Below are 72,089 nucleotides of genomic sequence, written 5' to 3'. Positions count from 1 at the left end.
AGAGTTGATATGTATGTTGATTGTTTTACACTACTTTGGTGCTGTTTTTGTTCCAATAGCTCCATGAATGCATCAATGACCTGGAAAGAGTTTAAAATAATTTCAAGCAATCAACTATATAACTATTGTGAGTTATATGACAATTAAATCTTACGTTGCTCGCTACTGCAGTGTTTTGTATCAACTTTTTGACATCTTCACGTGCAACGCTTGCATTTTTCCCACTCCAAAATAGTTCTCTGTTAACATTGGACAATATATAAAAATGGTTAGTTTAAATGCAGTTGTTAACTACATTAGTATACTGCTTTGTTCTAGTGTTCTGGTGCAGTAGGAGTTGCACCTCAGGTGCCCTTCAGTCTTCCCTCAAGTATATTGCTTGAAACATAAGAATGCAAAATCCAAGTCTAAAAGAATGGGGAACCAAAAAAATATAAAAAGACCAAAAGAAAGTAACCATTTTCATAAGGAAGGACAAAAGTATTACAAACTTATCAGAGCCATGCTAGAATAATTCAAAAATAGTTTATCATTTGGTTGCCAAAGATCAGTCATACACAGTAAAAGTGATTGAGATCAGTACTCGATTAAACTCAACCGAAAAATAACAAAACCAACATTACAACTCTGCTATCACTAGTACTCTAAAAATTAGTGTCACTGAAATTTTAAGTAGGTATTGTGGCTGAGGTGCAATTCAATCTGCCCTAAGAAACTTTATGCTTGGAATATAAGAGGGCAAACTTCTAGTCTAATAAATGGGGAAAAGCCCAAAATAAAGTAACCATTCTATGAGGAAGGACAACAAAGTGATCAGATCATAGCCATGCCTGAATAAATCGCAAATTGTTTATCAGTTGGTCACCAAATATCAGTCATATGCACAGTAAAACAGAGTAAATTCAGGACTCAACAGAAGTCAACAGAAATACCAAAACCCACATTAAATCATCACTGACCAAAGTACAAAGAAGTTATAGTATCACTGAAAACTCAAATATGGTATAGTAATGATGGTAATACAGACTAATCATTGTCAAAAACAATTTAGTCGAAAAACTATAAATTATTAATGTTACTTACTTGGGATTTGTCATACTCCAGAATGCTTTCACCTTTTGTTGATATTCATCATCCAATAACTTGAATATCTCACATCTTTCCAAAGGGAAGCATTCTTTCCTTGGTCTATTCACTTTCCTTGTGCTCTTCTCCTCTTCTGAAACAGAATCATCAACGATAATTAATATCTGTTCATCCTTCTTGCCAGCAGGATCCTGAATTGACCTCGTAGGTACTGTAAGAATTGGATCAGATGGAGCATGTTGCTCTTTTGCCTTTCTCCTTTTAGGCACTACATTGCACACAAAATCTGGATCCAGTTGCTGCTTTCTAACTTTCACTCCAGTTCCTTCCATAGGAAGCCTCATTTGATGCTCAACTTGCGGCACCTCATTGTCATCCCTTGGACTCAATTGAATTGCAGTGCAGGGGACTTGAGGATCTAGCTGATCTTTCTCAATCAACTCCATGTCTCCATCAACTTCTGCTTTAAGTTTATCTTTGAAGTTGTTCTTCACTTTTAATTCATAGTCATTCTTCTGTACCTTTCTTCTTTCCACTATTTCTTTTTGTAACGGTTGGTATAATTCTCTTCCCTTTTGCTTCGTGTCTTTCTTCTTTAGCTGGACAGTTACATTAGGCAAGGTAAAAAGTAGTCAGTCATATGTATTTAGTACATATGAGTAACATGTAATATGACCAACTCATGATTTAGTTTCATTTAGAGTGAAATACAAATGCATAGATTTGGTAAAAAAAACATATGATTAACAGTGATTTGATTACCTCTTCCTCTTCTCCTTCATGATTTTCATGTTCAGGTTTTATTTCTACTTCGATCCCATTTTGCACCTCGAACAAACGCTGTACAGTTCATAAGCCAAAGAAATTGGATATCAGTACCAGTGATCACTGATTAAAAGTAATAATACATGAACTTTTATGCAACTATTATTCATTAACAGTGTTAGATGTTCATTTGTTACCTCAATTTCGCAAATGGTTATTTCTTGCATTTTGATGTTCAGTTCCGGAAGACTCCATCTGATTAGGGATGGTGTGTTGCCCTCGATGATCTCCCTCCCACTGATTGGTTGTGTAATATTTGTTTTCTCACACAACCAAAGCTGTATGCACATGCAAGAAAACATTGCATAACAGAAGTCATAATGGCAAAACCCAAAAGATGTCGAAAATGATAATAATCATATTAGAATTGTATTGCACTTACTGGAATGAGAAGCGCGCATCCCTTAATTTCAACTTTGCTCTGGGCTTTCAAAGATTTGTTTAGGAATTCTCCCACTGCTGCTGCCCATGAATACCTTGAAAGTTTGTCAAATTCATCACAATACTTCACTAGAACCAATTGAAGATGTGATCGGGCGAACAGGAATGTGATGAACAACTCCATTAGGGTGAGACGTACAACATCTTCTATATCCGTTTGTTCTTTCCTATTCAGTAACTTTAATAGTAGACCATGTAGCAGTTTGTGGCTCACCCTGTCTGTTCCCTTAAAATGTCTCTCAGTAAAGTCTGACTTGTATGATCTACGATAAACCAGATGACCGAATCGGACTGTGTCACCATGTTGTGGCAGTCCAAGAATCTGAGAGATGTCTTCTGTGTTTATAGATATGGCTCTAGTACCAAAGTGAAAGGTCGCGGTCTCTGGGTTAAAAGTTTTGATGATCTTTAGTATGGGAGTTCGACAATCCTTGCATTGTAATTCTGAAATGGTGCCATTGTGAAATGCTTCTAACAATGGCCAAAATGGAGTCTTCTGAAGCAACTCCAAGTGGCTTTCCTTAAGTAGCTGCATTGTTTCCAACATTGGCAGCACACTACAACGAATTTGACAATATGGTGCCATTTTACAATCTGCATGGGTGTAAGAGTGAGAACACATTTTTATACTGCTTGAAGAATGAACCACATTCACAACAAAGCAAGAAAGTAAAAGTAAATCTAGCTGATGTCCCTCTGTCCAACAAAGTACTAGAATTGTTGTAATTTTTTCTTGGCTCTTTTATTACTTCTAAATAACTAAATCTAATATATATTGGTCTAACAGCTGCTCATAAGTTAAGAACTAGTAACAAAAATCAGGGTTCTTCATCTTCCTGCTGGTTGCATAAATATATTCTTAACCAAATTACAAAGCAAAAAAAAAAAAAAAATTCCTATACCAAAACCGCACTAAAATGTCAGTAATACTCAATGCAAGCTACAACATAAAAAGTGAAAAGCAAAACAAAACCCAAAACTCACTCCAAAATTGGTAATCTGTCTCATATCCTACAGTAAAATCAGAAAGAAGAGAGAAATTATCAAGAACAAAGAGGGTGTACCTTAAATTGGCGGATGATCACTGGACCTTTAAGTTTCTTCAAGGAAAAGTTAGACTCAAAGGATGAAGCAGGGTTTTCACAATGCCGAGTTTGAGCAGAATTGAGTAGAGGTAGGGTTTGTATAGGAATGTATATATAATAAAAATAGGGTCAGAGAGAAATAAATGAGGAACAGAGAAAAAACAGAGCATAGGAGGAGGTTGTGGTGGTGATGGTGCCATCTGCCATTGATGGTAGCAGGAAGTAGCTCTGCCTCTGCCATTCTGAGTTAATTTTGAAACAAAGGAAAACGCGCCGAATGCTAAAACAAGGAGCTTACTCAATGCCTTGGTTATCAAAAGGACCAAAGGCGCCAGAAAAGGATACGTAAGTATTTAATAGGCTGGCCTTCAGCTTTGGTGATTTTATTAATTACTGAGAGTAAAATACATTGTAAGTTAATAGTACTCTAGCTGCCATTGGATTTGAATCTGAAAACTAATTAGACAAATAAATCCATTCAAACTGCCTCATTAGTTTTCACCTCGATCTGAATCCAATGACAGTTGAGCATAACCGAGTACAAAACCAACTAATCAATTGTACATCTCTTTTGTGTTTCTGTTTTTGTAGGTAAGACGGCCAGCACCTGACCAAGAGCTACAGCCGAAATTAGATGTTGACAAAAAGAAATGGAGCAGATAATAGATATTACACCTTGATCAATATTGTCAAAATTTAACAAACACAAAATTTATAGCAACTGCGTATCCAAGCAATTGCTTTCTACTCATCTGTTAACACATTCGTCATGGAATTTTACAAAACCAACTTGGAATTAATCAATCCATTTTCTAATTGAATCTTGCCTTCCGCCACCTTTTTGGAAGGAATTCTGATTTGAGAACGTGGATCTATATTTTTCAATCAGCATGTCAAGTTTATCTGTAACATCCCGCCCTGTTGGGTCTTTATTCTTCGGCCTTCTTCTTCTCATCATGTTCTCTCCTCCCTCCGTGTAATTTTGCTCCTGCAGCTTCCTCTTCTTTGGTTCCACATCTGTCTTTCTCGAAGATATTGATGTGGGCGCATCAACTGCCTTGATTTCACCTGCAAACGATCTTCCACCGCCAGCCTTCCTGCCATCTTGATGATGACTTTCACGTTTTGAACCTTCTACCGATAAGCCTCCCAGTACTTTTTTTGATGAAATCTTTTCTGCCTTTCTATCTGAACCATTCTTCTGCCTCTTGGGAAATCTCTGCCCTTCAGTGGCAGCTCCATCACTTCCCCTATTTTCCACTTCACCCTCTTTATTTGGTACTACCTCATCCAGTTTTCGCTTGTCACCTTTGTCTCTCCGGTTTTCAAACTTCTTGCTTGGGTGGGCATCTGCTCTATTTGAGTGATCAAATTGCCGCCCCTCTTTCTGATTACCATTAGCGGCATGCTGCTGAGTTTGTTGTGATACCTGACGTGCTCTCAATTTCTGAACATTATCAAGTGCAAACTCCACAATTGGCCGATGTTCTGAACCAAAAGTTTCTGCAAGTAGTATCACAATAAATTAGAATATATGTCAAAAAGAAAAGAAAAAAAATCCAACATGATGAAATGGTGAATTCGGTTGATAATGTAAACTTACCAGGATTGTTGTTAAGAACTCTCAGAGCCACAAGGGCATGCTGGTGCTCTGTAAACTCAATGAAAGCAACACCGCGAGAGTGGTTCTTTGCGACAATCTTTCCCTTTTTCACATCCTTCAAGCACTTTATCTGCATGCTCAACACCATATACAACAGAAAACTTCAATTTTTTTTTTTGGACAAAACAAGGGAAAACTTTATAAAACAAAAATAAAACCACCACTCATAAGCAACAAACGTAACTACAATCTAACCTGTCGAATCACAGGTTTTTGTAGCTTAGCTCGTGAGGTAACAGCATCCATACAAAGTTTCTTAAGCTGTTTTTCAGTCATGGACTTTGGCAAATTGTACATAACTAATCTTGTCTTTGAAACATGAAAATTTGGAGATTTAAGCTTCATCGCCTTGCTCCTCTCCAACCTGCATGGTTTCAGAAAAATTAATAAATACAAATATGAAACTGGGAATAGTAATCAGCATCTGAATGCCGAAGCAGCACCAATGCAATTTGCTCATAACCTGTTAAAAACTACAAAGCAAGGTAATCCTCTTGTCATGTCAAACTTCTAACCGAGTTCTTTTCCCTTTTTGACAGGATATTCCTAAATAGATTTCAAAGCTTGTAGGTTTCCCTTTTTTCTTATCCCTGCTTAAAACTTTTAAGAAGATACAATTAAAAGTAGATGAGAACTATAAACAGAAAATTAATATAAGCATAGGCTTTTTTATTTCCAAAAAAAGTAGCTAAAATAGAATTGATGATCACATCAAACTGACTTAGAAATTTTGTGCAAAGAAGACTGGTAAGAACCAATTGTAACGTCCAATTGCCAGACTCTAAATAGTCAGCATCTAGGGGATTATAAAAAACAACAAATCTTACATTTGGCGTTTTGACATATCATTAGCTGAAACCCCTTCTGCAGCTGGAGTTCCCGCAAGAATAAGACCTTCCTGTTATGATTTGAATGAAAGAAAATTCCAACCATTCAGGACAGTACATCACAGTTACCACGAGACACAGAAAACTATGATATAGATTAAGCAAGGAAAGAAAAGGAAGGTCGTTTCTAAAAGGAAAAACCTTTGCCAAATAGAGATTGCGGTGGTCTATGTCCTCTTTTTTGGCCATATTTTCTTCCTTCTCGTGAGCCGATTTTCTATCCAAAGCCTGGAAGACTGTCAGTTGTCTACCCTTGAGAAAAATTCCCAAGCCAGATGCAGCACTACCAGCTGAAACAGCAGAATTCACTGCATCTATTGTCTTAAACTTGAGAAAGCCAGTTCCTTTTGGTCGCCTGCCACAACATATATCATGTTAAGTTTCCAGTATAATAGCGAAAGGTAGGAATTATATTAAAAAGGTATTAGAAACGTACTTGGTAAGTGGATGAAGAACTGGGACAAAAGATTGCACTTGCCCGAAAGCAGAAAACCTTTGTTTGACTTCTTCATTAGTGATCTCAAAAGGAAGGTTGCTGATGAAAATTGTTCTATGCAAATCATCTACTTCTTCCGTTTGTGGTTTAGCAACATCTGATGCACTGGCACTTTCAGAAGATAATTTATTAGGCGCAGTCTCGGAAGATAACTTACTAGTCTCATTAGCAGATTCTTCAATAGTTGGCTCCTTGTTGCTTACGGGCAGTGCAGAATCATCAACAGTAGTTACTGTACCAGAGGGTGTGGTAAACTTTTTTAGAACTTTTCTTGCAATGTCTGCTTCCTCCTCAAAATCAATAGTTGGCTCCTTGTTACCTTTGGGCAATGCAGAATTATCAACAGCAGTTACTGTACCAGAGGGCATGGTCAAATTTTTTAGAACTTTTCTTGCTATGTCTGCTTCCTCCTCAAAATCAATTTCAGTAGGGATGTCTTTCAGCTCTGTGGTATTGGAGTCATCTGAAGCACTGTCAATCCCATCAAGGTGCTGGGACTTTTTACATGCATCTCCAGCATCACCCTCAAAATCATCACTGCTGCTATCATTTCCCCCATCTCTTCCGCCCTTTTCTCCTGTAAAAACCAATGTTTTGCTTTATTGCAAGTTGTTTTGCTTTGCACAGACACATTTCTAATTACTAAATCATTAAATTGCTAAGACAAACAGTTTCACACATCTAATATAAATTTTGAAGAAAATCTTAATACTTGGTAATAAGACATCTTACTAGTCATGAGCCATAATCAATGTTCAAAATATCAGCAGTGACAAATATATCAGCGCTCAAATTGATATATCAACAGATATGTTGATATCAAGGATATGTCAGTACATACTTTAAAGGAAGATTTTTCCATACACGTTCCATCTTGGGGTACAAAAGGTAGATGAAAACTCCATTTATATTTAGAAATTCAAAACTAAAATTACTTCACTAAATAATTAGAGATAAACTATAACCCATTAAGAAAACCAAAAGGGGGCGGGAGTATCAACTGAAGGTTCATGGCTAAACAGAAAATAATTAGAAGTCTAAATAGTCATAGCCTATGCCTTTATTTCACCAAAAAAAAAAAAACATAGAGACAGCCAGCCGTCTTCACAAATCAGACTAGGCATTCCCCCAGTCCCTCTTTCATCGACATAAGAAGAAAAACATCTCTATCAGATATTCAGATTTTAGAAGAACTCAGAGAGAAGGGCATGGTAAGAGGTTGATTCTAGATCTTCTTTTTAATCTTCCTTTTCTATATCACCAGATTTTTTTTTTTCCTACATGTTTTTGGAGATTGGGCCAACAAATCCAGATATCTCCCATATTTTGGTCATATTTGAGTTATATACGGGGAAGATATATACAGGCGGACTCATCCAAACAACAGAACATTGGCCGATGTAAACCTTGATCATGACTATTTACTTGAAAGCTTGCATGTACTTCTAGAATATGAAAAACAATGACCACAGTTGATATAAAAATCATATCATCACCAATTCTTTAACCAAGCACGAAATGCCCATGGACTAGTCATTATTCATGCAAGGTTCAAAAAGAAACAGCAATGACAAAAGCGCGCTAGATGAGAATGGAGTTACAGTATACTACCATCTTCTGAAGCAAGGGTGTCATTGCCACTACCATATATCTGCTTAGGAACAGCCCAGTCCACAGCTATTGGTCTTTTAAGAAGTTTTTGTCCATTGAACTTTTTTATTGCCTAAATAAAAAGGAAAAGAGTTAATGCATGTAAATCAACACGAACTCTACTCTAAAACTAAGCATGAATCACAAATTTACATTTTCCGCATCTTGTCTGTGTGTGAATTTGACGAATGCAAATCCTTTAGACATCCTGCCAACAATAAAAAAGAAATGAAGAAAAACAGAAAGTGATATTTCAAAAAGTATGAAAAACAGTACAGGATGATAGTACAATACCCTGTATCAGAATTCTGTGGTATATAAACCTCCCAGACAAATCCGGCAGATGAAAACATATCTTTGATATCACTGACTTTGGCCTGCATTTGTGTTGGCAAACTAGTTCAGATAACACTTCTCACAATGAAGAAAATTGTATATGACACACAATTAGTAAAAGACCTTGAAAGGAAGATTTCTGACAATGAGCTTCCACTTCCGAGTCTTGGAACCCTGGCCCAAAAACACAATCAAACTGTTAAGACTTCCCGTTGTAGATTGAATAACAATAAACCACCACCACCATAACATGAATACAACACCACCGCCACACCATAACATGAAACAAAAAAATGGATACGCTAAAATCTGCATGCCAGTCAGGCATGGTTACCTATCACAGAAAACTCAAATGCTGAAAGCTGGTCTCCTATTTTTATCTCTAATGGTTACTGCATTGCCATTAAACACTTCTTTTGTTCCTAACCTGCACTTCCTCTAAAAAAATAAATCCTGCATTTCCAATAAATTTATTTTTATGGTTGGAAGCATTCCTAATAACAAAATCTATAACATCCTTGCCTCATTATTCTATTATCTATCCTACTTCAGCAAGGACAAATAGCATCAACTTGATCCGGTAACAATAAATTCCACATTAAAAAACAAAACAACTGAATTACTTGTATTTGTCCATATAAGAAATGTGATTGAAGCAATTGAAATGTCATTTACCTCCCCACCCAGCTGACGGGCCCAAACAATTCCTCCTTTTATCTCCTTTTGGTGTAACATTGCAACAGAAGCATGAGCTGATTTAACACTGTTGTAAAGTACAGCTGAGGCATCCATTTTGCATCCATCTTGTACAAGACCTGAACAGTCACCAGAGATTATGGTCAACTCAACATCCCAAATTGTGTAAATTTAAAAAAAAAAATACTTCAAATGAGGGCAGAAAATGATTCAAATCTGTCTAGTAACAATTGATTCCAACTAAGAAAGCAGTTACCTAACTATGACTACAAAAGTCAAAAGTATCGAGTGCTATGCAATAATAATGGGGTCGCAATTATTGTGTCAAGGATGACAAATATCTTGATAACAGAATGAATAATGTCAAGGATAGAAAATATCTCAATGAAGTCATCAGAATTGTATATATTTTGAATGTTAGGTACTTAAACGCAATTTCAACTCAATATATTAAATAAATCACTCCCATCACTTGGAAAAGGTTAAAAACGGCCTCCTGAGGGCGTGAAACCCTTACCATGTTGTTGAAGCTCTTCTCTGGGAAAAGGATAAGTTATAGAACACACATCGCCAACCTCCCTAGCTTGGCGATGAACATCTTCCGCCATACCAGCATTGAGAAGGCCACCAAATATAACAGTCCTAGCAACCCTTCATAACAATAAGAAACTGAAGATATCAGAATACCAGATGAAGATATTAATTATCATAGGATCTCAAACGTTTACGATATAACACAGATTGAGTAGAGAACAAAAATCATTATTCAGATCAAATTGAGAGCCCAAATATTAAGCTGAGGACCAGGAACTTAATAAAGTAAAATTCATTGACACGAAAAATTTTATGATAGCACAAGAGATGGTTTTTATTTTCTTTTGTTTTTCAATCAAATTACTGGATAACCCTGTTACCTACAAATGACATGTGAATTGGAACACAAAACTAAGAAAACATATAGCTACCTTTTATACTAGGTAATTATACTTGACGTCAAAAAAGAAAAGTCTTAGAACTTAGAAGACTCTCCTTCATATTCAGAGGCCTCAAAATTCACTCTTCTGAAATTGATTTAGTGCATATGGCCAAAGATTTGCAAACTTCGAAAAAACTAAATCAAAGATGGAGAACTGCATTAATCATGCTTGTAACCCTACATTTCCATTTTTTTCCTTCCTTCTTTTTCTCCTTTTTCTTTTTGGATGAGATACGACAAAAGATTTTCATTAAGAATCAAGAAGGATAACAATCTTCAAACAGGAGTCCTGGATAATATCTCCTGCATCTGATAACCAGAAATATGTAACCCTAATGAAAGGGAAAATCTTGCAAGGCAATGAGCCGCAAGATTGCCCTGTGGTCTCACATGCTATCTCAAGAGTACATAGAATGAACGTTGAAGGCCCTGAATTGAGCTGACTAAGCCCAATAATATTTCCTAAGCTTTTATCTATATATTCAATAAAAATCTATCAACATCAGATTCCTATGTCCAGTCTAAGTTTAAACTTGACATCAACACCATCTGTTAACACACTTCTACAGAGCGGATAGAATTCATGGTAAATTGAAAGCTGTAATGCATGAACTTAATGACTATATGAACCAACAAGGCTCTAATAAATGTGAGACTGAACCAACTGACTCACTTGGGGAAAAAGAAATAAAAAGAATTACATTGGGAATGAAAACTATATTTTCCTTGAGATGCAAGGGAATATTCTATACCTCTGCTTTTCAGAACCTCCCACTTTTGCCACTACATCTTTACATGGTGCTACTGGTTTTCTGGATTTCACAGTTTTTTCTGCATTTTATTCCAAAGCAAAAAAATTCAAATGGTTAAGTATGATGAGTATGAAACCACAATAACAAGATTTATATACTAAGAATAGTGACCTTTTTCCTCCAACTTTGAAGCATCCTTTTCCTTTTTTAAATTGCCAGCATCCTTATCATTCTTTGACTTCATGGTCTTATCCAATTTGATCTCTACAAACAAAACATAGTTAGATAAGAAAACCAATATTGCAGAAATTGAATTGAGAACTTTAGGACCAGTATTAACATTTTATCCTTAATGTTCCAGTTAAAGAAAGGATAGTGGAATAGAGTATGAAAACTATCACAACCAAAGAAAAAAATGCATAAAAACAAACAGTAACATAAATATATATAATAAGATTCACCACCTCTTGTATCCAAGTTTGAAGCACCATTTCCCTCTTTAGGATTGTCTCCATCCTTGCCATTTTTTGAATTCATAGTTTCATCCAATTCAGAACCTAAAAACGTAAGATAAACAAAACATTTATGGCAGAATTGAGATCAGTGAGGACAGTTTGATAACTTTATTCAATTGACTTGTTTATTGGAAAAGAGGGTATATATATGAAGAAAGGGAAAAAGGAGAATACATAATCTTCAGAAATACTTTCAGCACTTAGCTTCCGGGATTCCAAGCTGAGTATTTTGTAAATTATATGGACTCACAATGTCAAATCCTAGAAGCTAAACAAGTGTGTCAATAGTGCTAAACCCTAATCATCAGTAATACATTTAGCACTTAGCTTCCGGCATTCCAAGTTGAGTATTTTGTAAATTATATGGACTCACAATGTCAAATCCTAGAAGCTAAACAAGAGTGTCAATAGTGCTGACGAAACTACTTAAAAGGCTTTTTCTGTTTTAATTTTATAAGCCGTTCTGTGTATTTTATTCCCGTCACCCTACCTCTACCATCTTCTTATCATTTTCTCTTCTCCTTTCCCTCTTTGTATTTAATTTGAAACAAAATATCACAAGTGTCCTTCAGCTAAGAAGTGAAATTATAGGTGTGCCTTAGATCCATACTAAGATGAGTAGTACTACTACTACCAACCTTGATCTTTCTTTGATCTTCGTTGTTCAAAAGGTGCACGGTGCATGGCATGCTTAACAGCAATCTTTCGACCTCCAACAGACACACCATTCTTCAGCTCAACGGAGCGATCAGCATCGGTTGTGACAGCACTACAAACAGATACAAAACACAAATTAAAAATAATATTTCAAATTCTCGAAACCTCTAAAGTTCATGTAGTAAACGAATGTCCAAACCCAATGAACCTATCATTATAAGACGATACATGCTGCAGGAATACTAATGAACTTGAACTTACAATTGAACAAAGCCAAAACCACGGTGCTCCGTCGACCCTGCAAACAATGCAAAAAAGGCATATAGGAAACAGTCTCTGACTGAAACTTCTAATAGTTGGTACTACAATCCAAAATGCAAATTACTCTCTCGCACAATTTTAGCTCACCCTTTTTTGTGACCATAAAGCACCGCCTGATCGGTCCGACTTCACTGAACGTCTCCTCCAGCTGATTTTCACAATACAAACAATACTTTGCATAAATAAAACAGCACAGCCAAATTACACATACACAAAAAAAAAAAAAAAAAAAAAAAAAATCCTTGAACAGATAGTAATACAAGTATTGAGCTAAATTTGGATGATTAGGTCTTGATCTAGGTTAGTTTTTTGAGGGGAAAATTACAAAATCGGGGATTTGAAAAAGAATGAGAGTACCTGGGAATTGGTGAAAGAGTAGGGCAAATTGGAGACGAAGACGGTGGAGGTACAGTGCTCGGTTTCGGTTCTGGGATGGCTCCCATCTTTGCTTTTCTTCTTCCCCATCTCTGCTTCTGCTTCAGTTTCTGCTCCTGCTCGGCGGGCGAATGGAGTGGAACTAAAACCGCTCAGGGTGGGTTTACAACCCTTCGGGTTCTCATTTGGGCCTACTAACTGGGCTTCGGGTTTTGATGACCCGAAAGTCTTTTTAGGACTTGGATCCATCTTGTGGAGGGCAGTTTGGTACGGCTGTGCATATATATAAATTTTTCAAAACGCGAACATTATCGGCTTGGAGAATCTACCTTGATCGCATCTCTCATGAAAAATCCAATCGGTTATACTTTTTAGCTGTCAAGCAAATCTTGTGGTGATGTTTTGAGCCTGTGGGGAGTATTAATACTTTAGAGCATTGAGGAATTTTCCTTTATTGGCGGCCTGCTTCATGAGTTAAAAGAGCACCATGTATGTTCCAATTCTCGTCTCTTTTGGTTCTCTTGATGCTACGACATGTTCTGTGTTTGTTGATATCATTCATTCTTCATTAGCCCCGAATTGAGGGTTAGAGTTTTGTTCGATACATCGATATATTGTCATATTGTACATATTAACTATTTCTTTTGTATCAGTTATCTAATCAATTAGTTTTGAAAAATTATCGATACATTGTCATATTGTACATACTAACTATTTATTTTGTATCAGTTATCTAATCAATTTGTTTTGAAAAATTTATCCACATAATATTTCAGGAGTTAATTAATCACATTTCTCTCCATTAATTTTTAAATATTTGCCTCTAACTTTGATAAAATGCCCTAATGAGACATTGGCATTTGGTGCTTTACCCCGACTTGTGGCTTTTCCGTCAATTTGATAGCAACAAACATTGAATGATGTGACGAAAAAGCACTAATAATATAGTTTTTGTTTTGAAATATCTGACTACTGCAAACTATTTTCTTGAGTTTTTGTAAACAGTTTTCATGGAATTGAGCATTCGAGTTGAAAGTTGCAACTTATTTTTTTTTTGCTAGCACAGTCATATCAAATTATGTTACCCGAAAAACCCCCCTCTTTTTTATCTCAAAAACTTGATGAATTTCTTTCAAGTTTATAGTGATCAATAGGCATATGTGGTGGGGGCATGACTTGCGTGCACAAGTTGATAACCTTTCTAAAAACGTTATTGCAGATTGATGCACGGGATCTAACTAGCTACACTTCTAGGGTTGAGATTATTGATTTTCCACTGAAGAAAGCTTTAATTTTGTACCATCAAGTATAACGGACATGTAAGAATTTCTATTGTGCCATTGAACTGCATGATACATATAATTAGAATCACATGTCAAACGCTCTCTATATAGTTTAATTGGTTAGAAACATAATTAGAATCACATGTCAAACGTTAATTGGTTAGAATCTCCAGCTCTAATGTCTTAATAAAGTTTGTAGGTCGAACACTACTTTGAAAACATATCAATGATTTTTTGGCTTACATTCTAACGTTGTCATCATGGATGTAGGAATTGGGAGCCTCTTGGACTTGGACCATAATGGGGAGGAGCAAAAGTTGGTGTTCCAACCAAATATATATTGGGCGGGGGTTAAAATTTTTTGGAACTATCGAAATTTTCATAACATGACATTATTCTCTGATTGAAATCAAAAATATATATCTTCAAAATACATCTGATTAGGTTCTCTTCTTCTCTCTTCTTTTTCTCATCAATTCCACATAAACATAAGCCTGGCCATCTAACAGACTAGAGTACCGTACGACGGTGGTGTTAGTGTGAGTCATAGTTCCCTATTAGGAAGAGACTAATAAGGGAATATATTGTTGTAACTACTTACCTTGTATATGTTGTGTAGTACAGTAGTACACAATAGTTGTTGTACGTTGTAGTACGATTGTAATCTGTTTATATACACCACATAATGGGTGTAATGCATATCAGTAAAAAAATTCATTCTCTCAATCGTGTCTTATTTGACTTGGTATCAGAGCAAAGATCCGAGAGGACTTTGTCTCCTATTTTCTACTTTTAATTTTCTCTAGTTCGAGGAATTAATTCAAAAACCCCATTGTTAGGGTTCTTGTTTTTCCTTAACGGCGTTACTCTCCTGTCGTTATCTCTCTTGCATCGACATCCGTCCAAGAACGACCAGATCGTCTTCTTCTTGGACTTCGACGTCATCAGACCAGCCACCTCCTTCGCTCAGACCGGCTTCGTCTCCAGAACAGACCGCCTTCGTCTTCCCTGTTCAGACCAAAAGTTTTGCTTTGGGCACTGGAGATCAACTTGTTCCTCGTTCTCCAGATCGGGTTCCTCATCGTCCGGCCATTTGTTCTGTCCGGCGTCGTTAGCATCAGATTTGGTTCACATCAGACCCGTCGATCTAGACCCGCGACTTCCTGTTCGTCGGGTTCCTCAGCCCCGTCGCATGCACTTTGTCAGCCCAGACTCGTTCCTGTCGCGCGCACTTCGCCAACCCAGACCCGTCGACCTCTGCTCACATCAGTCGGCCGTAGCTCAGCCTCGTTCGGTCCTTCTTCAGGCCATCAGTTTCTCCCTGTTTGGGAGAACCCAGATCACTTTCAGGCCTGCAGTTCTCAGGTCACCAACTTCGAATCTGTTTCTCTTCAGTGCGTCGCTGAATCGCCTCCATCTCGGTCAACTGGGTCAGCCCAGTCAACTCGCCTCAACTCGGTCAACTCAGTCAGCCTAACTCGGTCAACCCATTCAGCCCAATCAACTCCAAAAAAATATATATATATATGTTGGTTTTTTTGGAGCTTCCTGTTCGTCTTATTTCCGCTGCATACTTTGGGATTTGTGTGTTGTTTGTACTATGGCAATGGGTGGTGATGACAGTGAAGATCAGAGTTCCAAGATCCATGAGCTCCAGAAGGTTGAGGTTTCTGTCCCACAAGGCTTCACCAACCGCCCTCGTCCTCAATGCTCTTAATTATTGCAATGACTTTGGACATGTTCGGGAGACTTGTTGGAAGCTTAATGGGCACCCCAAAAAGAAAGGTTATCGTCCTAAGGCAAAGGCAGCTGCGGTTCAGTTAATTCAAGAACCCGACTTCTATGGCGTAGCAGGACATGATCATCATACTGCAGGTAGGGCTGCTCCTACGGCCTCTATAGCTGGTTGTGGTAAGATTGGTATGGCTTTAAAGGTTTCTAACTTTGTTGGTTCTGATACATGTATTATTGATTCTGGTGCCTCCGATCATATGACTTATGATAAATCGTATTTTACTGACTTGTCTTCCCCACCAGTGTCATATGTCACCAATGCCAATGGTGAGGCTTTTCCTGTGTTAGGGTCAGGGTCAGTGCATATTACTCCCACTTTAGAGCTTCATAATGTGTTATTTGTACCTGACTTGTCTCATCACTTGATATTTGTTCCACAGTTGAATACTGAGTCTAAATGCTCCGTAACCTTTTATCTTATGTATGTGATTTTTCAGGATCTTCTCACCAGGGAGATAGTCGGTCGGGGGTATCTGAGGGGCAGGTTGTTCCATCTGGATCAGATATACGCAGGAGAGAAACCAGGAGCACAGTCCCGAGTCGCTTTGACTTCGAATTTTGATAAGATAAGTGAAATTTGGTTGTGGCATCGCCGTTTAGGGCATCCTTCTTTTAGTCTTATGAAAACAACCATGCCTACTCTGTTTATTGGTGTGAATGAGTCTGCTTTACGTTGTGAAACATGTGTTTTGGCCAAGAGTCATCGTGCTACTTATTCTCCTAGAGTGTCTCATAAAAGTGTTATTCATTTTGAGTTGATTCATTCTGATGTTTGGGGACCTTCTAGAGAGCCCACTGTATCGGTTATGAGATATTTTGTGTTGTTTATTGATGATTGTACGAGATTGTCATGGGTTGCCCTTCTTAAAACCAAAGATGAAGTCTTTCCAGCTTTCCAAACTTTTCATACTCTTGTTCAAACACAGTACCATAGCACCATTAAAGTCATTCGTTCTGACAATGGGGGGGAATATGTTAATCATGTTTTCCAAGAGTTTTTTAACACCCATGGGATTGTTCACCAAACCACATGTCCACAAACACCTGAACAAAATGGAGTGTCTGAAAGGAAAAACCGTCATTTACTTGATATGGCTCGTGCCCTTCTCTTTAGTGCCCATGTGCCTAAGTATCTTTGGGGCGATGCTGTATATGTTTCCTCCCATCTTATCAATCGTCTTCCCTCTAGTGTCTTTCAGGGAAAAATTCCATTTGAGGTTCTTGCATCTCATGTCTCCTTACCTTCATTTCATAATCTTCCAGCTCGTGTCTTTGGTTGTGTTGCTTTTGTCCATGTTCCTAAGAACCAGAGGTCTAAATTGGATGCTCGGGCACTTAAGTGTGTGTTTGTTGGCTACGGAGGGTATCAGAAAGGGTACAAGTGCTTTCATCCACCTACCAGGAAGTACTATGTCACTATGGATGTTACTTTCTTTGAGGACATGAGTTATTTTTCCTCTTCAGGGGGAGAATTCATTTTTTGAAGAGTTGTATCATGGAGAGGGGGAGGAATCAGAAGGAGGAGAAGAAGCAGGTGGTATTTTGACGGATCCAGTTGAGACCATTAGCTCGCCACCTCCAGAAGCAGAAGCTCCAAACATCCAAGCACCAGTTTCTATGGCCGAAAATGATGTTGAAGATACAACTCCAAACATCCAAGCACCAGTCTCTATGGCCGAAAATGATGTTGAAGACACAACTGTCCCTCCTACCATTGCTTCTACCCCTGACCAACAGCTTCCTGGTACTGAAGATCACTCATTTGAGGTATGTCCACCCACTAGTACTAGTAGTAATGAGTCTAATGTTGGGCAATATGTATTACCAAATAGGACCACTCGGGGTCAATCAGCCAAAAGATATGAACCTACTCTTACTGCCAAATCAAAATACCCAGTAGCCAATTATATGTCCACTAGAAGGTTGTCTAAGTCATATGAATCTTTTGTGAATCAAATATCTGCTGTATCAGTACCTAACAAAGTGCAGGATGCATTGGGGGATCCAAAGTGAAGGAAGGCAATGGAGGAAGAGATGGAGGCGTTGCAAAAGAGCAATACTTGGCAACTTGTGCCTCCACCACAAGGCAAGAAGGTTGTAGGTTGTAGTTGGGTGTTTACCGTGAAGCATAATGCAGATGGATCAGTGAATCGGTACAAAGCACGCCTTGTAGCAAAGGGGTTTACTCGGACGTATGGTATAGACTACGATGAAACGTTTGCTCCTGTCGCCAAGATGAACACTATTCGGGTTCTGCTCTCATTCGCTGCTAGTTTAAATTGGCCACTCCGACAGTTTGATGTCAAGAATGCATTTCTTCATGGAGAGTTAGCCGAGGAAGTGTACATGAGCCTTCCACCTGGGTATGTAGTTGCTTCTCCTGGTGATTTTTTATGCAGATTGAGAAAATCTCTGTATGGTCTTAAACAGTCACCTCGTGCTTGGTTTGGAAGGTTTTCACAGTTCATGCGGAAGGTTGGTTACAGACAAAGCAACTCAGACCATACCTTGTTCCTTAAGCATCAACAAGGGAAGGTAACAGCTCTAATTATTTATATGGATGATATGGTAATCACTGGCAATGATACTGTTGAGATAGATAGACTGCAGAGACAGCTAGCCTCTGAGTTTGAGATGAAGGACTTGGGTGAACTTAAGTACTTCTTAGAAATTGAGGTAGCCAGGGGGAGAGAAGGAATCTATATGTGCCAGAGGAAGTACGTTCTTGACTTGCTGACAGAGACAGGTTTGTTGGATTGCAGACCTGTTGATACTCCTATTGAGCAGAACCATTGTTTAGCTGAGTATCCAGATCAGGTACCTACTGATCGAGCTCGCTATCAGAGGTTGGTTGGGCGCTTGATTTATTTGGCTCATACTAGACCAGATGTTGCATATGCAGTGAGTGTGGTGAGTTAGTTCATGCATAACCCGAGTGAGAGTCACATGGATGCTGTTATGCGAATTTTGAAGTACTTAAAGTCAGCTCCAGGAAGGGGAGTACTGTTTTCTAAACACAACAACATTCTTGAGGTTTGTGGCTTCACAGATGCAGATTGGGCTGGAAACATTACAGACAGGAGGTCAACATCGGGTTACTTTACCTTTGTGGGAGGTAATTTGGTTACATGGAAGAGTAAGAAACAGAAAGTACCATACAGCTTCCTTCGCATTCTCTACCTCGTTGATCTGATTAGCCTGTCCCAAAAGATGCTTATGCTTCTTTCCAGTCTCTGTCAAATCCAGATAGTATAATTTCCCCCTTCTAACACCATAACCAAGAATCCGTCTAGTCAGAATGTCCTGAAACACACAGAAAGACGGATAGAAGGTCACAATACATGCAAGAGCTAAAATAATTTGAGCCAATTTGAAAAGAATTCCAAAACCAAAATTTTCTCCCTAATTTTTCATCAAATTGATAATTTAACCCCTAACATTGAATAATTTACTAGAATTATTAAATATATATATATATATATATATATATATATATATATATATATAGAAAAATTCAGTCACTGTCCCCAAAACTATGTTGCCAAGGCCAATTTGATACCCGAACTCTCAAAAGTATCAATGTGATACTCAAAGACATATTTTGATATCAACGTGATGCTTCCGTCCAAAATTTGTGACGATTCCGTTAAAAAAGTGACGTGGCAAGCACATGAAGACCAAAAACAAAGAAAAAGACCTATGTACCCTTTTTTTTTGTTTATTCTTTTTTATTTCTTTTTCTTTTTCCTTCTTCTTCATCTTCTTCTTCTCTGATGATCTGGGAACTTTCCCAGAAAACTTCACATCATCATCATCATCATCGACTCATGCTTAAGCCTACTTTACTACTACCCCAGCTCCTCTTATGCCCATGAAGAGGTGGTCTTGGGGACCTAAAGGGGCTGCCTAGATTCGAAAACACAAATCTAGAGGCGAATTTGGGCTTCTAACTGAATCAAAATTTGTTAAACCTATAGGACTCAACCCCACAAACAGACCAGGGACAATGAAAAAAAAAATTGCTTTTCAGATTCGGTCCAAGAACATCAGACTGGAAATGTGACTCAGACCGAGCATTAGAAATTGGCATATGCCCCATTTGGTGTTGATCTTGATCCTTTTGAGTTGACCTGGTCCTCTGCCTCAGCATTATCTCAAAATCTCCAATTAAGCACCAAAACGCCCTCTTTTTCTGTATCAAAACCAACGAAGTTCAAATCAATACAAGAACTAATCAACAATCAATAGCTTATAGTCATCCAGAACATCACAATCCATGAGCTACATTGTACAAAACAAATACAACAAACACGATTAAATCTCTCACATACATACCTTTTTTCTTTATAGCACCAATCAAATTCCAAAAATCCTTCACAAAAGCAATATATTATAACTTGAAGCTCAATCTCTCACCTTCACATGAGAAAACCCAATCCGGAAACCTCCTTGCAATCTTTGAGCAAATGTCCTCTTCCCCAATTTCCTTATCCTCTCCAGCCAAAACTTGTCTCTCACCGCCGACGTCATCATCATCATCATGGCCACGGCGGTCATCGAAATTGAGAGGGCTCAGGAAAGGTAGATCGAGAAGGCGAACGAGAGGGGTCTGACGACGGCGGGTGTGGGCTCGGATCAGGTCGACGATGGGCGAAGCGATTGGGGAGTCGAATGAAGTGTTAGGCCCAATGAGCTCGGAGTTTTGTGGTGGTTTAGCGTCGGAGTTGAGGTTGGGAGTCGGCGTCGGAGAGGTCGATGAATTCCCAGAGAGAGTCTTGATCGAAGTCTTCGAATTGCAAGAATTCGAAATCTTCGAAGCTACTGAATGAACTTGCCATGGTTGATTTTGGTTTCCGATTTGAGGATGAAATTTTGAGGCTTATTCAGTTTAATTTTGAGAGAGAGAGAGAGTTGAAATTTTGGGGTTCTTGTTCTTCTATTTTTGTTCTTCTTGGGGTTCTTGTTCTTCCGTTTAAGTTGAAGATGAAAAGCATACATTTTTTATATATATATATATATATATATATATATATATATATATATATATATATAACAAAATTGATGTAAAAGTACGGCTTTGCCCCTTAAAAATCTGTCACATGTATGACACGTGATCATTTTTAACAGAACTGTCACAAATTTTGAACGGAAGCATCACGTTGATGTCAAAATATATCTTTGGGTATCACATTGATACTTTTGAGAGTTCGGGTATCAAATTGGCATTGGCAGCATAATTTGGGGACGGTGACTGAATTTTTCTCATATATATATATACACACACACACTAGTGCAAACCCAACAAAAAGAAAAAAGAGGACTTTGTGCTGAATAGAAGACAACCATTATCTGGTATTCTGGTAGCTCCATGCCTCCATGGCTCCATCCATGTCACAGCTGACGTCACCCGCTTAAACACACATCACTTTCATTTTCTTTTCTAGAAGGAAAAAGGGATTAATGTGAACAGCAATTTGATACGATGGTTTAATTTCAAAGATAGGTTTTATGGATCCCACTTCCCAATTAGACAAACATAGTCTCATAATTAAGCATAGCTTGCGTTTGGAGAAGAATTGGAGTAAAATAATTTTAGAGGCTAAGCTCTAGTAAGTCCTTTTAGTGAGAACATTATTCCATTACAACCTTGTCAATTAAAAATTATGTAAAAAGAAATATCTGACAAAAAAAATGAGGGGAAATGATCATTTATCCAATTTTAGCTTAAAAATTGCCCACTTACCCAAACACTCTAAGAGATCATTTCCCTATTACCCAATTATGTATTTTTTTATTCTTTTTTATTTATTTTTGGGACAATTTTGCCCTCTCCTTCTTTGTCACTTAGAGAGAGAAGTGATAGGAGACTTTGCCGGACTCCGGTGACCAGTGGCTGGCCGTGGACTCCGGCGACCGATGACCGGACTCCGGCGGCCGATTTTATTGCCCCTTAATAATACTCAGTAATCATATTATTGCCCCCAATAAACATATTATTGCCCCCTAATAGTCATATTATTGCCCCCTAATAATACCCAGTAATCATATTATTGCCCCCCAGTAATCATATTATTAACCCCTAATAATCGTATTATTGCCCCCCAATAATCGTGTTAATGCCCCCCAATAATCGTGTTAATGCCCCCCAATAATCGTATTATTGCCCCAATAATCATATTATTGCCAACACATATACAACACAAGCTGAATTGTAAACAAACAATGAAAAAAAAAATGATTTGGGCACCCAGGAAGCTCGTCGACCGGAATCGATTGACTGTATAGGCTTCTTTGTCGAGGCCCAATTGTTCTCCACCGCTTCGGAATCGGACCGAGATTCCTATCGGAAAAGCTCTGAGGCTCCGGCCAAACTCCAATATCGAAAACCCTGACGATGACGTCGGAGCTGTAGTCTGATTCCGACCACAGCCCCTTCTGGTTTCTCAGGCCCAGGAACTGCGGCGAGTGGGTGGTGTGGAGCTGGCGGCGGCGGTCTTTGAAGACGTGGAGAACGGCAGGGTGTTGGCTGAGGGAGGCAACTTGGTCGGAGGTGAGAGTTGCAGAGAAGCCATGGAAAACGGTGTCGTATACGTGGGGGATTTGAGGTGGGTCGGCGAACTCCGATGTGTGCTAGTGGTAATGGGACGCAGACATGGAGAGAGAGAGAGAGAGAGAGAGATCGGGTCTGTGGTCAACATATCGCCGGCCGGAGGTGGGAGGGAGGGAGGGAGGGAGAGATCGATGAGGGGGGAGGAGAGAGAAAATAGATCGAAGAGAGAGAGTCTGAGAGAGAGAGATGTAATTTATTAATTAAAATAGGGGCAAAACTGTCAATGAATGTTAGATTGGGTAAATGGGGTTAAAAAACTCTTAGTGGAGTAAGTGGGCAATTTTTAGCCTAAAATCGGGTAAGTGGTCATGGCCCCAAAAAATTAATAAGAGGTATATTTTTTAGTTATTTGAGAATAAAAGTAAGCATGAGATTAACTTGACGGAGAACAAGTCCAACAAAACAACACAACAAACTTGTTATTATTCCCATTACAAAGCGGCGCCCTAGGGTTTGCCGAGCATAGAAGAGATCTGACGACTTCTAAGCGGCTCGGTGGTTCTTTGGCTTGCCTACAGCGCTTGCGTGCGTCAGTGGTGGTTTGGTGGATAGGGCGAGACGCGACTCTCGTCAACTTCGATTCGAGGTTGGGTTGTTCATTGCTTTTGTCAGGAAGATCCGGTGATTCCGTTGCCAGATTTCGAAGAAGAAAGGCTCGATCTGTGAGGTAGATCGGGTTGCTTGATATCGCCATGGGAATCGATCGATCCCAAGTCGAGACGGTCGAGAGATCAGCATTCCGTACCAGCGAGGCGTGGGAGGAGTCGTCGACGTCGGATCTCCAGAGCGGCGGAGATTCTCTTTTCCAGCTGGTTCTCAATGCAGGTTCTGGTTCTTTTTTGGTTCCGGACGGTTGTTGATTGAGAACTGTTGACAGCATGCAGAGAGGCAACATGTCTGATGTTGATGCACTGTTGGAACGGCCGCCCGCTAGAGTGGTGGTCGACAGGCTTGCCGCAGGAGGATATGACGGCGGTGGAGGCAAATGAGCAACATGAGGCTCCTCTTCTATTGGCTTGGGTTTGGGCTTGGGTCTCTGAGCATGGGCTCAATCTTAGGCTGATGGGGCAGAGGAGTCTTCCTACTATGCAAGACTTGATTTGGGCTTGGGCCTACAGGCTTAGGTTCGGGTCAAGGCAATTGGGGCCCTAATGTATTAGAGTATTGAGCCTGTGTGAAGTTGGATTAACTTCTATAAGTCTTCTATGACGTTTCTAGTGTCTTGCTTGTACCACAATTGCGTGATTGGCAAGTGGGGACTAGTTGAATGATTTTTTTTTCCGTAGGAGGCGAGGTTTTTTCATTCTTGTATAGGCTTACTTAAATGTGAGCATCCTAGAGATTTTAATGATCTGCTCTAGCTTAGATAGTTTAGTTCGGATTTTCTTGTCGAGTTTTGCTTATGTAAGTTATGGTAGACTCTAGCCTGTTGACTGTTGATCTAATGAATTCAACTTCTATTTCAAAAAAAAAAAAAATGAGATTAACTTTGACAAATCAACTTCAATAAAATATCACTTGTAAATTTGTAATCGTTAATATAGTTATGATAAATAAAGCTTTTGACATAATCATCTAGACCTAAGACTATTTTCTTTCTTGTCTTGTTGTTTTTAGTTATAAATTATCTGATACTAATTGATCGATCATTCACTCGGCATTGCACCAAACAAAGGGAATTATAACCGGAATTAGTTTGAACTGACCAATTGCCGGTTACAAATAGTAGACGAGAGGGGTAAGTAAACTGTGAAATACGGCAAGGCTGAGAGCAGCGGCGGATATATGCATGTAACATGCAAAGGCTACAACCCAACCCAAAAATTCTAATAAAAAATGATTACCTATAGGGATAATATAGTAATAGGGTTCCTTAGAGAAAAAATTATTTAATATACCTATGAATGCATTTGCCATTGAGTCTATCCCTCATTCTAAGAGCAAATGCACCCCAACGGTCTTGGACGTCCAAGACCAGCCAAAATGGCAAAAAATAAAAAACGCTGCATGCACCCCAAACTTGTTGGACGACCAGAGGCCTTCCCGACCAAGCCCAATGGCAAGTCTTAGACTTTGACTTGGTCGACCAATATGGGCACATGGGCTTCACATGGAAGCTGACGTAAGATTAATGGTTGTTGATAAATTTTGTCTTGTAGTTAAACATGGTGGGATCATATATATTTGAATCAGTTGCTCTTGTTCCAACCATTGGATTAAATCTAAAAAGAAAAGAACCATTGGATTAAATAGTAAACAATTGAGAGGCATTGACCTTGCCTATATGGGGTGCATGAAAAAATTAGGAGGCAAAGGCAATATTAGTGAATAGTGCACAAATGGGAGGCAAAACCTTGCCTTTTGCCTTTGCCTATTGACTCTTGGGGTGCATTTGCTCTAAACTCTTTCTTTCCTCTCGATACCCTTCAATTCCCCCCTCTTTATTCTTTTTCTATTTTCTACCTCAATACCCTAATTTCTAAACAATTCTTCAAATGCTTGTAGCTCAAATATCGAAATGTTCCCGTAAAAAAAATTACATATAAATATAGCCTATCTAATATTTTGATCCTGAATCTCTCCCAGGTTGAAAGAGAGAGTAGCTAGGGTTCCTTGACTCCTAGCTTCTTTACGAGTTCATTAAAATTTGATTATTAATAATAAGGAATGCATTTGCAAATGAAGAAATCTTTAGTCCCATAAGAAAGAAAGAAAGAAAGAAAGAAAGAAAGAGAAGAAGACATGAAATGAAATCTCGTAAACAAATTTTGAGTGGTCATCAATCATAGCGCGACGTGTCCCCTGGTTTAGAAGCATCCAACAATTTTTTTGCCCAGTCATTGTCAACTTGGCCCTCAATATAGTCCATTGAAACATTCATTATTCTACTCCAAATTATTCTACTAATTACTTGATTAGCCACTCAGCCACACAAACTAGCTCCCAGCTGGCACTTTCTCTCATAATTATTGCTAATCTTTTAACTAATCTTAATCCAACAAAGGATAAGGTGGCTAATCACGAGTTTAAAAGACCAATAATCAAATGGGCTTGATATTGCTCCCTTTTATAGTTTTGTCTCTATCTCTATCTCTATTATTATTATCATAAGGGAAAATCGTCCAAACAGTGTCTGAACTTTTCCAGACTATTAATTTTCATACCTATACTTTAAAAAACCTCAAAATGGTACCTGAAGTTTTAGCCCCGACCCAATTTCCGTACCTAGCAACAGTAAAATCGTTAACAGAGTTAACTTTTGAAGGGTATTTTTGTCCTTTCACTATTCATCTTCTTCCTGGTTCGTGTTCTTCCTCTCCGACCTCAAATCCTCCTCATCTTTCTACCACCACAACCCGAATCGAAACCCCTCTTCTTCTTCTTACTAAGCTCCTTACTGAACTCCTCATTCCGTGAAAATACAATGACTCTCTCTCTCTCCATCTTTTCTTTGTCCTCTGTTCTCTCTGCCATCTCTCTCGTCTTCATTCAATGTTCATCAACAACTCCTCCCAATTGGAAACAACAATTGGAAACAACGAAAATCAATTTGGCTCTATATCTTTATGATATGACACAAGACAACGATAAATTGGAAACAAAAAACAAACAATTTTAAACCCAATTTCCTTCTCTTTTGCTCTATTCCCAGAAAATCTGCATAATTTCCTGCATTTTGGGTTTATGCAAGAAGATTATAGTAAAGGCTAAAGCTACCCAATTTCTTTACCATACTACTGCACAAAAAGAGATAAGATCAGATTGGTAAAGGACTGTAATGGAGTGGACTGGGAGTGAGATTAAGAAAGAACTCAAAGACTCTTGCTTTCCTTCTTCGCCCTCATTCTCATGCTCCACATTTCCCAAAGCTCTCAACTTTCAGACCACAAACCCATCTGATCAGACCCAGAAGATTGCGTGCTTCAGTAGTCACATTTTCTTCGAACCAAAACAAGCCCAACAAAGCAATGGAGGATCCCCACAAACCCATAGAGACCAGCTTGAAGAAGGCTCGACCCAGCGCAACAAATCGAATCCGACCCACAACGTTGGAGGAGGAGTCGGCGGCGGAGACGGTGGTGATTCTGGAGGCAGAGACGAAGCGGCGCTCGTCGAGGCCGGCGCTCCAGCCGACCAGAAAATCGGAGATTATTCTCGTCGAGGCTGTCTCTCCAGCCGCCCTAGATCGGAGATCTTTCTCGTTGAGGCCGGCGCTCAGAAACTTTCCGCCTTGTCGGTGAACTGAAGAAGAAGGCATGATTTGCCAACTCCTGCAAAAACAAATCAGAATCGAAATCGAAATCATAGAAAGGGTTGAATCAAATTCAGGGGCGCAGAGACACCTCTGTGGGCGGGCGCATCTGGAGAGGGTTGTGGCCGGGTTTGGGTTCACCGGTGGCGTGAGGCACGAAGTCGAGAGAGAGAGAGAGAGAGCTTTGTCCTTGGTTCGATGCAGCAGCAGTTCGAAGAAGAAGAAGAAAGAAAGAAAGACATGGCAATTGCAAATCGCGAGTTAGGCTGCTCAGTTCGAGCCATGGGCAGTTTTTTTTTTTTTGGCGATAATACCTGAAGTTCCAAATTTACCCCCCAAAAGTTAACTCTGTTAACGATTTTACTGTTGCTAGGTACGGAAATTGGGTCGGGGCTAAAACTTCAGGTACCATTTTGAGGTTTTTTAAAGTATAGGTATGAAAATTAATAGTCTGGAAAAGTTCAGACACTGTTTGGACGATTTTCCCTTATCATAAAATAAATGAACGTGCTTTTTTGGTGTCACAGAGATTCACCAAAATATAAAGTACCTAAAATAACTTTATAATTTTTTTTAAATTAAGAACTTGAAATAAAATTATCCAAACTTATGAAAAAAAAAATGAAAAAATTGAAGAAGAGCGAGAAACTTCCATTTTCTTCATTCATTTTTTTCAATAACAAGACGTACATTACACGGATATGAGGTTGGTTATAATAGAAGGACCCCTCCTGCTCCTAAGAATATGGCCCATATAATTTTTTGAGAAGTTACGATACACACAGATGAATTGAGTGTGAAAACTTATTAATGCAGCTATGTTTTCAGTTTACTCTATACTCTATAATTTCTCTTCGTAACTTGAACGACGACGTATGTAAGTGTAGTATTATATGTGAGATTCTTGTTTTTTTTTCCTGATTATTCTGAGTTAGATTTCTTTGTAATACTACAATATAATGAATAAGGTGTCTTCGCTTCTACTAAAAAAAGTTAATAATTAATTTTCAGAGACAATCTGTTTAGAAATTATTTGATTAGTCGCAGATTTCATTTTGGTTACGTGCCTGCCAACTTTGGTCCTACAGTGATGAAATAATGTAGAGTTTGGTGTAAATGACCTAACCATCAACACTTAAAAAATGACATGAATTTCATCCACACGAAATGTTTCCTAAATTTATAATGGCAACATCTATAGATGGACACTAGGGGCCACATTGAGACAATAATTGACATTGTTTAGGTAAGGTAACCTTTTTATTTTTGGGCACGAACAAATCTAGGTGCTTGGGGTTGTAGATGCATAGGCTTCATAATTTGTTCAACAATAATTGATGAGGTTCATGCTGAGCGAGCGGGGATGAAATCAGCTGTCTCCAATTACATTATTTTCATTATGTTCTCATACATTCATTGGTCCACAAAGATTTTCTTAATCTTTTGTTCCATTTTTTATTCTTTGTGGACCAATGAATGCATGGAGACAGAATATGGATAGTGTATTGGGAACAACTGATTTCATCATGAGCGATAGACGACCTTCGTTGCACTGACTGAATTTTGGGTACGATCACGCCATTATCAATAAGCCTCATAACACTTGCACCAACATAAATGAATTGTCAGATTACATTAAATACACTTTTTAGTTATTAAAAAAAAGGAAAAAGTCACAAAGAGTACCCAAACTTAAACTTATTCTACACTTTGGTACCTCATCTTTTAAATAAATCATTTTGGTACCTCAACTTATGATCTCTATATAACACTTATACACACCGTTATTAACACCGTTAACTCAATTGTCACATTGCTTTTTCTATGGGTGTTTTCGTCCTTTTACATTTTCCCCTACCCTTATCAACGTCAATAAGGGGTTAGAGATATTATTTCCAGATTCTGGTAATATATATAAGGGATTATTTTCTTTCTCTTAATTCACATAGAAACAGATTGTACAATTACCAGAGATAATTCACGTAGAAACACTTGTACCTCACTATATTTGTTATTCACATGTACTCGTATTACTGTTAGTAGTGGTTCTTTATTTATGGGTGTTGGGGTGCTAGTCATAAATTGGGTTCTGATGTGCAGGGGAAAAAGTAGTTGAAGTACTTGCATTGAATTAAAATTGGGATGGAATATTCATTGCAAAAAGATGGAATTGATGAATATTTTGAATTTTGTTTTTCCTTGAATGAAATTGCAGCTTAACACATGGTCATTTTGGATTTTAACATTCATTTTGCTGACATTTGCAAGTGATCTGTTTAGTCTTGCAGTAAATCATGGAGGGAGGATTTATAGTCAAAGTTCAATGGCTTTAATTACTAGGCCAACGATTTAGGTTAAGTGCAGGGTCCAATTATATATTGGTATCGAATACCCAGTAATGAACCAGGGAGTGGGTATTTACCAATTACTAATGATGAGGATGCTGTTGACACGCTTCAATTTATTCCAAAGAACAGGAGGATATTGGAGGGAATATTGCAAAACATGAACAAACATTTTGGAGGGAGTTATAACTTTTGGAGGGAACTAGTTGATCTAGTGAAAACTATGAGATTTTTAGAGGGAAAACAATAAAGGACGAAAACACCCATAGAAAAAGTCTTGCGGCAATTGAGTTAACGGTGTTAGTAACGGCATGTATGAATGTTATATAGAAATCATAAGTTGAGGTACCAAAGTGTTTTTTTTTTAAGATGAGGTACCAAAGTGTAGAATGAGTTTAAGTTGAGGTACTCTTTGTGAACTTTTCCCTTAAAAAAAAATGTTGAGTATGAATATCAAGAGTTGAAATCATCTTATAAGTGTTGGGTCACTTGCACCGTCGGCGCATAGAAGAATTTTCACTCACACATTACAGGAAAAAAGAAAAGTTGATTTCTTTTTAATTATTTATACTAAGTATCAAGCACAACGGTTCGATATAATAAGAATACAGGCGTCACAATAAAGCTCGTTTTTCATTAGACCATTGCTGCCTTGTTTTCTTTCATCAGAGTCAGACATATATATATTTAGAGAAGCTAATTTTGTTGCTGGCAAATTAGCTAGTTTTGATCTAAAGGATAGAGATGTTGTCATGTTGCTATTTGGCATAACTGCCTCCCCCTTTTCGTGTCCGAAGCATTCTAGTTGAATCAGCTGGATAGGGGAGTAGTTAGGGGTTTTGTGTTGTAATTTATTTTCCTATTTTTTTGTAATAAAAAAAAAATAAAGCTTTTTTATTTATTTTTTATAACAGTTGGCAAACTTACATTTGGTCACTTTTTTTAGATAACTAATTCGAATCATATAATCACTAACTGACTTTTAAAAAGAAGGGAATTTTGCCCATCCAAAGTGATCAAATTTGAGAAATGCTGATGTTCACTTTTAACTGACTTTGATAGTTTAAAGTTGAAAGATGCAGAGATTTACTTTGATGCTATTGTCTTTTCTTATATTTAATCCTCAATGGTGTAATCGTCAAGGGTGTGATACACTAGTATTAAGAAGTAAATTTTAATTTCACGGTATTAACGAGTAAGGAAATTCTGTCTGAAATATGGGCAAATGAATAAGGAAACAGAAAAAATAAGACATTTTAATATATTTGAATTTCTCTTTTCCTCATTTCATATAAAACTTAATTAACTAATTTCTATCATTTATTGGAATATAACTTTCGAATATTACATTTCGATGAAGCCTGTGATCATAAAATTGTATTTTCTGTAGAGACTACAGACTTGGTGGGACATATTTCTTTACATATTCAATTGTAAAAGACCATATTAAAGTGTTCACCCATAAAAAAATAAAAAGGTATTTTAGAGGGGAAGGGTTCATGTTCATGTGGTTTTCTTCTTTAATTGTTTTAATGGGTCATTTTCTCAATAATCCTAGAAAGTTGTCACCTTCTAATTGGAGATGTGATAGTATAAACTATAAAATGGGTGATAGGAATGAAAAGGAAAGGTGAAGTGCTCAATCCATTGTTGGGTCCGCATGCGTAGAATTTACTCAGGGCACATGCCTTAATTAACTTTCCCTACTTTTTGGGTCAAAAGAGCAAATTTAGGGGTGTGGACAGACACAAGTACAATGATTACCAATTTTCGTTGGTGTCAGAAACCAATTACGTAAATATCAGACAGGGGAAATCCCTCCAGCCAATCACATCCATCCATTTACCGAGCCCTTAGATATCCACGTTCGCGAATCCCAAGGTCATTAGGACTACTGCCCTTCCCCAGGTCAAGGTGCGCCTCCCAGAGTCAACTTTTTTTCTTATTTAAATGTTTGACCGGGGCCTAATTACCAAACTGATGTTTCAGGTTGTTGCTAGTTCAAGTTTTGTACCATGCAAACTAACAGTTACAAATTATTATTGTTTGCATTGGTGGCTTTGCTTAGTTGCTTGATCTTTAATAAGGCATGCCTTCACCATCACCTTGTTTCATTTCACAAACTTAGACAGCAAGATTTGTAGTTTCAGACATAAAATTGTATTTTTTTGGAATTAGAAAATGGACTGTTGATGTCTAGTTAGTTAAATTTGTTAGTCGAAGAAACACTTTTTATTAAAATATAATAGTGACAGAAAAGAAACTCAATTTCAATCTTTTTCTATAAATAAATAAATATATATATATATGAATTGAAAAATAAGATTCAACTATTATCACTTCACTAAAAAATAAACTCACGACTCAAGAGACTTCTTATTTCATTTCTCAACAACTCCACATACTTTGTTTTCTCTTAAGATAAGCACCGATGCCAATAGCTTTAGTCTAAAGTCAAATATCTTTAAATGATAAAAACTTATATCAGTAGCCTGAGTCCAAAGTTATACTGTCTTCCCACCAAAGGATTGATGCGGTAGCATGAGCCAAAATTTTATGTTTACTTTTGAGGCAATGATTGATGCCAGTGGTGCTAGGGTAAGAATCCTAGAAATTGCAATCATCGAAACCGTTTAGGGTGCGATAGAAATTAAAAGACATCACCTAAGTAATTTAAGCTATTATATATTAGATTTGCTATTTTTAAAGGGAAGACAACAATGTATTAAGAATCAAAGTTACACTTGACATTCCACCATTTGTAGGGTGCGATAGAAAAAGATATCACCTAAGTAATTTAAGCTATTAGTAGTTAGTCGTTGGATACGTACGTGGATTGCTGATTGATTAGTGAGATAGTCGGTTAGGTGATTGTGGAGTCGCTGGTGAGGATTGTTAGTCAGTCGGTGAGGTTGTCAGTTAGATGGTTGTGAAGTCGTTGTTGAAGCAGGGTTGTCGTATGAAAGGGATGGTTGTTTTTTTTTTAATCATGTTTTCTAAAACACTTAAAGTAATTATTTATTGCTTTACAAAATGAAGAAATAAAAGTATGTGACATTTTTTGTTTTAAAAATTCATTTTTGAAAACACGTTTCACACTTATTTATATATGTAAAAGATAAACCACTGCAAGTGGCATAGTGGTTCTTGCCTAGTTGGGTGTGCTCCCCAACCTAGGTTCTAACTCCGAAACTGTCAAAGTGGCCAGACACTGTGCTGCAATGCACAGTTGGAGTATTTCACATGCGCCGAAGGGGTTTATCTTGGGCCTAGGAAGCCTTTAGGTTCCACTTGACAAAGTCAAAAAAAAAAATGTAAAAGATAAAAAATTGTTTCGCAAAACGTTATCAAACACATCCTAACAACTTGAGAAGCAATAAAATCAAACACGTACACCCTAAAGATTAAAAGGAATTTCAATGGTAAGAAAGTAAAAACATTAGTACATTAGTATTTAGGGTATAATTGCCCTTCACCCCGCACTTATCTTGGTTTGTGCTTTATAGTTTCTTTTCTAACATCTAGTAAAGTAATCCCACTAGCTTCCAAATGGTTGCACCTTTCTTTCCAATCTCCAATGACTCACTTCAGTACTCATGAAATGGATGCCTTTTCTTGTTACCATCTAAAAGATGAGAATACCAAAAGGGAAAGCTGAAGGTGGGGGAGTGTACTAGCTATGTAGCTAGTGTCACATTAGTGGGTTAGGCAAGTTCCATCCGCATATAAAGTCTTTTGTGGGGGGTAAGGGTAAGATAAAAGAAATGATTCATTTTCATTACATAACAACTAAATATACGTAATAAATTTATAAGTCGAAATTAAGACTTTTTATTTTTAAAGGAAGAAGAGACTAAATACTACTAGGCTGTAGTTCTAGACTAGAAGTTTTTACTGGATAAAACTATATAAAAAGGGATGGGAAAGTAGGTTATGAGTGTGTGAAGGTAAGAAATTTACCAAGTCCGATCCCACTAATGAGTAATGGCTAGATTTCTATTCACAAATTTAGAAAAGACAACTATTATGTAATGTGAAACCTTCTTCAAGAACATGGTTTATGCAAATTTCATCATAAAAAATCTGGCAATTTTCCCTGATAAGTATATATTTTGGTTTGTCCCTACTAATTGAACAAACACATAAAAACAATAGCTAAAGCAATATGAAAGAGAGAGAGAATTTGGATGATAGAGACAAATGTGCAATATCATTAACAATAGGGGCAACTATTAGAAATACAAAAAGATAACAGGGACCACTGGTGCAAAAATAATTAAATATCATATTAGTTGGCACAAAACGACAATAACAGTGATATGGGCACCTACTGGCTACTGCTAATGGTGCCTACCTCTTACATTTCAAAGAAAAGACTTTATAAATTTATTGTTGAAGACAAAAAACCAAATGCAAAGTTTAGACTAGAAGCTGAGGACAAAAAATATATGATTTTAAAAAATTGGAATATATGCAATTATATGGTGGATATTGCAGCAGCAAAACCAGACCTTCCATGCTGTGTAATGTGTATGGATGAGAGAGACAGCCATAGAGGTTGAAGTTAGATAGAAAAAGAGAGAGAGAGAGAGATTTGGAGGGGGTTTAAGAGAGGGTTTTAGGTCCACCAACTGGTAGTTAGAGATTGAGCTCCTTAACCAAACTCTTGATTCATCATCAATCAAAGTTCAAGTCTTTGAAACAAGGAAGGAGAAGAAGAAACAGAGATATCTGTAACAGAGCAGCAACAACTTGTTTTTTTTATCAAAGCAAAACTACCAAGAAAAGCTAAGAAACCCACCAAAGCCCAAAAATAGAAACCCAATTCTGGAAAAAGCAAAGTCATCATTTTCCTTGAGTGACTGACCGGGTGAAACTCTTCCCCTTTTCTCTGTTTTTCTTTATAGAGAGAGAAACGGACTCTGTTTCAGACTCTCTCTCTCTTCCTTTGTTTGTGCGTGTGAGTCTCACGTGGGGTTTTGATGCAGTAATGGATGGAGAATATGTATGATTGCAAAGAAGAGAGAGAGAGAGAGCAAAAGTGAAAAAACTCCCAAGCCCCTTTTGAATTATTACTCTTTCACTTGTTTTGTTGGGCAGAAAATACTCTGTTTCTTTGGTTGAATAAAAGACTTGTTCTTGGGATCGGAAAGTGTTTGGTTCTGAGAGGACTCTGTTTAAGCGATCCGGTGTTGTTCTCTAAGACTGACTTTCCTGTTCCCCCAAACATCCCACAACTGTTGCAGGTTTCCAGGTACCTTTTTTTTTATTCGACTATTTCTTTTCTGACTTTTACTCTTCAATATTTTCTTTTAGCTTCTTTATGTCTCAAATTTTTTTCTTCTATTTTTTGTTGTAGTTAATTGGTTTGGTTCTGTCTTTCTATTTTTTTAATATGATGATCCATTGTTCTTTTTTTTTTTTTGCCCTTCAATTTTCTTGTTGAGGCAATTGAGGCAAAGCTTTTTGTTTTTCATTCATTTTTTGTTGTTGTTAATTTTCTTTTGTGTGATCATGGTTTTGTTTTAGACTGGAAATTTCACTGTGTTGGGTTGATTTCTGATTTTGTTTGCATGAGATTTCTGGGTTGTTGTTGCTCATATATAGTATATACTTGGAAGATTGTCTACACCCATTCACTTATTGTAGTAAATGAAGAAATTGAGTAATTTCTCAACCTTTCTAGTGGTTATTAGTAATCGTTTAATTATTGGAAACTGAACTCCTCTCTTCTTTTTCATTTCCTTTAATAAAAAAGAGTAATTCATAAACCATGTTTCTCCCTTGGAATCTAAGAAATTCATATAAATTATTAGCTCTTGTTCGTTTTGCTTACAGTTAATTGATTGAATCAAAATATAGCTAATCATTTTTTTTGTTTTGTTCCCTGAGGATGGCTTGGGATCTACGTAGTATATTTTTGATGTTTGAGTAGTTTTTCTTCAAATACTGGTGAGAGTAAATTTATTAGCTTCTCAACTATAGTGTTAAGTACTAATTATGGGAACTTGTGCCCGTTGTCTGTTTTTCAGTTTTTGGGTTGAGTATGTGATCTGTGTCAATACAACTGGGCGAGAAGATTTCGAAGTTGAGACAAATATGGCAACTTATTATACTAATTCAAATAATCAAAAGGACGGTACGCCAATGCTCTATTCAAGGGAACCTTTAACTAGTTCATATCCAGAAACACCTGTTCTTCCTGGTAACATGATGATGTATATGAACTCGGGGTCATATTCGGATGCATTAGCTGGGAGTTCTCAGCAGCAAAACAACTGCATTGAAGTCGTTTCCTCAGTGGGGGCTTCGGATTCCAATACACAACAGCAGGATGTGTTATCACATCTTGGTGGCTCACGTATTGGAGAGCAAGGATTCAATGCATGGAGAGATGGTAGAAATGAGATGCTAGTTACGAATCCGATGGATGGTTCTGCAGCTATTCTTCATGGCGGACAGAACTTGCAAGGCCAGGGATTGTCCCTCAGCCTCTCATCAGGAATGCAAGTGCCTTCTATGTCATACCGGAATCCCAATATGGGTTTTGCTTCATTCTTAAGTCCTAATCCATCACTGTCAAGTGAGGGCAGGAATGGCTCTTTCAGAGATGACCAGCCAAGAAATGTCGAATATTTGCAACCTAGTTTTCTTGGAGGCAATGCGGATTCAAGTAAAGGGGATTTGTCTCCATATGGGATGTCGAGTATTGCAAGGAACATTCCCAATTCCAAGTATCTGAAAGCAGCACAACAACTGCTCGATGAAGTTGTCAACGTCCAGAAAGCACTGAAGCAGCATGACAGGGAGAAGAACGAAAGCACAAATGAGCATATGATGAAGAGTTTCAAGGAGGGTGATGATGGTTCAAAGAATGAGCTTGAAAGTGGAGAATCTTCAAACCCCCAAGAGTCCGCCAGTAATTCATCGTGTGAGCTTTCACATGCTGAGAAACAAGAGTTGCAAAACAAGATGACTAAGCTTCTGTCTATGTTAGATGAGGTATGAGCACTGCATTATAGTTTTATATCTCTTCTTGGGTTAGTTATTTGTTCAACTTGCTCATTTGATCACAATATTGTTCAACACCATAAAAGTATCTTTATTTTTAGCATGCAGTTATGGTTGCTTTTTTGCAGTTTTCTTCACTAGATTCCTACATCACCTGCCTTGATCACTGCTGATGTTTTTGTGTGATTAAGCAGGTGATATTATATTGTACACTTATCGTTAGTTTTGGCAGGAATTGTAATGCTTCCAGTATAACATTTTAACTGAGGGTTAGTGTTAGAAACCAACAGAAGAAGGGTATACAAGCGATGGTTGGTTTATCGGGTGGCACTGGTTTTAGGTTTTCTCACCACCTTTCCCTGTGTCAAATAGATTCGGGAAAGATGATTAGCCTAAAAATATTTGGTGTCTGTATCTGTTTAACAGTTGTTGTCAAAAGAAACTTATTCAGTCCAAATGAAGATGCCAATTAAGATGGTTGAATATCTGGTGCGACTGTGTTTCTCTTTTGTGGATAATTCTTTTTTCCTCTTTGTTATTGGAGATGAACAATTCACTAAGAAAACCAACAATCCCTCCCCCCCCCAAAAAAAAAAAAAAAAAAAAAAGATTCTGATGGACATTCAAGGTGCCTTGTATGCTGATGTACTTGTCCACAGTTATCAAAGTCGATTGTTGATGTGGGATGGAGGAATAAAACACATTGATTAGATTTCTTGGACAAGTTCCTACATTGACAATCGTTTGATGTGATAGGACATTATCAAGTTCCTTGATCAGTTCTCCTCATATAAGATTTCTGATGGTCTGGTCTCTTAGTTTAGCGGATTGTGAGAAGCAGCTTTTGTTACCTTAAAAAATTAACACAACCACATTTTTTCAAGGATTTTGTTGTGTATGCTTTGATCGTTGTGGACCTTTCTCATATTGGTACAGGAAATTCTCAAGTTGGGTATGGAATTCTAGTGGGAAGTTGTGGTCTTTTGGATTATTCTGAACATAATGGCTGAATCTATCCATTCTAGAAGTCTGGTATTCAAATATTTCACATGTGATAATTGTAATTGCTTTGTGGTTAAACCTTTCAAAGACTTTGAGAAGGAAGAGCTTGTTTCTTTCTTGTCACTAGTGACCACCCTTTTCGAGTATTATAACTACTATGTTGTGCTGGCTCTTGTCAATGATCTTTCACGCTGTTCTTCCTTTATTAAATCTTTTTTCCATAAACTACTTGACAAAGGTGTTACTAAAAAGATTTCACTAAATGCATGATGTATGCAGCATTAGTACCTTTTTGAAGTGTAGATATCTATGGAACTTGGCCATTTTTTAATTCTCTGCTCCTATATTAGTTATGTGACGGATTTGATTAATCCTTTTTAATTACGTTTATATCTTTAGCTATGGTATGTTAACATTTCTCATACATCAACTATTTTTACCAGTTTGAGGACTAATATTACTATTTTGAGGAGTCATATGGTAAACTAAGAAAATTTACCACTTTAAGGACTCATGTGGTAACTAAGAAAATTTACTACTTTAAGGACTCATGTTACTACTTTGAGGACTAATATTACTATTTTGAGGACTCATTTTACTACTTTTAAGGCAATTGTATGCATGTCATACGTAGAATTTTCCTTTTATTTATTATTTCTTCTATTCCTTTTTATGTTGTGAATTCATTCTAGAAAATTATTTTCATTCCACGTCACTCTTATCCATATGCCTACATAATATAAGGTTCTTATGAAAATTATGTGTATTTTTGATAACTCATATACATGACTTGTTCGATTACATCACTATATTGGAGCTCCTCTATTTTCCATGATGTGTAATTATGGTCACATTTCCATCATCACAGGTTGATAGAAGGTACAAACAATATTATCATCAGATGCAGATTGTGGTATCATCGTTTGATGCGATAGCAGGAAGTGGGGCAGCTAAACCATACACAGCAGTTGCTCTTCAAACTATTTCTCGCCACTTTCGATGCTTACGTGATGCAATCACAGGCCAGATACGAGCAACCCAAAAAAGCCTTGGGGAGCAAGGTACTTCAGGAAGCATTAAAGGGGTTGGAATTACTCGCCTCCGTTACGTGGATCAGCAGCTCAGGCAGCAGAGAGCCCTTCAGCAGCTTGGTATGATGCAGCAACATGCATGGAGGCCACAAAGAGGTCTGCCAGAAAGTTCTGTTTCGATTCTGCGAGCATGGCTGTTTGAGCATTTCCTTCATCCGTATGTCCTCTTGACTTCTACCTTTTTTCTCAATCTTTTTCATAATAATTTAATTATTTGAATATACTGGATTTCTTCACTTCAAAATCTAATATCTAATGTTGATATTTGCCAGCTATCCCAAGGATTCTGATAAGATCATGCTAGCAAGGCAGACAGGCTTGACCAGAAGTCAGGTAATGATGAAGTATTCGTACTATATGTAGCATTTTGCTTGCTAGACTAAGAGTTATGACTCACATACGTTACAGACTGACGGGGAATAGAATCATTTGTTTTTATCCACTTTGATCCTTGCTAACTTGCTAAATCAGGAGATCGAGGAAAATGTATAGTTTCAAGAGATACAAAGTGGAATTTAGTTTGAAAAAAAAAAAAAAAAAAAAAGGAGAGACATAGTTAGTTGGTAGAGAGTTTGCTGAAAATTATAGTCGATGGAGGAAAATGATAATTTAAAGAAATAACGGCACAGCAATAGAGGGAGAAGAATAGTGTTCTTTCGTTCTGGAGGTTCTTGCAGCACAGGCTGTAGACCATGGAAAATCAGTTAAGTGAGCGGAGGGAAATTTGAATATCAAAGCTTTCCTTGCAATGTCTTAAGGATGTGCGTGTTGCCGTTCTCAGGGGTTTTTGGTTATTCCCATTTTTTTTTTTTTTTGCCAAAAAGAGAGAAAAACAAAAATGTTGCCTATATTAAGGGTTAACGAGATACAAAGTGGAATTTAGTTTGAAAAAAAAAAAAAAAAAAAAAGGAGAGACATAGTTAGTTGGTAGAGAGTTTGCTGAAAATTATAGTCGATGGAGGAAAATGATAATTTAAAGAAATAACGGCACAGCAATAGAGGGAGAAGAATAGTGTTCTTTCGTTCTGGAGGTTCTTGCAGCACAGGCTGTAGACCATGGAAAATCAGTTAAGTGAGCGGAGGGAAATTTGAATATCAAAGCTTTCCTTGCAATGTCTTAAGGATGTGCGTGTTGCCGTTCTCAGGGGTTTTTGGTTATTCCCATTTTTTTTTTTTTTTGCCAAAAAGAGAGAAAAACAAAAATGTTGCCTATATTAAGGGTTAACGAAATAGCCAGGTCCTTTCTACAAATGTGACCCTAATTAAGTCATTACTTTCTTGTTACTTTCAGTGTTGGTGGATATGGTATTACCATATCAAGTTATTCAAAGAAGTTAGTTTTCACTGTTTATATTTCAATAAACATATAGCATCATAACATGTCAGTTTTTGAGTAAAAATGTTTTCATTATTGATGTAACTTGAGAACAAGAAGTTTATATATGTACTTTTCTATTTCGGCACAGGTCTCAAACTGGTTTATAAATGCACGGGTGCGTCTCTGGAAACCCATGGTTGAGGAGATGTACAAAGAAGAGGCTGGTGATGCTGAAATGGACTCTAATTCTTCATCTGAAAATGCACCCCAAACCAAAAAAGGTGAGAAGAGGACCTTGGAAGACGGAGGGGAAGATATGCAACCTAGTGCAAGTTCCACAGGCACTGATAGATGCAGCACGGGACAATTTATGGACTCCAAACCTGATCATTATGATGTGGAAATGGCTGGATCCACTGGGTCTGCCAGCTTCCAAAATGGGACTTGTCGTGAAGCTGAAGCTGAATTTGGGCTAGTGAAGCTTAGGCAGGGAGAAAGAACTGGCATGGATGAAAGTAGTTTCTTTACTGATGGAATGGTTCAGTCTGATAGGAGCAGCGAAAGGTTTATGGCTGCATACCACATGCCGGAGTTGGGGAGGTTTGGAAGTGGAAGCGGCGTGTCTCTAACATTGGGGTTGCAGCATTGTGATGGTGGTAACATTCCTATCTCTAGTGGGACTCCTCACAGTTTTGTTGCCATGAGAGATGATGATTTGTACAATGCAGCAGCCTCTTCCGTCGGGTCAGAGACCGCAGATTTCGACCAGCAGCACAGATTTGGTTCCTCCCATCTATTACGCGATTTCGTAGTGTGAAAGATGCTTCATTGCATATCCACATTGGTTCTGTTGATTCTTAGGGGGAGAAGACAAAAGATAGTGTTAGGGTTTTGACTTGCTTGCAAGTTTTGAAAGGAAAGACTGTTCTCCTCGAAACATAAAAGATACAGTTGTAATATATGAAGAACTTGATGAAGCTCAGCATATTTGTAAAGATAAGATGCATATTATTTGTTTAATTTGTGCAAGGGAAAATGTACAACCAATGCCGGCCAACTGTTGGTGATGGTATTGAAGAGAAAAAGAAAACAAGAAATTATATATAGTTTGTAATAATAAAGCTTCCTTGGAATTGTCTGACTGTTATTACAATATTGCCAAGTCTTTCAGTCCTATTATTCTCGTTCTGTTTTCCAACTTGACCATGCAGTAAAACCAAACCACCAGGGCACATTACTCGATAAGCCCTTATTAACTGCTTATTCTTCATTCTCTCAAAAAAAAAAAAAAAAAACGCCTATTTTTCAAAAACATTTACAATCCAATCATCAAGAAAAGTAATTGATGCATGATCGAATTTTGTACCCCAGAGGAATAGAGAACCAAACACCTCTAGTCCAAGGACATAAGAACAAAGCATGCTCGATAAACTCAGAAAATATCGTACAAATTGGACAGAGGAGAACGAGCAACCCTTCTTTTGAATAAACTAGAAAGATTTGCCCGTGCTTTGCTGCGGGATTTCATTTGTTTACATTGTATTCCATAATATTTTACATAAAGGGTTTGGTTTGTACAAAATGGAAATGTTCTGATTACAATGAATAAATTGGTGTGAAACTTGGTGTATCAGAAGTCTTTGACGGCTGCTATTCCTTGGATGCATTATCGAATGCTGCAAAAGATAGTGTTTATTAGAGGATTTCAGTAATAAAAAGTAGCGTTAAGAAACCAAGTAATGAATTTGGGAAGATATTGTTTTACATTCAAAGACTTTTTTTTTTTTTTTAATACAGTTACCACCTGCTTTCAAGTTCTCATAAGACCTGCTCTGGCTAAAACAGTACCATCTCTTTTAATTTCTTTAATTCAGTTAAATATAAATCTCTATCTTATTACATGTTAAGCAGTTGAGTAAGACACATAAGCCATAAACTAAATCCAGATGTAGACCTTCTCACTGCATCTATGATCCGTAGCGTATTCTATGAATCAATAGCAAATCATCCCCTAAATACAGTTATTGTTAAAACAATCAAAGGCTTATATTCTGATAAACAAATCAAAGTTAGTATGAAACATTAATTAGCAATATGGCCCAAAGCAGTGTGTTCACAATTCACCAAGAATGTGCACATTATCGATACAAATACTCAAAAGCTACCCACAAACAAATGAACTCCCTAAACAATTCGAAAGCAAAATTAAACTTAAAAACAAACCCATCCAAAACAAAACCAAAAAACAACAAAACAAAAAATAAAAATAACAACATAATAAAAAAAATAAAATAAAAAAATAAAAAACAAAAACAAAACATCAAACCATAACCACCAGAGCCCAATATACGCAGTGAACTTTCATTGAATTCAAACAAATATAAAACCAATGCTCATTTCAGATAGCAAATAACATAAGAAAATATACTCACTTCTTTTCCATCTCTTTGAATCAACTTGATCCAATTCATCTCCACGCAAAAAACATACTATTACATTTAGTCCCTCCAAACAATCTTTCCACTCGCTTCGTCCTACTCGAAGATGCCATCACTGCAGTGATACATATAATATAATCAAATTTTTTACAGCATTATATTCAATAACAAATCAACAGCACCAAAAAAACAGAAGCCTTTCTATTTTAAGGTCAGATCTGAAAAACCTAAAGAAAACAATAATGAAATTCACACACAAACCATAAAGGTAAATCCAGAGATATAATTAAATTAACAACAAAAATAAATAGAAAGTAACTGAACCTTGACTCAAGGGTTAATCAACTGAAGTTCGACTAACTTAGGAGGAGCTCTTTTGTTGGGCCTACACAGTAAAGCAAATAGAAGTGTCAAAGAATTTACGTTATGACCAAACTACAAACTAATAAAGTAAGCATCTTCGTTGTTTATGCCATAGCTGGCGTCTGCTATTATATTAAAGTGCAAACAATTTTTGTTGTGCATTTATATCTAAGCAGCTTCTTTTACCTTGTTTTCAATTATTCTAAGTTTCTAACTAATCAATCCCATGTACAATTGATCTAGGACTAAAGGCATAAGAATCTTTGTCAGTGTCATTATTGGCTCGACTTCAAAATATATAGATAAATATAGACAACCAACCTGAGAAAGATAATTGGAATGTCAGCAGCAGCAGCAGCTTCACAATTGACAACACCTCAAATGCTACCTAATCTGCATACAATAAATTCAATTCATAAAATGAAAACAGAAAAAATTATAACTCAATATGAAAAATAGTTGAGTGTATATATATATATATATATATATATATATATATATATATATATATATATATACATATACAGGCCCGTTCCAAAGCGGACGTCCGTACTTTGCTAAAGTGCGGACGGCGACGCAGCGGAGGCTTTCCAGGCGGCGACGGCGGCTCGGGGCTTGGCGGACGGAGGCCGGAGGCTTGGCGGACGGGTCTGGGCAGCGTTCGAGGTCGGAGGAGGTCCGAGTTGCAGGTTCTGGGCAGCAACCCGACCTGCAACTGCAGGTTTTCTGGGCAGCGCGGCAACGACGTCGGCGGCGACTCCACCGACTGCAGACCTCTCCGCCCGACCCCTGGCGTCCTTCCGGCAACCCCCGCCGCTCCGTCGCCCCCCGAGCCGAGCTGCAGCAGCGCCGTCCGCACTTTAACGAAAGTGCGGACGTCCTCTTTGGAACGCCTCCGTATATATATATATATATATATATATATATATATATATATATATATATATATATATATATATATATATATATATATATATATTCTGAGAGAACAAAATGATTGAACAATGGAATAGGACAAATCACATTAGTTAACAAATTAGGACATGTTACTGGAAGAAAGTAAACACCATTGTCCACAAAATCAGATTTCAATTTGAATGCAAGCCAACTTAGATTCCTAACATGAATAGTAGAAATAATATCAAATATTGATCAAATTAATGATGTATATGGTAGTTAACAAATGAAGTATGACATATTTTGTTAATACTAAAGCAGGTCTCGTTCAGGTTTTTTTTCATTCAACCAACTAAATGAATATGATCTTTATGGTCCATAGATGATTACACAGATTCAGAAGTACGAATATGATCAGAGGGAAGCACATAAAATTCAAACCAAAATGTGAATTGATTCATTAATAACTTTATTCAATCTCATACGTCTTTCACCAAAATCTAAACAAACGAAATGAGGAACGATCCAAAGCAATAAAGATTGAAACTTCAAGAACTCATATTATCAATTCAAAACCAACCACAACAAAAACTCTATCAAAACTATCTCCCTTTCACTATATATCATATCAAGATTGTAAACAACATCAGAATAGAAAAGCCCAAATATTCAACAGATCAAATCAAAAACTGATAACAATAACCCAGAAATTCGAAGGCAAATCGGCTCAGAAAGAACTAACCGCTGAGATGATGAGGTGACAATCCCCTTCCCTGAATCTCTCTCTCTCTCTCTCTCTATTTCACTCTAAAGATTTGGCTCAGTAACTCAGTAGAAGGGTGTACACTGGTGGGCTACGATTATTTGCTTGATGGATTTCTGCACTTTCTGTGGCAACCTGAAACAATCACCGAATTTCGGTATATATAGAGGCTCCATGCTCTATTCGATAGAGGCTTCTAGATGTTGATAGAGGGCTTTGTCGGTGGAATAGGTCGGCGTAAATAGAGGTTTCCAGATTTGCAGGTCGGTACACATGAATCCAAAAGCAAGGGCAAAAGCGACTTTTCAAGACCTTATGAATAGTAGTAACAGTACCCACCCAAACCGGCCTTTCGTATATAGTATAATTTGCCATAACCAGCAACTACATCAACACAAGCTTTCCGTAAAAAATGCTTTATCATTGCTCTACCTCAAAAGACCAAATTACCTTCCAAACCTTATTGGGGATGATACTTGACTGCAGAGAGGTTGTTTTATGTCAATATGAAATTTATGGTAATCAGACTTTACAGTATACACACCATTCTTATAAACGCTTCCTCTTCTGGCCATCAAGAATGGATTGGGATTTAATTTTAATAAGCATCGGCGGGATTCGAACCCAAGTGTCGGGTTACCACACCAGCAAGCTCTTACCAACTCGACCACCTGTGATGGTTATATGCGCACCATTCTTCTCATAGGGCCAGATTAGTCTATATATCTTGCTCCCAAACTCTTGAAATTGGGATAGATTCAATAGCCTTGCCTTCCATAATAGAAAAGAATGCCTGATAGGATCTAGATGCCAAGAAAATTCTCCCCAGTCAATGAGGCCACAAACTCTACCATAAGGTTCAGAGGGTCAAGAGCATTTCAGGTGAGTTCAAATGTGCAGGGGTGACTCATTGGTCCGAAAATGGAAAATAGTTAAGTTGGCAACTAGTTAAAGTATTGAAACTATGAAAAGAAGAAATTGACTCGAATTTTAATTGAAAATTTAAATGTGGCAGGGAGTCCTAATTTTCTAAAATGTAAACACTTGAAACCTTTATTGATGTTAATTAGCAGATTAAATTAAGCTTCTAAATTCCCCATGTTTTCGAAAGCTTTGAGAAATGAAGCCACAGTTGACGTTGTTGGTGCTCGATGAGAGAAGCACTAGCCTAGCTTTGCAAACATGTTAACATTCACAATGCCATTCAATCAAGTCAGAGTTTAGTTCTTCATAAAAATCGCACAAAACAAAGACTAATTAATCATCACTCATCAGAAAAAATTCCAAGTTTTATTATATGAAGACAGAAGATCAGAAAAGTACGTTGCCAAGATAGTATAATATCGAAAAGATGTAAATTCTGAAATCATGCCTCCCAATCTCCCATATTAATTTTTTTCATATAGAGTAAAGTAGTCCAACTTCATATGCTTTCTGGATGTATTTTCTGTCACGGAGGTGTTAAATTTAAGAAAATCAAGGAGTATATCCGAGCCAGCGATGATGAGTCGAAAAGTAACGACCCCTGGTTGCGGCTCCCGGTAGTCGGCCCCTAACACCGTCCGGAAGTGATACAGTTTGTGAGTCTCCTTGCGGTTCTGGGCAACCGCAAACTTTCCGACCTCAATCACATGAGGGTCACTAAGGTTCGTTATGGGCTTCCAAGCAAGGCGGCTGCCGCCAACATCCGCGATGGCTAGGAGAGGAAAGAGAAGAGCAACGATTGGCAAGAGGTAGTAAGCGCCCATGATATATGATGAGATAATAATATATGCATGGTTTATATAGGAGGGGGGGGGGGGGGTGGAAGTTAACCGAAAAGAGAGTATTAATTATTGAATCCACGCAATTCAAGAAAGTTTAGAGGTAATTAGGAAGAAAGAATTCTCACAAAAAAAAAAAAAAAAAAAACATGAAACTATGTTTTTATATTGTATATGGACGGATCCTAACTTTCTTACCTTTTATATATAAATGAGAATCAGTCTACATTCAAATATTAACAACAGAATTATGTATATGAATCTCTCTATTTTAAAATCAAGGATTTATTACTCTCATATTTACTCTATTAAATAAAACGGTAACCCTTTTTTTTTTTTTTTAAAGAAGGGGTTAACATTTGACAATCCATTAATATACCAAGAATGTAGGTAACAACATAAACATGACCCACCATCGTGGGTTACAATAAAAATAGTAACCGTTTAGTAATTAGAAAAATACGTGCTACATATCTCATTTACCAAATATGAGTTTCAAATGATGTGACATATGCCACATCAACACTCCTTTTTCTTTTTTCCTTCTCTTTTCAATCCTACTTACAAAGAAAGACGGGCCTTTCAAAAAAAAAAAAAAAAAAAATAGACGGGGAGGGGGCCTAATTAGTAATCATTAAATTGCTGGGCAATCTCAGATACGTATTATCAATTTAATGTAGACTAAAAAGCTCAGCACGCCTGAACATAGAAATAAAGTTGACAATCACTGATTGAGAGAGTTATTTTTAATTTTTATTTTTTTTTGTGTTTTTTTTTTTAAATAAAAGATTATGCGATATTAGTTCCTCGAAGATGACTACTACACCCGAAAATGCAAAGCCCATCATTCCATTCTCTTTTTTTTTTAAAAAACGTTTTTGGTCTACAGATACTTATATCTATACTATCATTAAGAGAAGAGGGTTTGCTTACCAAAATTGAATTTTTTATCAATTTGCTCAGCACCATTCCATCAGTGGAGCATTAGCAGGTTGTGCAACTACTGTCGGATCAAAACCTTTGAAGCAGTCTCATACCGCTGTGAATTTGAACCCCACGGTCACCTCTCTGTAAGTTTCCCTGTTCTTCACCACCTATGTATATAGAGTGTGCATTCATTTCTGGGTTCTGGGTTTAATTGGTGTAGCTTAAACCCCAAGATGGGTTTGACTTAAATTTGGCTTCGTTTTTATTGTGGGTGGCTTCAAGAACAGTGAATTTATGGAGAAAGTCAAGTCCAGCTTGGGTATGTTCTCTCTTGCTTCCTTCCAATCTTTGTGCCAATTGAAATTGTGAGCTATGCAATTTTGGTTTTAATTGCTTTATTGTATGATTTGTATGGTCACCTTGAGTTTGAACTGTTGATTTTGTTATGCTTTTCAGATTGGGCAGTCTGGAGTTGACTGGAGACGAAAAGAGCTTGGAGTTAATTGCTCCAAAAGTTTGGGTATATGTTCTTTGGTTTACTAAGAGTCCAAGTAGTTTAGATTGAAAAGATTTGGTTTTGCCACTCTTTTAGTTTCAAGATTTTTCTTTTAAATTGGTCTACAGTCATGTTTTTGTACCAAGGGAAGTTGGGTTGTAAGCTAGATGTCCGGATGTAATGCTTGAGTAGATAAAAAATGTTTGGGTTGTTTGTTATGTTTATCTGCATTTTGTACTAATAATTTTACTGGTAGAGATGCCTCTATGTTTGGTTCTATTTAGAGTTTGATTCAGAAGAAACAAAACACATGCTTGATTTTGTTTTAGTTGATCAGATTTGAGGTCAAGTGTTTACAATCACTTAGGCTCAGCATTACAATAGAGCTAATGTTTATTTTCTTTATCAAGCAAAACTTATTGATTAAGCATTACTTAAGGAGATTCTGGTGTTACTTGATCAGAGTTAGGTGTTGTGTTAAACTTGTATGACTGGATTAGCAGAGGTAGCGATACTATTATATAGGATTTAAATTGAAGTATGATGATCTAGTTCTTGGCCTTGTATATAGGATTGACTTCGTGAACAATCAACAGACGCTTATCTCTTGTTGTTATGATAATCCTACTGCCACGACCAAACCAATCTGAATCAGGTGGAGTTATTGGCCAAGAAAATTACAGAACTGGGCTATTCATGCTTTTATATTCATGAAAAGATGCTACAAGACCATTGTAACAGAGTATTCCATGACTTCCGTAATGGTGCATGCAGAAATCTTGTTTGCATTGATCCATTTACAAGAGGAATGGATATTCAAGCGGTCAATGTTGTCATTGTTGATACCACTTATATTACATACCGCCAAACATAAGCAACGACCTCGTAGGTGGGCCCCGCGACATGGTTAGTCCTGCCTACGACATGCATTCGGTAGACCGACACCTGAGCTACCTCACTGTGGTGGAAGTTGCCGGTATCTCGTCGGGAGGCCACCCTCCCATGCTCTCCAAAAGGCTTCAAGAGAAGCAATATGTGCCTTGTGTCCCACATCAGAAATGTAGAATAGAATGGGACTTCCTTTAGCTATAAAAGGAAGTCCTCCCATTCTTAGAAAAGGATGGGATCCATGATCCCCACTTTTGTATCACTACAAAGGCTACTTGACCTCACTCTTAGTAGAATCTCTAAGTGGACGTAGCCCTGCCTCATGTGCAAGGTGAACCACTATACATGCAGTGCCATCTTTCTCTTTCTCTCTCTCTCTATCTTGCTTCATACTTAGTTCCTGTATTCTCACATAGAAACATTGGCGCTAGAAGGAGGGTCTGTGCCTCCGACCTTGGGTCCGGACCTCCGAGGAGTCAAGAGGTACTACGAGTCGGGTACGCGCAGGATACCCCACCCTCTACGCCCAAGCTTCACTCTTCTCCGGACCTCCGAGGCATCAGCGGGTACTACGAGTCAGCGGGTACGTGCACACCCTGCACCCTCCACTCTTAAGCCTTACACTTCTCTAGGACTTTCACGAGTCAGCGGGTACGTGCACACCCCGCACCATCCACTCCCATGCTCCACTCTTCTTTGGGAGTCTCACGAGTCAACGGGTACGCGGGACTCATGAGTCAACGGGTACGCGCATGACCTCTCACCCTCCACTTCCAATGCTCGGAAGGTGAGATGACTCAAAAGGAAGGGACTAGACCTTGACTTACCCCCTGGGGGTACCTCGCTCGGGGCGAAGATTTTGATGTAAGGGATTGGATCTTGGCTTATGTAAGGGAGCTACCCTTTAATTATCTCGTCGGGATACCTCGTTCGAGTATAGGATTTATGAGGACTTGAGCCTCGTGCCGGTGGGTCACATAAGGGCTGGAGCCTTCTTAACCCAATGGGGTTGAATAAGGGCTTGTAGCTAGGCCTCCTTTATCCGGTGGCGTGGCCCCGGGTCTTGAGCCTCCTAACCCTGTTGGGGTACCTCGCTCGACTGGAGGTTTTATGCAAGGATTTGACCTTGGCTTACCCCTTGGGGGTACCTCGCTCGGGACGAGAATTTTAAGTGCCGCACGTTACACATTGTTTAGTGTCACATGTATATATGTAGCAATTTAATTAATTTGCAATCAAGTTACATCTTATTTGCAGGTACTAGCCCGATGATGGGCTCCCGTGGCACCAACCTGCCATGGAAGACTTTACAAGACCCGAAGAGTCCCTTCTTGCTTACAGAGTTGGGGGACTAGTATAGGTATGGCGTTCAACAAGGTCGTCACTCATACTTGGCAGCATCATATTTAAACTCTCCAACCAAGAAGCTCCTCTTACTCAAGGACTTGGGGGACTTGTTGATACCACTTATATTACATACCGCCAAACAAAAGCAACGACCTAGTAGGTGCGCCCTGCAACATGGTTAGTCCCGCCTACGACATGCATCCGGTAGACCGACACGCGAGCTACCTCACTGTGGTGGAGGTCAGCCGGTATCTCGCCGGGAGGCCACCCTCCCACCCTCTCCAAAGGCTTCAAAAGAAGCAATATGTGCCTTGTGTCCCACATCAACAATGTAGAATAGTATATGACTTCCTTTAGCTATAAAAGGAAGTCCTCCCATTCTTAGAAAAGGATGGGATCCATGATCCCCACTCTTGTATCACTACAGAGGCTACTTGGCCTCACTCTTAGTAGAATCTCTAAGTGGACGTAGCGTTGCCTCATGGGCAAGGTGAACCACTATACATGCGGTGTCATCTCTCTCTCTATCTTGCTTCATACTTGGTTCCCGTATTCTCACACAGAAACAGTCATTAACTTTGATTTTCCAAAGACTCAGAGAGATATCTGCACAGGGTGGGTCGATCTGGAAGGTTTGGCTGTAAATTTGATCACCTATGAGGACCGCTTCAACTTGTATAGAATTGCGCAAAAACTTGGCACTGAGATCAAGCAAATTCCCCTACATATTGATCAGGCAATTTATTGTCGGTGACCAGTGGTGGAAATTTTATTATGCAATCAATGATAGGGTAAAGGAGCTCCCCATTCAAGAAGGTATAACACTAAGATGGGAGGAATACTATTGGGATTTAGGTTCTGTTGGACAACTTTTGGTTGATGCATTGTTCCTTAAATGCTTTTATTACTGCTAAATTTTCATGGTCGTGAAACATTTGTTCGACCTTGAGAGAGTTCTAGATTGGTAATAGGTTCCAGATAAATACTGGGTCCATTTCAGAGCTGTTGCTTTTATTAATAGACTGGTTTGTAGTACTTGGTGTTTGAGTCCGGCCACTGGCTGCCGTTGAACTTCTGAAGGATAGCTTGTGCAAGCAAGAGAAAATAAAATATGGGTTTCACTACTTTGAGCTCTTGTCAGCTTGTTCCTTGCTCTAAATAGTTAATGTATCTGACCTTGTTTGAATTGTCGCTCATCTGCTGCTCCCTTTAACTTAGTTGTTAACTTAATTCTATTGGATATATTTAGTCAGTAACCTGCTGTTTGAGACAAAAAAAAAAAAATCCATATATTTGTCAAATTGAAATAAACTACATACATAGATGTGTGTCTGTATGGAACTACTTCCTGTATTTTCCATTAGAATTTGGAGGACATCAGAGTGATACCACAATCTACTACGCTTTCCAGGCTCTTTTGACTCTTGAACAACTATTTCTTTTCCCATCTCTTCTAGCAAATCATGCATAATTATAAAACCAAATTCAGAAACATTTATGAGGGCCTTTTCTTCAAGAACTTCAATACAATGCGTAGCATTGATGCGGTCACAACCTTCAAGTATTTATAGCACATCATTTGTTTTTTTACCTTTGAAGAAACATGCAATGTCGAGAAAAACTTCTTTCACTGTTTCTTCCAGTCCATCATAACTGACTTTGAGAATATCTTGAATGCCTTCGGGAAGATTTCTAGCATAGCTTGCCATTTATGTAATGGTCTAGCATATAAATGTGAACCTAAAACTTGCAGCACTAATGGAAGGCCTTGAGCATATTCAACAACAGATTTGACTAAGAGCTTCTCATCATCATCTAAATTTCTCTTATTCTTGAAGGTGTAAAACCATACAACCATGCTCACAAACACAAGCATACAAGCTCGTCAACCAACAATCAAAGGATCAAGGCTTACCTTCAGCTATCACTGGCATGGATTCATCTCTGCAGCATTGCAAACACGATCACTTGAATATGGCATTCTGTTACTTACCAACCTTGCTTCTCAATGGACAGAACTTATGCAAATTGACGTGGTAGTAACAGGGACCAAGTTCATCTATTTATATTGGATCACTAAACCTCAGAAGCCTTCCATCAAAGTACTTCATGAGGAATTAGGTCTCCTAGTTAGACACTGAATGTATCACTGCTTGTAGTCTTTCTTGTAGACTAAGAATAGAATTACTAACCTTGATGAATTGATACACTGTTTCATTAAGTCACTAGTATTGATTTAGTGTTTGTGTCCATGTTAAACTAGTCTTGGCATTAAGCTAATTATCAATTTACTATATGTTAATATGTGACAAGTCCATATTGATTCTTACATAAGGCATTTGAACTGAAGAGCTTACAACCTTCATGATGATAGTTCTTGGCCTTATATATAGGATTGACTTCGTGAATAGTCAACAGACACTTATCTCTTGTTGTTATGTTAATCCTGCTTCCATGACCAAACCAATCTGATGCTCTTGCTAATGTGTCTAGCTGGTCCGATTTATTCACATCATCAAGAACTAAGAGAATCCTTTTATGTCTTAACGTTTCACGCAATAAAGTAATTCCTTCATGAACATTGTTTATTTTCAATTCTTTCAGTCCCACAATGTCAGAGAGAATAATTCTTTGTAGGTTGACTAAACCTCCATATGCCTTTGACTCTTCTCTGACATCTGCCAAAAAGCAGCTAATATCAAACTTATAGACAATTGAATTGTAAACAGCTTTAGCAATTGTTGTCTTCCCTATTCCGCAGGTCCCCATATTCCTACCATGCTTACATCACTTCCGACAACATCTAACATTTCAAGCATATGTTGTACCCGAGAGTCTAGCCAAACTCGGCACCTTGGAATATCCAAATAGGTAGGTTCTTTTACTTGTGCGGATATCTCTTCAAAGATTCTATCAATAAATTAATATTTGTTGTAAATAATTATGGATAAATCATGTAAATAGATGTTGAGTAATAGGTACTTATCCCTATAGATTGGTGATTGATAGAATTGTATGTAGGAGTAAATGACGTTGCTATTAAACGTTACCTTTTTGTGTACACCCTGTACTCCTATATAAACCTTCTCATAGTGAGATGAATAGACACATTCCATTCTCTGCATCTAAACTTTCTCTCTCTCTCTCTCAAATTCTTTCACTTTATGTTTTTACAACACGTTATCAGCACGAAAAGCTGTAAAATTATTGATCAACCAAAGGAGGATAATTGTTTAATCTGGGGTAGGATCTTAATCACAAACAAGCTCTTGGATTGGCTGAGAAGACAACCTTCTCAGTTCTGCACAAATAAGCTGAAGATTCATCTGTTCTTCATCAAGTAATGTTTTCCAAAATCTAATTTTATATTCATGCTTATTGAGCCTATTGATTGAATATGAAAAATCACCATAATGCATGAACCCTAGCTAATCCTACATGATTTATTTACTTGGTATACATATTTGTTCATGTGTTTTAGATCGTTTGATTGGAAAGAAAAAAAAATTGCTTAATGGAACGCATCAATCTGCCTCCATTTGGTCCAAAAAAAAAAAAAATTTGGTCCAAAAAATAAAATAAAAAAATAGGGATTTTGCCATTTCTGGGATTCAAAAACTTAGGTATAGTGTACCACATCCCAATACCCTTTCCACTATGCCATTATGGCAAGTTGGTATATATCAACACCATTTAATATTAATACTGCCAGTAGCAGATTCATCGCCATTTAATTGGCGATTGATCAATTTGATCAATTCATGTTTTGGTTTTGATTGACATTTATCCAAAACAATTGCCATAATAATTTCACAATGTATCCTTTATTACTACATTTTAATATCGTATATTACACGAATTATGGGCTTAATTTTTGGTTACACAAATTTGAATTTGCCATTATAATTCCTTATGCTAGAAGCATTATGGGCTAAATTATTACGCGATTATTACATAAACGTTATGCCAGAAGCATTTGCCCAATTTATTACCTATACAAAATGCCAGAAGCATTAATGGGACTTGAACTCATTCCCTTAGGTACATAACCGCTGCATAAATAATATTTATTTGGTCATTTATTTAATATTTAATTTATTTTGGTTTTATTGATAATTACTTTCGCATTAAGTTGTTTCTATCATGATTTCATAACATATATTGAATTTAGTTATGTTATAATGGTGAATATTAAATGTGGCTGAGTGAGAAGCTCAAATCAAGCCCAAAGTCACAACAACAAACCTGAGCCAGAAGCTCAGGCCTAAGCTGCAAGGCCAGAATAGAAGCTCGCCACGTGTTGCCATGACAAAGGTTATGAACCTTCTCAAACTAGGCTCATCCAGTTGGATGCGATGTCTAGGTAAGGTTCAGATGAGGCTGTGTACTTAAGTTTAGAGTATGAAAATGCCTTTTGCTTAATATTTAGCATATGAGCATAGATCCTTATTTGACTGATTTACTGCATAGACACTTGGTTCGAGGGCAATGAGCATGACAATATCTATAATTTGCTGGTGTGGTAGTTGACTACAAAAAGGTGGTATAAGATGATAGTTGTGAGAAGCTATGGAAAAAGGATATGAGATAGAGTTAACACTCTTGAATTCTAGAGTTTGGTCATGGATTTAGGAAAAGTAAAGTTTATGAACCTGGGTTCTGATGATAAATATATGTGTGTTCACCACCGCAGTAAACATAGTAAAAAGTCTCGATTCAAGGAAAGGTTTAAATGTCAATTTTGGGTTTGAGTTGATATGGTATGCTGTTGAAAACTGCTGTGTCTAAATGATTGAATTTGTGGATCTCATATTTTGTTACTTGAAGTTGTGACTTCTCCATGGTGGTAGAGAACACAAGTTATTGAAAATGGCATATGCCATGCATGAACTGGATATTGGTAAGTGTACTAGCATGACTACAAGGATAAGACTATAGTGTAATATAGAATTTGTGATTACTGCATAGGGGGTTTTGCTTGCTGCAGTAGTAAAACTTTGGATATGGTACTAATTATTTTGGTTTGACATCGGACCTAGTTTGGTATAGAGTTGAGTGTTGTGATCAATGTTGAGGTTTAGGTTATGGAGTAGAATAGTTACTGCAGTGGGAATTTTGGCTATGGCAAGAAGCTTTATATTGTGGCAATGAAAGTGCGACACATGACTGGGAGCTGCGAGGAGAAAGAACAATCCAGAACACAAATCATAGTATTAAGACTAACATTGGTTCTTTGGCTTGGAGAAAGACTTGGAATACAAATGCCATCTTGACATTTGAATCACATGGCTATGGTGGAAAATATTTGACCCTGGCATGTCTATGATTATGGCTAACACAAAGGCTTGGGAGAGATATTGGCTTGTTGACATGCAAGAGAAGTGCATTATATGCTTGAATTACAATATAGGAGTGATCACATGAATGAGTTGGTGACTACAACTTCATAATTACCTTGAACAAGACCAACGTCACTTGGCCCACAAGTTTCATAGCATACCATTTGAGATACTGGTTGCTTTCGAGAGTGATGATGAATACTTTTTTTTTTTTGGCTTGGAATTGGCTTGATTGAGTATTGATTTCTTGCTGTAATGGTTTTGGCTTGATTAAGTATTGCTCGCTGCTTGATTGAGTATTGCTTGCTGCTTAATTGAGTATTGGTTTTTGCATATCCTAATGGTTTTGGTTTAACTGAGTATTCTTTGCATGCTTTAGTCGTTTCCTTCGAAATGTGTTTAGTATTTGAAATTAGCATGGTCGAGCCAGTGAGCTTTGGAAATAGCATGAATGGTTCAGCTGGCTCTTTATCCTTTGCTTTTTTTTTCTTTCTATTTGAGTATATAGCTGCATCAGTATGAGAACCTTTCCCTCATGAACTCCTTTCTTTTGGTTCAGATCTTGAAGAATAACACAGTGATGGGGGGGGGAGGTTCATTTTGCTTGATTAGAGATACAACATAATTTAGCGTAACAGATGTATGATTGGCTTGATTGAATCCACAATATGCATTTGCTTGGTACTAAAATATGAGGATGATGAAGATCTTTTATCAGAGAGCTGGTATTTTGCTATAATACTAGTAGAATGGACAGTATGGTTTGAAAATGAATTATGGTGCAGAGTGAATAATGGAAAACAAAAAATATCTATAGCAATAGGGATTTGGTCGTAAGACAAACTTTAGACATGGAATTCATCCTGACATAAGGTTATTTGACTATGGCAGGTGAGGCGTTCTGAAGCTTTTGGCTAAAGAAGGAATGGAGTTTAGCTTGTTGAAATTTGGTTGGAGATTTTCTGAAGCCGAGAACATTACTGGAGTGCTTGGGGAGTAGAAATTAAGAATCTAAATGAATAACCTGCAGAAACTTCTTATCCGGCAAATCCCTCACACTCAAAGGGATGGATAAAATCAGTGAAAATTTTGGCTTTAGCAGCAGATGCATGGGCTTGAGAAAGGCTTGTAATAAGAATTTTGGTTTGACTTCAAACATATCTCTATTTTGCTACTGTAGTGAAAATTGTACTATGCATGGAAAAGTTGGTTTAATAAGGGCTTGAAATAGTTGGTTTGATTTGATATCAAGCTTATTTGATCTTGAATAGTTGGTTACTGCAAGTGAGGTTTTGGTTACTGCGTTGAGGGCTTTGACTCTGATGGTTGATGTTTTGGTTTGAGCTTTGACAGCAGGCTTATTTAGGTACAAAAGGAGGAGAATTTGGAAAGTGCAATAGGAGTTTTAGTTGTGACATAATCTACTTTGGTTTGAAGAGGCTTGTAATAAGAATTTTGCAAACTATAGCGGAGGTTGTTGCTATGGCCTGATTTTGGTAATGGGAATGAAATATTTGACCATAGCTGTGAATACTTCCTTTTGGGAATGCTAGAATCCAGTAAAGCATGAATGGATTAAGTCTTCATTTTGGCATGAATATAAATGAATGATTCTGACCATGATTTGAACCTTCACCCTTCAGCCCCCAAGTTCATTAGCATGAATACAGATGTAGTTTTAGGTATACTTAAATACAATTCAACATTGTACATCACAAGGATTGCAATCAAGCTTGTTTGCATGGCTTGAGTTGCTATTGTGAACTATAGCTGTAGGTGTTTTACTGCAGCAATACAAATGCTTCTCTTCTGAGAGTCATCGAGCAGAAACAATATTTGCTCATCTACACTGAGTATAATAGATTAACTAACAAGAAGATCTTGTTTGTTGCATATCGCTTGTGTGTTAAGCTAGTCTGTATTTTGAAATACAATCTACTGTAGTGCAATGCTATCACAGTAAAAATACAATATGCATGCTATGACAAGAGAGATTTTGTCCAGATTTTGGTATACTGGTTTTTATTGCGGTAGGGGATTTGGCTAAGAGGGTAAAAACTTTGGGTAGGCATTGAAAGTTTTAGATCTGAGAAAAGTTTGTAACAAAGATTTCTGGTTTGAAACATTTTCAAATATGGTAATGAAATTTTTTGTTATTTCTGTGAAGACTTATGCTTTGGCAGGGAAGGGCTGAATATTGCGACTGCTGCAAATGAGATCTTAACTATTGCAGTGGAAACCTTGGCTCTATAATGAATGTTTTAGTTTGTGAAATATTTGCAGCAATGATTTTGGTATTGCATAACCTTATTTGGCTAAGATGACAACCTTTTTGTCTAGAAATATACATTGGTTTGAAGAAGGCTTGGAGTAAATGGTCTTAACTGCAATGAGGTATGGTTACTGCAGTAGAAGTTTTAGCAATGCTTGCAATGGACATTTTGTGTTAACTGCAGTAAATGAAGGCTTGAATATGCGTGTGAATAGATGGTTGCTTTAGCTTTGGCTATGGTTGTGAATGCTTCTTCTAAAGAGGGCTTGAATGTGGTGACCATGAATAGAAGAAAAACTCATTCTGGCATGAACATAAATTGATGGTTGTAGTGATCAATAATTGAACCTCTATCTAGATTCATTAAGAAAATGCATGTATTCATAGACCACAAGTATGTTTGCTTGTCTGTATACATTGAGTATAGCAGATTAACAAGATGCCTTACAAACTGCATAGAACGTGATGTCAAGCATTGTTGCGTCGCTCTAATTTTAGATATGAAAGACTACTTGCTAAGGTGGTTTGCCACCGCTATAAATTCTTGTCTCCAGCTTTCATAGTTGAATTCTCCAATCTTCAGTTGAATATGAAATTGTATTGAGTAAACCATATTAACAAGGGAGCCTCTGCTAATTGCATCCAACAATAATTGTGAATAACACAAGCATGCTTCAATTGAAGAGTTGCAGGACAAACATATTATCTGAATCACAACCTAGTCCCCAGCGGAGTCTCCAAAAATGTGAGGGTTCTTTTGAATTAAGCAAGACTAGGCCAAAATTAACTCAATAACTTGATGTTAATGAGAGAATCATGTTAATGAGAGAATCTTGTGCGTGATTCAGATATTGAGTGAGGCTTGACAGTGTGAGGACGGTGTGGGAGCTAGAAACACACTGCGGTGAGAGAATTTGGGGATTTTTGAATTTAGGTTTCTGGAAGATGAGTTTGAAGGGGGGGTTTTGGGAGGATAATGGCTAAGAGCTGGGTTCTGTGCTTAAAGGTTTGGAAGCTTGAAGAGTTGGAGACTTTTGGATGTTGCTAAGCTTTCTGGGTTATTGCTCGATGATCATTTCAGTCCCAAGACTCTCCTTTTATAGGCTCAATTGGAGGAGTGTTATGGTGGCTCGGGGTCTTTGGTTTTCTGGGTAAAATGCTTCTCCTTCAGCATACATGATTTTTGCCTTAAAATCTGGGAGATTAGAGCTTACTTGAGAGATGGAGTCTTGGAAAAAGGAGAAGATCGTTGCCGTGAGCAAAGGTTGCAGCAGAAACAGCTGCGGTGGCACAAAACCTGGAACGAAGTTGAAGGGGAAGCTAGGGAATTGTGAGCTCATTGTTCAAGGGGGAAGGGGATATCCGTCCACCGGTCGGGAAGTTTCCTTCTTGCCAACTGATAGGGAAGATCGATGTTTCTCCTGGATCTTTGGGTTGACTGGTATATTTAGGAGCTGCGGGGAAAAGGAAAATAAGCTAGAAGAAAGACGGGGAAGGTTGGACTATCCTATCCTATTTCTTTTGGGTTTGGGCTTTTCTTTGGGCTTTGAGTTTTGAGGGAAAAAAGGTTGACCCAAATTCTACATTCACCAATTCGCTATTGATTTAAATTACCGGGCTTGGATCTCGATCCCAAGATCGAGACCACCGACGATGCTAAATCAATAGACGAGCGTAGTGTGTTTCCGTAACCTTCTACACCACACCCACTTCTGCAAGCCCCAAAAATGCATGGATGTGGCTTGGGTCCACATCTAGGGTGCGTTTGCTTGGCGGGTTAAAATCGAGAGACGGGCATAAAATTATGTAGTTTTACAGAATTTTATACAAATTGCGTGTTTATGCTAAAATATGTCGCGACGACATATTTATTTGCCTTGTGATTTTTTGAGTACCAACAGAGCCTCACTCCACCTAAACCTCATCATTCTTTACCTGGTAGTATTCAATTGGAGTTACCGAAAGGGTTGAGTAATAACTTTTCATTCCTTGGCAGACTAGCCTGAGCTCAGCAGGCCCACTCTCCCTCCGCGGGACCTAGCAGCCCAGCAGGCCTCACACACCTTTTGGCTTACGCATGAAAGCCCGGGTTACGAGCTTGCATACTAAGCCCCGTAGGCTTCACTATCAAGCTCACTCCTTCTTTGATCCAGCAGAATCAAATAAAACGAAAAATGATTTGATTATATTGGGGTTTGAACCCGGTTAATATGTATGTCAATTCAATATTATTGTGTTACTTGTCTAAATTTTTGCACTAGAGTATATGTGTAGAAAATGCAGGTACCTAATGAACTAGAAGTTCTAAATGAACCAGTAGTTCATACATATATCGAACTTGTAGTTTCGATAATGCTATTTAAGAAACTTGAAGTTTCCTTCATAAATTCACCACACATGATAAAACCAGTAAATTTAACATGTCTAATCCGATTTTTTATACCATGTTATAGAACATGAAGTTCTTATTAGTTGTTTATGGACGATATTACCCAAAGCACTAAGATTATTTTTTTATTTCCTGTAAGAAATGTCAAATCTCAATAAGCTTGACTTTGGTGCGTTGGAGGTTTCTGGAAGAAACTATCCAAAGTCGCCACCAGAATCAGCATGATCTTTGCTATCAATGTGGAGGAATTGACCACTGGTCTCGAAGCACATGTTGAAATGAGTATCACGCCAGTTGCGGAACTCGAGAGACTAACTTTATTGAAGGATCAATCCCTATGGAAACCCACACTAGAGATTATGGACTTCCAGACAACTACTAGACATACCGAGGATTAGAAACTCGAAGACATGGGTATGATTGGCCCCATGTGCCATATCTAATGAATGATGTTTCAGTCTTTGGATTTTGGTGATTTATGTTTTTCAATTATTTTGGACTATATAAATGTGGTTCTGTTCGAATATATTTAATTCAATAAACTTATTTATACATGTGATTTGTTGAATTAAATAAATGAATAGACATATTCTGTGGGGAAGTTTGTTGTCTGGCTAACAGTGCTATTGCGCACGCCATACTCCCATATCTGATATATTTTTCAAACTTATTGTCTATTCATACCTCTGTGACAACCGTATCAGGCCAATCCAACCTGATAGAGGGCTATGGCAAAACCCACTTTATGTTGTCCAATGGTACTGAACCTACCCTTAATGAGACCTTATATTCTCCACGTTCCAAAAGAACGTTATTGAGTATTAAGGATATTCGAACCAACGATTACCACGTTGAAATCACTGAGAAAAATGAGTAGAATATCTTTGCATAACCTCCGAGTGTGTGGCCAGAAGAGTATATTGGAGAAATTGAAATCTGTGAGCTAGAAGCTAACTAATTCAAGCAACTACTTGCTATGACATGACCATTTGGGACACCCAGGTGGGTCAAAGTATGATGCACCATATCCTCAACTCATCACACGTGCATCCCCTTCTGAATAAGGGTCTTGTATATAATGACACATTATGCCAAGCTTACTCGTTAGGAATGTTTAATACTAGACCATCATATGCAAAGACTAGTACGTACAGCACCATTTTTCTGCACAGAATGCAAGGGAAATTTGTGGACCTATCCAACCACCATGCGGACCAGTTAAATATTTCATGGTTTTGGTTGATGAATCGACAAAGTGATCACATGTTACACGATTGTCTACAATAAACGTTGCTTTTGCTAAACTCTCGCCCATATCATGAAATTGAGGGCTCACCACTCAGATTATCCCATAAAGTCCATAAGACTTGGTAATGCTGGAGAGTTTACATCGAAGTCTTTCGATGATTATTTCATATCCCTTGGGATTGATGCTGAACATATAGTTCTCTATGTTCACACCCAAGATGATCTCGCAGATAGAATTTTGGTAATGCACACCAAGCTTCTAGATTGCGTGGGGCTATGCAATCTTGCATGCAGCCATGTTGGTCCTGTTGAGGCCCACTGCTACCCAACCTTACTCCGCATTACAGCTGGTGACTGGGTACGAACCTGACGTTTCACACTTACATGCATTTGGGTGTGCAGTACCCGTGCCAATTGTGCCGCCACAACGTACAAAATTGGGTCCTCAACAAAGGATGGGCATATATGTCGATTATGAATCCCATCCATTTTGTGCTCTCTAGAGCCCTTGATAGGCGATCTCTTTACCGCTAGATTTGTGGATTGTCACTTTGATGAGACAGTCTTCCCGCCATTAGGGGGAGATAAGAACGTCACCGTTCCTGATGAACGGCGTGAATTAACATGGAATGTCCCCACAATGTCTCATCTTGATCCCCAAATTGCGCGAAAATAGTAAAGTGCGGACAATTCTAGATCTATAGAGTATAGAATACAATATGCCAGACATTTTCTCTGATCTAGCTAAAGTGACGAGATTATATATACCTGCTTCAAATGTGCCTGCAAGGATAGACTTCCCTGTAGGATGTGTCGTCCCAGATGGACGAGGTACGACCATAGCAGCTAACCAGTCATATGTCCCTGCCCAGAAGGGAGGTAGACCATTAGGTTTGAAGAGTTCTTATCCCCGGAAGAGATAACTTTGGCACAAATGAATCCTCTTAACATCGCAATCTCAAACCGATTCATCTCATGAGATAAATTCGGATTATGGGTCTGTCCTAGAAGAGACCATGTTGGGGGACGCTCCAACATTTGAACCCACTCCCGAGAATAGAGAAATCTCGGTAAATTTAGTGAGGTTTGGAATCTGAATGAGATTATCATCGATGATATGTTTGTATTTGCGGTGGCCACCGAAATTATAATAAGCGATGAAATCGAACCTTGCTTTGTTGATCAATATCAACGAAGAGACGACTGGCCAAAAAGGAAATAGACAATCCAGGTCGAATTAGATTCCTTGACAAAGAGAAAAGTGTTTGGACCTGTTGTTCCTACACCTCCCCATGTTAAACCCGTAGAATTTTAATGGCTATTTGTAAGGAAGCGTAATGAGAAAAACGAGATTGTGATATACAAGGCTCGTCTAGTGGCACAAGAATTTTCTCAACGCCTTGTGATTACGAGGAGACATATTCTCCCGTAATGGACGTCATAACGCTCCGCTACCTTTTCAGTTTGGTAGTTTCCGAAAAACTGAATATGCAATTTATGAATGTGGTCACAACTTATCTCTATGGGGACCATGATATAGAGATATACATGAAAGTTCCTGAAGGAGTTATGATACCCGATGCAAATAGTTCTAGACCATGAAACACGCTCTCCATTAGTTTTGAGACTTTCACTTTATGGATTGAAACAATCTAGACGGAGGTGGTCTAACCGTCTACGTGAATATTTGATCGGGATGGGATATGCATGTGTGTGTTTATTAAGAAAACAAGTTTCAGTTTTGCAATTATGGCTGTCTTTGTCAATGACATGAATTTGATAGATACTCCTGAAGAGATCAAGGAAACCGCAAAGCACCTGAAGTCAGAATTTGAGATGAAAGGCCTTGGGAGAACAAATTATTGTCTCGACCTGAAGCCCGAGCATAGTGCAGATGAAAATTCGGTCCATCAACCAAATTACATCCAGAAGATGTTAAGACGCTTTAATGAGGATAAAAGCAAGCACACCCATAGTGGTCTGAATACCGTATCGTCTTGCAAATGATAACGAAGAGATATTGGTGCTAAAAGTCCCATATCTAAGTGCAGTAGGCGCATTATTGTACTTGGCTTAATGTCCTAGACAGGACATCTCATTCAATGTGAACTTGTTAGCTAGATATAGTTCTGCGCCAACACGCTGCCACTTGAATGGCATAAAAGACATTTTTCGCTACCTTAGAGGTACGGCAGACATGGGCTTATTCTATCCCTATGCATCAAGAAATGGATCAAACCTCCTTGATCCTCAGAATAATGCTCACCTTGTTGGATATGCTGATGCAGGCTATCTATCAGACCTGCATAAGGCGCGTTCCCAAATTGGTTATGTCTTTACCATTGGGAATACTGCAATATCTTGGAGGTCTATGAAACAAACTCTTATTGCTATCTCTTCGAATCATGCTGAGATTCTAGCTCTTTACGAAGCAGTACGTTAATATATGTGGTTGAGAGCCATCACATAGCATGTTCGAAGCACATCTGGACTGCATTCCACCACTAATGAAACAACCACTATCCATGAGGATAATGTTGCTTGCATTGAGCAAATGAAGACGGGTTTCATTAAAGAAGACAACACCAAACATATTGCACCGAAATTTTTCTTCAATCAGTAACAACAGGAGTATCAAAAGATTAAAGTCAAGCAGATTCGATCTGAAGACAATCGTGCAGACCTCTTTATCAAGTCACTACCAAAGTCTACATTCCGGAAGCATGTACAAGGTATTGGTCTACGTAAATTATCTGAATTACCTAACATGTAATTTTCAGGGGGAGTATCCCGAAGCATACCAAGTGACCATCGTGTACTCTTTTTATCCTTCATCCAGGGTTATTTTGTCCGACTGGGTTTTGTTACCTGGCAAGGTTTTGACGAGGCACATCTTTGGCATGGTCACCCCACTTACTGCATCCTGAAGATGCTTTGATTCGACATATATATGCATTTGCTCATCTTTCCCCTTCGACCACGGGTTTTTCCCACTGGGTTTACCGGGCAAGGTTTTGGTGCAGCAATTCTAATGCATCCCTCTCGTAGACATACTACCTACTTATAGTGCTGAAAAGAAAATATCACCTATCTCTAAACCTGTGATACTGCTACTCCACACTCAAGCGCGTTGTGCTCTTTTTCTCCTTCGACCAAGGTTGTTTTTACCCACAGGGTTTTTATTACTTGACAAGGTTTTTGACGAGGCAACTTAGAAGCGCACAGCCTACGCAACACTATTGACATGAAATATCCAAGGGGAAGTGTTGTAAATAATTATGGATAAATCATGTAAATAGATGTTGAGTAATAGGTGCCTATCCCTATAGATTAGTGATTGATAGAATTGTATGTAGGAATAAATGACGTTGCTATTAAACGTTACATTTTTGTGTACACCATGTACTCCTATATAAACATTCTCATAGTGAGATGAATAAACACATTCCATTATTTGCATCTAAACTCTCTCTCTCTCTCTCTCTCTCTCAAATTCTTTCACTTTATGTTTTTACAACAATATTCATACCTGTCGTGTTAAAATCAAATGAAACGTTTAATAAAATAAATCTTCCTACTTTGAAAAAGAGCAGTACTGTATAACAATCACACACCATGCTAACATAAGAAAATAAAACTTTTACTAGATTAAGAAAAGTAAAATTAAGTGCATGCATGCAATTTGATATACCCGCCCGAGAAATTTCATCCAGATAAATTTGCTGCTTCTAAAAGAGCTGCTCTACATCTTAACACATTGTCTATGTCATCTTTGAATCTGTGTTCATGCCCTGCAAGTGCCTCACCAAATGTACCTCTTTGGTTTCTTATGTCCGAGGGATCCACTTTGTAAAAGATTGGCCGAACCATTTGTTTCTTTGATCTTCTACATTCAAGGACATGAACTAATTCATCCAAACACCACTTTGAGGCCGGATGCATAGATTTCGAAGAACACGATATATAAGAGAGAGCTTTGATCCTTCAATTGCTTGGAGAAGTGCTTGTGATATTTCCTCTCCTCTTGTAAGCTCATCATCTATGAAGGTGTTGATTCCCTTATGTGACGCAGACGGAATGATCGGATTGATAAACTAGGTTTACCAGCAATAAACCTAAGCAAAGATTCTGGAGTCCACCAGAGATAAAAAGAGAACAATCTCAATTTTATTGATAATAAGATAATAGATGCGTTCTGCAGCCTTAAGGCGGCTTATTTATAAGAAAATAAACCCTAGGGCGACTAACAATGAAACCCTAAAGCCCATGGGTAAAAACCAAAAACAACCCGAAAATAACTAGGAAAACCAAAACACCGGAAAATAGAAAAATGCAGTTTTGAGGCCCTAAACGACCCCGAAAGCCCGAAAAAGGTCACAGGTGGTGGCAAAGCGACGAGTTTAATTTCTGGCGCGATTCCCTTTCCAGAAAGGTAAGGTGCGTCCTAAACGGACTCCGTGGAGCTATTTCGTGTCTACTAGTCACTTTTCGTTTTCCTCCTTTAGCACGATCCAATTGTTCTTCAAATTGGGCAGCCATCTGTTCTGCATCAGTCTCCTCCACCTCCGAAGAACTCGACCCCGAGTTCTCTTCAGGATAAAGAGCCTCATCTTCACGAAACTCATGCAGATCAGCAACATTGAAAGTGTGAGAAATGCCCATCGAATCTGGAAGTGCAACAACATAAGCATTATCATTGATCTTCTTCACCACTTTAAAAGGACCATATTTTCTGGGCTTCAACTTGTTGTAGGTACCAACAGGAAACCTCTCTTTCCTCAGGAACACCATCACGTCATCACCTTCTTGGAACACTTTGACTCTGTGATGTTTATCAGCTGCAGCTTTATACTTAGCATTAGTTGCTTCCAGTTTGGCCTTAACTTCGTCTCGAACAGCCTGCACATCTCTAGCCATGCCCTCAGCAGCAACACTAACACCAGGAACCTTAGGAAGCTTCACCAGATCAACCACATGTCGAGGAACAACAGTATAAACTAAGGAGAATGGTGACTTCCCTGTTGCACTATGCACAGCACTGTTATAAGCAAACTCCACCTGTGGCAAAGCATAATCCCACTGTTTGGGTCGATCTCCACAAACACTTCGTACCATGTTACCCAAAGTTCTGTTAGTAACCTCTGTCTGTCCATCAGTTTGAGGATGAGCTGTGCTGCTACGGTTCAAAGCTGTACCAAACATCCTCCATAAGGTAATCCAAAAGTGGCTAAGGAACTTTGTGTCTCTATCAGAAGTAATGGACTTGGGTACTCCATGCAAACGAACCACCTCCCTGAAGAACAGTTTGGCTATATTGGACGCATCAGCAGTCTTCTTACAAGCTATAAAGTGCGCCATCTTAGAGAACCTGTCAACCACCACAAACACAGAATCCACACCTCTCTGGGTACGGGGTAATCCCAGCACAAAATCCATAGCAAGATCCTGCCAAATATCATCAGGAACAGGTAAAGGAAGATAAAGTCCTGTGTTTTGGGACTGACCCTTAGAAACCTGGCAGGTGTAGCACTTCCTCACGATAGTTCCTGCATCCTTTTTCAACTGTGGCCAGAAATACCTCTCCTCAAGGCTAGCAATAGTTTTGTCTCGGCCCAAGTGTCCACTCAAACCCCCTCCATGCAGATCTCTAATCAGTTTCTCTCTCAACGAAGAACTAGGGATACATAGCCGATTGCCTTTGAATAAATATCCTTCATTCGCATAAAAATCTGCAACTGCATTATTGCTACTGCACTTGGTCCAGATCTCCTTAAAATCAGTATCTTCCTCATACAACTCTTTCAAGAGCTCAAACCCCACAATCTCCTGGGCTAAAGTGACCAGCAAGGAAGCCTTCCTACTCAAAGCATCTGTCACCCTATTAAGAGTACCAGATTTATGTTGAATCACAAAAGGGAATTTCTGCAGAAAACTCACCCACCTCGCATGCATCTTATTCACAGTTTTCTGACTGTTAAGGTACTTCAAGGCTTGATGATCCGTGAACAGTACAAATTCTCTCTGAATTAGGTAGTGTTCCCATTGTCTCAATGCTCGGAACACTGCATAAAATTCTTGATCATAAGTACTCCACTTCTGACGAGCTTCACTCAGCTTTTCACTAAAGAATGCTACTAGTTTCTTCTCTTGTGACAACACAGCACCTACCCCCACGCCACTAGCATCACATTCAACCTCAAATACCTTGTCAAAATTAGGAAGAGCAAGAACTGGTGCAGTACAAAGTTTCTCCTTGATTAGGGCAAAACTCTTCTCTTGTTCCTCTCCCCATTGGAATTTGCCTTTCTTCAAACACTCAGTAATAGGGGCAGTAATGGTACTGAAATTCTTCACAAACCTCCTGTAGAAAGTAGCTAAACCATGAAAGCTCCGCACCTCAGAAACTGTTTTTGGAGTTGGCCATTCTCTTATTGCTCGCACCTTCTCTTCATCAACCTGAATGCCTTCTTCTCCAACCACAAATCCCAAAAATAACAGTTTGTTGGCACAGAAAGTACACTTCTTCAGGTTAATGTACAGTTTATTTTCCTGTAAAGCTCCCAAAACCTGTCTCAAATGTACCAGATGTTCTTCTTTGGTCCTGCTATAGATTAATATATCATCAAAATAGACCACAACAAAGGAACCCATAAAAGGACGAAGAACCTGGTTCATAAGCCTCATAAAAGTGATGGGTGCATTAGACAACCCGAATGGCATAACCAGCCACTCGAACAAGCCATCCTTGCTCTTAAAAGCTGTCTTCCACTCATCTCCTGGCTTGATTCGAATCTGGTGGTAACCGCTTCGAAGATCTATCTTGGTAAACACTTTGGAACCCTCCAGTTCATCCAGCATGTCTTCCAAACGAGGGATGGGAAACCTGTACTTCACAGTTATCTTGTTTATGGCCCTGCTATCAACACACATCCGCCATTGATTGCCCTTCTTAGGAACAAGGAGGACTGGAACTGCACAAGGACTCATACTTTCACGAATGAACCCTTTTTTCAACAAGTCTTCAATCTGCTCCCTCAAAATCTCATTCTCTTTGGGACTCATTCGGTAATGTGGCAGATTTGGCAAACTAGCTCCAGGGACCAAATCAATCTGATGTTGAATGTCCCTCATAGGTGGTAGTTTGTTGGGCAACTCATCTGAAATCAACTCTTTAAACTCTCCCAACATATTCTGCACGTCCTGAGGGATCACCACAACTTCCTTTTCTGCCGCCAACAACCCCTTTATCACCACTGGGCAGAAAACTTCAGATTCTTTAAAAGCCTCCTCCATCTCAAATTCACTGCTAGACAAGGTCAGGAAACTCTCCCCTTTCTTTCCACCAGACTTCTCAAATTGACACACAGCAGCCATAGCAATTTTATGACTATTCCACATAAACATCATCACATTATCTTTGCCTTTATAAATCACATCCACATCATATTGCCATGGTCGTCCAAATAAAATATGACAAGCATCCATATCAATAATATCACACAGAACTTCATCTTTATAATGATTACCAATGGATACCGGTACCTTGCAGGAATCGGTAACTCGAACTTGTGGACCTTTCTTGACCCAACCAAGGGAATAAGGTGCTTCATGAGGCTGCGTAGGTAACTGCAAGTATTCCACCAGCTTCTTGGCTACAAAGTTTTCACAGCTCCCATTATCCACAATCAAATTGCACACTTTATTATTAATGGAACAAAATGACCTGAAAATATTGCGTCGCTGCCCATCTTCTTTAGGACATATTAAGACCCGCTGCAACACAATATTAACCTTTTCAGGAGACTCCTCCTCAGCAAACTCAGCCCCATCATAATCGTCACCTCTTCCTCCTTCTTCTTCTTCATCTTCGTCACATTCACCTATAAGAGCAGTTTGTCTCCTCTCAGGACACACATTAGATCTATGCCCAGGCTTGTTGCATCGATAACATACATCTGTTGTAGGTCTAGCATAAGGATTATTAAACCTCTGGTTCGGGGCCCTGTTTTGAACACCACTAGAACTGTTAGAACTGCCAGCCCCTTTAAAAGGAGGATTGGAAGCCCTAAAAGTGTTTTCTGTTTTCTGCAGTGTGGTTTTACCCTTGTCAGTTGAGGAGTTAACCAAATCTGCGCTCCTTTGGTAGTTATATCTCTGGAAAGAAGAAGCTCGTGAAGGCTTCTCTAACAACTCTGCCTTCAATGCTAGGTTTGAAGCTTCGGCTATAGTATGAACAGTTTGTAACCCAATTTTATCCTGAATAGAAGGCCTCAGCCCACTGATATAGCGAGCCACCTTCTGGCCTTCAGATTCTCCTAGTTCGTTACGCTCTGAGTAGCGTAAGAACTCAGCTGTGTAGTCAGCCACTGTCCTAGTTCCCTGGACACATTCGATATACAACCTGTATAGAATCTGCTCATAATCATCTGGCAAGAATCTCTCCATCATTAACTGCTTCATTCTTCGCCACGTTCTAACACCCTGCTTCCTCTGCTTCTGTCGAGTGCTCTGCAACTTATCCCACCATACTGCAGCAGTACTCTTCAATCTCCAGGCAACATGCTTAACCTGCTTGTGTTCAGGCACTTCCATAATCTCAAAGAATCTGTCCACCTGAAGCTGCCAATCCAGATAATCTTCTACACCCAAGTTGCCTGAAAAGAATGGAATTTCGGCCTTGACTTTGTAATCCTGGTCAGCTTGTCCTTGTTGTTCATATTGCAAAATTTCTTCTTCAGGCTCGGATTCTGAAGTATCAACAACAATTTCACCACGTGGAGCCCTAACTCGCTGGCCTCCTTCCCCGCCTCTATTCCGATTATTGTTGTTGTTGTTGTTGTTGTTGTTGTTCCTCTCACCCAACAATCCACGAATTTCTCCGATCTGATTATTCAAGGAATTGATGGCAGCGGTAAACGCTGTTGTAAGAGCTTCAATATCTGATTTCGTAACTTCACCCATTGCTACTAAGGCAAATAAAAGAGACAGGGAAGACCTGCTCTGATACCACCTGACGCAGACGGAATGATCGGATTGATAAACTAGGTTTACCAGCAATAAACCTAAGCAAAGATTCTGGAGTCCACCAGAGATAAAAAGAGAACAATCTCAATTTTATTGATAATAAGATAATAGATGCGTTCTGCAGCCTTAAGGCGGCTTATTTATAAGAAAATAAACCCTAGGGCGACTAACAATGAAACCCTAAAGCCCATGGGTAAAAACAAAAACAACCCGAAAATAACTAGGAAAACCAAAACACCGGAAAATAGAAAAATGCAGTTTTGAGGCCCTAAACGACCCCGAAAGCCCGAAAAAGGTCACAAGTCGTAGCAAAGCGACGAGTTTGATTTCTGGCGCGATTCCCTTTCCGGAAAGGTAAGGTGTGTCCCAAACGGACTCTGTGGAGCTATTTTGCGTCTACTAGTCACTTTTCGTTTTCCTCCTTTAGCACGATCCAATTGTTCTTCAAATTGGACAGCCATCTGTTCTGCATCATTATGAAGCAAATACCTGTACAAATGACCTGTGAAAGCGTAGCGAGTATCCTCGCCTCTAAAACTCAGAAACACATGGTATATATGTGTATGAACGGGTGGAAAAAGCAGGAATAGAAGGGAATTATGAGGAAGAAGCACTCAATTGGGTGGCCATTGATCTGAGTTGTTGTTTGACTGCTGATGGAATCAAGAAGGGTTAGAAGAGGAAGGGGCTCTCAATATGTGCACTGATCACGGTTTTTCCTGTGAGCTTCGATCAACGTCAATGTGATCGAAGTCAAGAGGAAGCTAAACTACCGAGAAAAGAAGAAAAGTAATGAGAGGTGCCAATTTCACTTTGACCCACCAATCTTTTCAAGTAAGTAATGAGTGGAAGATTTTTTGCCAATGTATTTATTGGCAGTTTTGTCAGCATCTGGTATTGATTTAGTGGTAAAATAGTAAAAGAATGAAGGAAGAAGGTTGTTTAGAAGCAGCAGACGGTCATGCTCTGATAGTACGTAGTTATGAAATCTTTCTTTGGAATAATCAAAAAATAAACTTAATCAAGTTAATCTTTGTTTAGAATAAGATTTATGTTAACTAGCATATAATTTTCAAGGCTGGAGTTGCTCGTAGAGCCGAAAGAGAAAAACTCAGAGAGAGCAAGGGAGTTGCAAAATAGTGTTGATATAAAATAGCTAAAGAATTTCAACCGCCAAGTCACCTTTAACCTGTTGGCTTTGTGAAATATGCGAAGTCCTTCAGGTCTAAAGTTCGACTGGCAGATGATGATGATGACTCATGATGAAAATGAAACCATCTTTAAAAATGAGGTATTCTAAAATACCTCTGTTTTGTTTTTGGCAATCTGTTTTTTTATCTTCTAAGCTTCAGACATTGCTATTAGGTTTTGAATTGCTTGAATAATCATCACTTCACACTCATGACAACAAATATCAAGTTTTATTATGAACATAGAAGATCACAGAACCTAGCTGACAAAATAACATGGTCAGAGCTAGCTATAGAATTTAATTATCATCTGTTAATTTAGTAAAGTATCTCGACTTCTTAAGCTTTGTGGGTATATTTTCCGTGACCGAGGTCTCGACGGGTTGTCACCAGAAGCATCATTACAGACAACTTAAGTACGCAATTTTTAATGTCATGGCATGGTGATCCTACGGGATACCTCTTTAAAGCATTTTAAATTTATGGCAGTCTTATCGGGAACCCTTTTGGTAGAAAAACACTTCAGTGTCTTCGTAATGAGTACCGTCTGAACTGTTTATAAAAACAGAATTTCAACTGATGGTCCTATATAGTCTGTTGGCTTTGTCGAGCATTAGTCGACTGTTATAGAAGATAAGATGATTTCTGAAAAAATACCTCTGTTTTTGGCCATCTTTTTTCAAATCTTCAAGACCTCAACTACAGAGGTGTATACAATTAGGCAATTAGCTCAATTCAAATTTATTATTCTTTATAATTTCTTTTTCTTATTTTTTTTCTTTCCAAAATTAAACATAACTTAGTGAGTTAGTTCTTCTGCCTTTTCTATCAGGTTTTGAAAAATATATACCAATTTTGAACATATGGGACGAGTCTGAAGATAAGTTTGTGCAGTTACTTTTCTTCATGCTTGGGGCTTTGATTTTACGGTGCATATCTAATGGAAGAAGTCGTAATTCGCTTCTGATACATGGTTTAGGGTGTTGAAAGCTGTATTGAGTAGCTTGCCTTGAAGAATTTCAAACTTGCCATCTCTTGGAAATTCTTGTAGGAAAAGTTTGATATTTGATCTTGATCCCCTTGAGGAACTTGAGCTCTACTACAACATTCGGATTCCCTCCGCTGAAGTAATCAATGATGGTACATTAGTTGTAAAGTTTCCCAATTTTAATCTTTGATCTTCTTAGCGCCACCTCCTCAGGAAAGTGATTCATTTCTCCCAGTATACTCTAAATGATGATTTGTACCGACAGTACTCAAATTCATCATAGCACTTGA

At 38.2% G+C, this 72,089-nt stretch overlaps 3 protein-coding genes, 1 long non-coding RNA gene and 2 pseudogenes across 6 annotated transcripts in view; 1 reads left to right on the top strand and 5 right to left on the bottom strand.

The window, feature by feature from the left end:
• Positions 1-2,915, bottom strand: part of LOC133740429 (uncharacterized) — a 4,045-nt gene extending 1,130 nt beyond the window's left edge. Inside the window, exons 1-6 of the mRNA XM_062168385.1 lie at positions 2,294-2,915; positions 2,049-2,189; positions 1,849-1,926; positions 1,084-1,685; positions 155-239; positions 1-80 (exon numbers count right to left, since the gene is read on the bottom strand). The exon at positions 1-80 is cut by the window's left edge and continues 7 nt beyond it. Coding sequence (XP_062024369.1) covers positions 1-80; positions 155-239; positions 1,084-1,685; positions 1,849-1,926; positions 2,049-2,189; positions 2,294-2,899 — 1,592 coding nt within the window. The 5' untranslated portion in view covers positions 2,900-2,915. The remainder of the gene's footprint in view (positions 81-154; positions 240-1,083; positions 1,686-1,848; positions 1,927-2,048; positions 2,190-2,293) is intronic.
• Positions 2,916-4,080: 1,165 nt separating this feature from the next.
• On the bottom strand, positions 4,081-13,025 carry LOC133736937 (uncharacterized). 2 transcript variants are annotated; one of them, XM_062164553.1, is made up of 20 exons: positions 12,744-13,025; positions 12,474-12,534; positions 12,327-12,363; positions 12,047-12,177; positions 11,358-11,450; positions 11,065-11,157; positions 10,894-10,972; positions 9,683-9,816; positions 9,145-9,284; positions 8,593-8,643; positions 8,428-8,510; positions 8,287-8,341; positions 8,095-8,206; positions 6,803-7,060; positions 6,424-6,715; positions 6,129-6,342; positions 5,928-5,998; positions 5,296-5,464; positions 5,041-5,170; positions 4,081-4,940 (listed from the first exon to the last, which is right to left on the bottom strand). In XM_062164553.1, the coding sequence occupies exons 1-20, from the start codon at positions 13,008-13,010 to the stop codon at positions 4,234-4,236; spliced, it is 3,177 nt and encodes a 1,058-aa protein (XP_062020537.1). In that variant the 5' UTR covers positions 13,011-13,025; the 3' UTR covers positions 4,081-4,233. The 2 variants fall into 2 exon arrangements, with proteins under 2 accessions (XP_062020537.1, XP_062020536.1); XM_062164552.1 differs by having other exon boundaries at positions 6,424-7,060.
• Positions 13,026-33,546: 20,521 nt separating this feature from the next.
• LOC133738537 (BEL1-like homeodomain protein 6) lies at positions 33,547-40,614 on the top strand. Its single transcript, XM_062166093.1, has 6 exons — positions 33,547-33,915; positions 34,034-34,299; positions 35,078-36,047; positions 37,927-38,306; positions 38,422-38,482; positions 39,616-40,614. Exons 3-6 carry the CDS (start codon positions 35,145-35,147, stop codon positions 40,282-40,284), a joined length of 2,013 nt encoding a protein of 670 aa, XP_062022077.1. The 5' UTR covers positions 33,547-33,915; positions 34,034-34,299; positions 35,078-35,144; the 3' UTR covers positions 40,285-40,614.
• A 260-nt stretch (positions 40,615-40,874) lies between these two features.
• LOC133738538 (uncharacterized) lies at positions 40,875-44,142 on the bottom strand. Of its 2 annotated transcripts, none has more exons than XR_009860154.1 (5): positions 43,869-44,142; positions 42,590-42,661; positions 42,230-42,290; positions 41,900-42,020; positions 40,875-41,143 (listed from the first exon to the last, which is right to left on the bottom strand). It is a non-coding gene; the product is annotated as an uncharacterized LOC133738538 (long non-coding RNA). The 2 variants fall into 2 exon arrangements; XR_009860153.1 differs by having other exon boundaries at positions 43,908-44,134.
• Positions 44,143-50,690: 6,548 nt separating this feature from the next.
• LOC133737354 (disease resistance protein RUN1-like) lies at positions 50,691-64,467 on the bottom strand (annotated as a pseudogene).
• A 7,554-nt stretch (positions 64,468-72,021) lies between these two features.
• LOC133737353 (protein CHROMATIN REMODELING 35-like) overlaps positions 72,022-72,089 on the bottom strand; it is a 5,552-nt pseudogene continuing 5,484 nt past the window's right edge.

Source organism: Rosa rugosa, chromosome 3 (genome assembly GCF_958449725.1).
Source record: "Rosa rugosa chromosome 3, drRosRugo1.1, whole genome shotgun sequence".
NCBI lineage: Eukaryota > Viridiplantae > Streptophyta > Magnoliopsida > Rosales > Rosaceae > Rosa > Rosa rugosa.
The sequence above is the reverse complement of the archived record's forward strand: the minus strand, read 5'-3'. Positions and strand labels throughout refer to the sequence as shown.

What these genes read in the sequence shown, in the direction of transcription:
- LOC133736937 (XM_062164552.1), bottom strand. Translation starts at nt 13,010, where the DNA reads ATGGATCCAAGTCCTAAAAAGACTTTCGGGTCATCAAAACCCGAAGCC. An exon ending in GGTTTTGGCTTTGTTCAATT is followed by an intron (nt 12,178 to 12,326) that starts GTAAGTTCAAGT and finishes ATCTGTTTGTAG; the next exon opens with TGCTGTCACAACCGATGCTG. An exon ending in AAAAACCTGTGATTCGACAG is followed by an intron (nt 5,171 to 5,295) that starts GTTAGATTGTAG and finishes TTGAGCATGCAG; the next exon opens with ATAAAGTGCTTGAAGGATGT.
- LOC133738537 (XM_062166093.1), top strand. Translation starts at nt 35,145, where the DNA reads ATGGCAACTTATTATACTAATTCAAATAATCAAAAGGACGGTACGCCA. An exon ending in TTTGAGCATTTCCTTCATCC is followed by an intron (nt 38,307 to 38,421) that starts GTATGTCCTCTT and finishes GATATTTGCCAG; the next exon opens with CTATCCCAAGGATTCTGATA. An exon ending in CAGGCTTGACCAGAAGTCAG is followed by an intron (nt 38,483 to 39,615) that starts GTAATGATGAAG and finishes ATTTCGGCACAG; the next exon opens with GTCTCAAACTGGTTTATAAA.